The 71,629-nt window shown below is 52.2% G+C and overlaps 1 protein-coding gene and 2 pseudogenes across 1 annotated transcript; 1 reads left to right on the top strand and 2 right to left on the bottom strand.

The window, feature by feature from the left end:
- Window positions 1-14,314: 14,314 nt before the first annotated feature.
- On the bottom strand, window positions 14,315-15,181 carry LOC147959623 (uncharacterized; annotated as a pseudogene).
- A 23,059-nt stretch (window positions 15,182-38,240) lies between these two features.
- LOC147959622 (uncharacterized) lies at window positions 38,241-39,194 on the bottom strand (annotated as a pseudogene).
- A 6,731-nt stretch (window positions 39,195-45,925) lies between these two features.
- LOC147959621 (uncharacterized) lies at window positions 45,926-49,530 on the top strand. The gene is made up of 3 exons (XM_087532778.1): window positions 45,926-46,076; window positions 48,959-49,221; window positions 49,306-49,530. Exons 1-3 carry the CDS (start codon window positions 45,926-45,928, stop codon window positions 49,528-49,530), a joined length of 639 nt encoding a protein of 212 aa, XP_087388904.1.
- The last annotated feature ends 22,099 nt before the right edge of the window (window positions 49,531-71,629 follow it).

Genomic DNA, 71,629 nt, shown 5'->3' with positions numbered 1-71,629 from the left:
AAGAACGTTGATTCGATCATCATCTTTGTCTCGATGTCTTGCTCTGAGAACTCCATTCAACATGATAACCGGAAGAAAGGGAAACTCTAGAAGAATTGATCTTCTCGAAGATCGAGCAACTAATGATCAACTCGCGGAATGAGACGTGGGAACATCTCTTGAGTTAGGACAAAAAACATAAATCAAGAGGGATGGATAGTAGCAGATGATGAAGGTTCGATTTGGTAGGCAACAATTCCACGCTTAAGAAGATGGTGGACGGTCTCAAGGTAGCGAGGAAGGTAATTGCCTGTTATACCATAACGGGGAACCTTGGAGAAGGTGACTCGTCGAATTACTCCCTTAAGTAGCAAAAAGAATTACTTTTGATATATAGATCATTGGAACTCTTCATACCACCCTAAGGCAATTTACAGGCGTTCGTTTGACAGAGTTCGAGAGAACGGCATACTCAGGCTAGAATGGATGATGTGGACTACCTTGTTGAAGACAACGCAATGGATGATTTTTGCTTATCATCGGAAATGGATGGGACCCATGGTAGGACCACTTTTGATGATGATCCTGAATATAAATTACTGAGAAGGGCAGCCCATGAAATTTGGCACAATGGCAGTGCAAGCTGGGGACAAAATGCAAATGTTGGGAATGTTCCAACCATCATATCTACCTGAGATTCAGATCCGACTGGTGACAGGATATTCTAGACATCCGTGTGTCTGAAAAGGAAAGTTTGCAACACAAATCGACGAGATAACGTTACGAGATTCTCGAAAATGGACTATGGTAGCAAGCTCCAAAACATGAGTTGGTTCTGCTACACACATGTGAACATGCAGTCCCAGACAAGCATGACCACATAGTAGTCTTAGAACAAAACACTACCAAGTTTAGGTGGAAACCATCATCGAGGATATTGAAGTCTTGTGCATTACCATGGATTAGCAGTTAACTTCTTTTCCTAGAACAAATCAATCAGTGGTTTGGTGTGCTAGGGATACATATAGAATGAAGGTTGCAAGTCTCCAGACCACAGAATACTTCGCACATATGCATGAATGACTTGGGATGATTCTAGAGGAAGCAAAACAAGCTTTCTCAAACTCATAGCGGCAACTTGCACCAAATGCACATGAATTAGAGGAAGTCACTTCTTTCATCCAAACATATGCTTCATGAGCTAGCATGAAGAAATGCTTTTAAAAGTTTCCAACACTAGCTTAATGTTCAACAAAATCATGGATAAGATAAAATGTTGTTGTTGGGCTCAACAGCAACTCACCGGGGTTTTCCATACAGATGGAATTCCATAACTATGTGGACAAGGTGATAGCATTGGTCAGACCAAAGGATATAATGGTGTATGCTCGAGGGATCAACCACGAGTAAAACAACATTACTAACACCGTTGGTTCTGATTTGATATGACAATAGCCCACACTCAAATCAAAGTTTGACAAGACAATAGATCCAACAACTGATCACGAGGACCAATTGATAAAGATATCATCTTTCTTCAACACAGACACAAGAAGATATCCCTTAGTGATGAACTAAGTCGGACAAGCTTCCATCTTCTAACTCTCCAAGTTGTTTAGCTCAACCAACTAGTTCAGGGTATTCAACACAGAATCTTTGAGAAAGGGTGGTTTAGAGGGATAAACCAACTTGATCATGAGCTCAACATAAAGGTCAGGGGTCAACCTGGTGATACTTCCGAGAAGATATTCAGAAAATCACGGACCACCCATATATTACTAAGCTCGAGACCGATCTTGCTTTGCAGGGCAAGACGATATGATCAAAGGAGCGAGGGATTGAAACACTCCTAACTCGTTTATCGAAGAGTGCACTAGAAAAGATGGGCTAGGTAGCACAATCTATCTTAGAATGATAATTCAATAACCAACACGCTAAGAATGAGATTATTCTCCATACTACCAAACAACGGAGTTGCTAGGAGTATTGATTTCACACATCAAGGTTCACTTGTCGGTATTCTGGTTACAACAACACAGAGACTGGGAAATGAATAACGATGGCGAGGAGTATCTGTATCACGAATTCATAAGAGGTTGTGCAATTCTCATGACATTCCTGACATGAAGGAGGTGACACTCCAAGGTAGAATAGACAAAAGATGGATTGGCATTTTGATCTGCGGAATACACTGCTTTGACACAATCCTAGAAATGGATGAGGTATTGGATTTTGTTTCTCCTACTCATTCTGAAATAGAACGGCTTGATGGACCACAAGAATAATAGGCATCGATGAACACGATTGCACACATACTCTTGACTATCAACTGATAGATGATGGTCGGAATACAACTGAAAATGGACAACTCAAGGAGCATATAACTTTCTGAGTTGTGGACGCATAGATTAGTATGTCGAACCAAGTTCAACAGGTTTCTTCCAGATAATCCATGCAGAGAGGTAGGACTGGCAGAGTCACAATATAGAATGTGGAACTCATCGAGAGCACTCTTGTTGTGATCTTTTGGTTCAAGAACTTCTGCCATAAGCAGTTCATGGTATTTGGAAGAAAGAAATACCATAGACCTCAAGGACTATTGCAAAGGTTACTAATATCCTAAGGAACTAGCAAACACTATCAACATGAATGAATAGGTTGAATCTCGGGTTCAAAAACCCAGGGGTAGAATGCCTACTAACTATATGGCATCACGAGATGCTTTCGAGAATGACGGCCAGAATCATCATACTAGGAACACAAAACTTGGCTAGATTACTAGGTGATTCTCTAAGACACCTAGGGTCATAATAATAGCTCCAACATATATGTTGAGGCAATAGAGTACCTAAACACACTGGTTAGTTGGTTAATCTAGCCCAAAGGAACATCGGGAATGGGAAGACAGATTTGCAAGTGCATCAGACTATTTAGAAACCTGGGATGACTACAGCATAATGGTTGTAAATGCTCAAAAAGATTTGAGACATCCTACAAATTGGTGGCATAACCACTCAACATCACAATATCAAGGTTCTAAGACCAACTGCTAACACACTGAAGTACTAGAACTGAACTGAGGCTTGAGACCAACAATACTAAGAGTCTACGGATTAGTAACACGTGATCCTGATAGAAAGACGAGGAAGCCTAGTTTCTTAACCCCATAGAAAAAATAGGATGACTCCAATCAGAAGGTGTCGGTGTGGAACGACACCTACGGGATCACAAGAATCCCTACTATGGTTGCTGGGGCACAGGGTTGCGAGAAGAGCAGGGCTAGTAGACAGCACAAGGATCGATTACCCAGGTTCGGGCCGCGAGGATGCGTAAAACCCTAGTCCTGCTTTGGTGGGTGTTTTTCTGAGAGTTCTTGAGCTCTCGAACTAGCTGTGGTCAGCGTGTGGTTCGAAAGAGCCGAATCCCTCTCCTCGTCGCCTCGGGCCTCCTTTTATAGGAAAAAGGGGTTCCCACAATGGCACACAGGAGGTGGAAAGGTCTACAGTGGCACGAGGTTATCCCTCGTATTACAGGACAAGGTGCATTTAATGCATCGCTTAGGTGTCCACTTGCTTTATCGGGGACGGGGGCGAGGCCCGTCCCGTCCGTCGCCGCTCCTCCTTGCTTCGACACACGCCTCAGCCAGGGATGTGTGCGGTGCCTTGTAGGTAGGCAGGCAGCTAAGTTGGCGCGGTGGTGGAGGCTTCACGAAGATCTGCAAGCCACCACGCAGGCGCTTGATGAGTTGGCCTGGGAGCTGCATGTTTCCACGCAGGTGCCTGCCCAGCTGGTTGGGCTGGCAGCTGCATGTGAACGGCGGTGGAAGCTTGGTTCACGTGGGCTTGGCGGTGGCCTTGCCGGCGTCTTTGGCGAGGGCCTTGCCAGGTGGCCCGGCAAGGGGCTCACCGTGGCGTGTTGTCGTCCCCAACAAGGATATTGCCGGGGGTCTGGTGGCCTTCCTTGGCAAGGATCTTGCCAAGAATTGTCATCTTCTAATCTGATCTTGAATATGTCTTCACAAAGATCTACATGCCACCACAGGGGTGCCTTCCCGAGCCCTGGTCCCACGCTGATGATGGCACTGGGGGCCATGGGCTCAAGGGTGGCTCTCTCTGTTAGTGCGGGGCGAGCTGTCCCGGCAAGAGTCTTGCCGGGGCCGCTGAGGCCACCCGGCAAGGGTCTTGCTGGGGGAACTTGCTTCGTCCCTCTGCTCTTTGTGGATTTGAACTTGGCGTTGCTTTGATTGTCTTGGGCTTCGATCTTACCTTGGCTCACCTCCCTCGTTCTGCTTGGTGTGGCCGTGGGCGCGGCTCTGACTGCCCGTGCACAGGAAAAAGGGGTACAAAGATGCGCCCCTATTTTTGTACACCGACAGGAACCCCGGGGCCTGGGCCGCACATAAGCGGAACACGTTGTTGGGCCAAGCCCAAAATGGTGTGCGGACAGGTGGGGCGGTTTTTACCGTGGTAAGATTCTTCGCGCGCTCCGCCTCCCACGACCCGCGCGCGTGGCGCGGTGTGGAGGGGTGTGCGTGACATGGGCGACATGCGTGGGGCGGTTTGCACACGCATGCGTCACATCGCAGTAAAGAGGCGGCTCGCATCTTCCCCGTAAAAAGGGGGAGGCGTGGAGGCGCGGCTCATTTACTGAGCGGGATCGGGGTGCGGTCTTCAAGGCGTCCACTCCCCACGATCACGGGGTGGGGAGAGGTCGCCTCACCCGTCCCCTCAGTTCTGCATGTCTGCCACGCGTCTTTCATGTGCTTGTGGTGGCAAACAATGGAGGCGAGAAACCAGGCCGCCGCTGGTTGGGGCGGTGGGTCGGTCCTGATTCCCCGCGCCTCCGGTGTCTGGATTGGCTGAGCGGGGCGGCCGAGCCTCAACCCCTTTCCTTTATAAAGAGGAGGAAGGGGGGAAATGGCACCCCACATTCTTCCATCTTCTATCTCCCTCTGCTTATGCTCCTTCCTCTCACCCGCCATGGAGAAAGGGAATCCTGTTCCTTCGACGGTGGCGGCGAGGGTCCCCGCTCGACAGCGCGTCCCTCCCCCTTCTGAACCCGTGGTGGTGGAACCGACCGTGAGGGGAAGGGGGAGGGGCGAGGCCGGGGCAGAGGCCGTAGCACTCGGGGAAGAGGAGGATGGGGCGACGCGCCGGCCTCGCCCTGCCAATGATGCCCTTCCCGATGGAGGGCCACGTTGAAGACCAGCCTTGCGAGTTCTTCATCAGGCTCCGCCAGCCCCCGCATCGTCGTCTTCGTCTCCCCACTCCGTTCGCTTGGGTGATGGAGCGTGCCCCGCCCTAGACCCTCAGGTTGCACATGAGGGGCTGCGGGAATGGGGGCACGTGGGTCAACATCGACTTCCCGGCTCCTCGAGTTATGTATCTCCGCCATGGATGGAAGACGTTCGCCCGCATCCACAGCCTGACAACGGGGCTCGTCCTCTACTTCAAGTTAATGGAGGACGGCCTGCTCTCTATCAAGGTCTTCGGAGAGTTTGGAACTCGTCTGAAATGCTGCATGGAGAGCTCCTCTGATGGATATTCTGACGATGGAAACTCATCCCCGAGCGAGGGCGACGAGGAGGACAGCGGGGACGAGTCCGACTAGGCGTTGGACACCCCGCGCCTGGGTGGCTGCAGCAGCAGCAGCATCTGCACTTGGCCGCTCCTCCGGCAGAAGCTAGCCGGGGACAAGGCCAGCTCCTTGAACTTCTTGGGGTTGTCTCCTTGGGCGGCTGGCGTCGGGAGGCTGCGGAAGAGGAAGAGGGTGGGCGGCAAGGCCGTCAACTCGGAGTACGCGGGCACTGACGCCTTCATCGCGTATTGTCGGTCCTGTCGCCTCATCTTCCAGCTCCTTTCCCGGCACCGTCATCACCGGCCTACCCATGGGTGGCCACCGAGATGTTCTCTTGGTGATTTCTGCTGCTCGTAGCTCGCCTAGGCGCCCCTTTTGCCCTTTCACCTCCTTGACCTGCCTCCTGAGGAGAGGGACAAGAAAGGGATTACGGGCATCTTATCTCTTTTTTAGTTTGTAAGCCTGCGGGCCTTTGTTAAATTTAAAACTTGTAATCCCCTTGCTCATGTTTTTCATCTCACACGAACTGTACCTGTATGGGATGTTTTTAATGAAAAAGGCATGCTTGCCGGGTTTTCCGTTCGCGGGTAAATCCCGCGACAAGGAGCGAATCCTTGTTATTGTTTTAAGATAAACGTTTTTCGCCCGACAACAGGCCTTGCCGTCCCCCCACTCCACTCGACCGTTCTCACGCTCTTGGCGGAGGCAGAGATGAAGTGGGCTTTAGGATCCTCGTCCCACCTCCTTGTCGCCGCGGCTACGACCAAATCCGAACCCAAGAAATAATCCCTAGGTATAGGAAAAAGGGGAGCACGACAACCTAGAGATAAAAACGAGGTTTCACATGCCCCAGTCCGGTTCCGAAATGCATGACATAGGATAAAAGACTTATCTGGATCCGCGGCCCTTGGCAATCTCATCTTGCCGCAGTTGGATCCTTGTGCTTGCAGCCCCCGGCAACTCTGGCTTGCCGGGGTCGGGGCGCCGGTCCGTTTCCTTCTTTCCGAGTAGCTCAGCAGAAGTGCTCATGTGCCCTGCGAACGAAAGGAGGACAAAAAAGGAACAGACAGACGCGCACTCGACCTCTAGGCTAGGGGTTAGTCGCCGCTAAGCACTATCAACCCTAACCAAGGAAGAGACTCGACCTAGCATGCATGCTATAACTTAGGGCGCTAGTGCTTCATTTATTTATGCTCAGGGTCTACGCCTGGCTTTGTTCAAAGGGTCACATGCCTTGTCGGCAAAGCTTGTACAAAAGGTGGCTTGCTGGGAGGCCCGGCAAGCCACGCCTTATGGGTAAAACTTGCGAAGATGCTCGATGTTCCAAGAGTTGCTCACTGGGACGGCATCTTCGGTCTCCAGGCGGACTGCACTAGGCCTGGTGACTCGCATTACCCGATAAGGGCCTTCCCACTTCGGCGTCAATGTCACAGCCCTAGAATTTGATTGCAAATAGTTGCATAAGCATCCATGCACCATGTCTAAATTTATTCGAAACTTGTAATGGGGATGATTCAAACCCTATCATCAATAAAATTCAAATAGGTTCAACTAAATTTTTTTCAGTGAACCCAAAATGTCTTTCAAAAATGTTCATTATTTATGGAAAAGGGTGAACACCCTAAGCAGTGATGATGCCCATTTTCCTTGACATTTATGGTCATTGAATTAAATCAATAGGTATTTGAGTTGGGGTTATAAATGTCTATAATTATTTTTGTAACTCCAATAATTCTGAAAATTATTGTGAGGCTTTGGATTAATCCAAATAGTTCACACAATAATTTTACGGAAGCAACAAAATTGAATTTGGTGGTGAAACTAAATTAAAAAAACAGACTACAGAAAAACAGTAAATGGAAAAGAATTAGAAAGGTTAAAAATAAGGAAGCAAACCTGGCCCTACTTACCTGGCGGCCCAGTTGGCCAGCCCAGCCCACCAAGGGCGTTGTGGTCTTCTTCAACCTCTGCCAGTAGGCAGAGGCGAAGTCACGCACGCGCGCGCTGGGAGGTCGCCACCTCCTGCTTCGCGCCGGAGGCTCATCCCTCTCCCTTCTCCGCACCTGGAGACGTCCCGTGACCCCCTCTGCACCTCTCCCCTCTCTCTGGCCGTTCTCCCTCCTTCCCCTCGCGTTCCCGCAGCCACCCAAGAACCAGCTGTCGACGCCGTGCTTCGCTCGCGTGGGCGCCGTCGTCACCAAGCGCCACTGGCCGGCCCCATAGCTACGCCGTTCTGAGCCATGTATCGCCGCCGAAGATCACGAGCCCGAAGGCCTGCATCCTCATCGCCATCATCGTCTCCTTCCTCGGGCGCCCGAGATCGCCGTCGTCGGCTTGCTTCGCTCGAGCCGTCCCCGAGCCCGCTGAGACCTCCGCCGACCTCTCTGTGAGCTCCTCCGCCTCTACCCTAGCTTCCTTTCTCGTTTGGCCGCCGAAGCCGTCGTTCCCATCCTGGACGAGAACCACCGCCGCCACGGACTCGTTTCCGATGAGCTCCGGCGCCCCCGCACACAGCCGCCTGCTTCCCTGGATGCGCGCGTGCTCGGGCTACCTCCTGGTGCCCTTAGCCGCCGCTCCCGATACCTCAAACGCTTACTCCGCCGCGACCAGTGGTCGCCGGTGACGAGCCGTGGGTCAACTCTGGCGGGGTTGACCCTGTTTTGACCAGGGTTTGACTTCCCCCTGACCCACCGACGTGTGGGCCCAGGCCCCCCCTGTTTAATTAGTTTAGGTTTAGTTAGTGTTAATTAACTTAGTTAAGTAGATTAGACACTGACACACGGGGCCCACTGGTCAGTTTGACATGGACCGCCCCGTTGACCAGCTGACGTCACGGTGACGTAGTGCTGACGCAGTAAAGGAATTTCTGGATTTAAAATAATACAGGAAATTCCAGAAAATTGCCTAAACTTCTAAAAATCATAGAAATTAATCTATAGCTCCAAATGAAATAAATTATATATGAAAAATTATCAGAAAAATTCAAGGAATCCATCTGTACCATTTTCATGCATGTTTGAGCAAGTTAACCTCACTGTTTAGGATGAAACATGATTAGGGCAAATTTCATAATAGGTTTGGAGTTGGAATTTGATATAGTTTTGAATTCCACTTCAATTAAAATGACTTTCTGTTGCATTAGCCCAAAACACATTCATATTGCCATGTCATAGCATGCATCATATTGTTGCATATCGCCATGTGTTGATTGTGTTCTTTCTCAGTTGCCGGTGTTTGTCCCCCCTCAGTAGACATTGATCCAGCGATGAATTCGATGACACCGATGAAGAGCTTTACTATTTTCAGAAGTGCCAGGAAAGCAAAAACCCCTTGTTCATTCCGATACAATCCCACTCTCTTGCTCCTGCTCTCTTTTACTGCATTAGGACAACAACGTTTCAACTGTTACATGTTGCGGTAGTTGAACCCCTTTCCTCTGCATGACCTGTCATTGCCACAGTAAATAGATGAAACCCACTAGCATGAGTAGGAGTTGTTTGAGCCCTGATGTGCCTACTCATTCATGTTTGTTTGTCATGCCTGCTACTGCTTAAAGTTGAGTCAGGTCTAATTCATCGGGGATGAATTGGAATGTGGTGAACATGTCCTACTATTGAGAGCTAAGTGTGTGAACACGATTTGGTAAAGTTAGCGGTGAGAGGCCATGTAGGAGTACATGGTGGGTTGTCTCATTGCAGCCGTCCTTAGGAACTGAGTTCTGTGTTTGTGATCCATGAACAGCTACTACCACGCATTGGAATGCTTAAGTGTCCCTCTCGACTTATTAATCAACTCGATCTCTGTCCAGGAGTTGCAACTAGTTTCTGGTGTTTCTAGGTAGTGTTAGTAGTCTACCAAGTGGCACCCGGTACAGGTGGGCTTGGGACAGACTAGGCACAGTGGCACGGTGTACCAAGTGGCACCCGGATGGTGGGCTTGGGAACGCTGCACACATCGTTTGGGGCCGTGAGCGACACCCCGACCGGATCTCCTTGCAGATGGAACCCGAATAGGCGATAAACCTGTACTAGAGACTTGTTGGTTAGTCAGGCCGTGGCCGACTCCCTCGCCCGGCTTCCGCTTGAAGGTTGCCGAGGTACATGACGTGTATAGGGCGATACGTGGCGAGAGCGTGTGTGAAGAAGTACACCCCTGCAGGGTTATCATTATCTATTCGAATAGCCGGATTCCTCGGATATGGAAACTTGGACCCCTTGCATAGTTCATAGACAAGTGGAAGTGGATACTCTAAAATGCGCAAGATAAGCGTGAGTGCTATGGATGGCCTTCTCATAGGGATACGGGAGCGGATCCATAGTGGAGTATTGATATGGTGAATATGTGGACTCATGTGCGCCACCTCAAAAGAGTTACTTGCAGTCGTAGTTCAGGGTAGCCACCGAGTCAAAGCTGGCTTGCTGCAGTTAAACTCCACCACCCCTTTGTTGATACCGATGCATATGTAGATAGTTCTGATGTAAGTCTTGCTGGGTACATTTGTACTCACGTTTGCTTATTTTAAGTTTTGCAGAGAGACTTCAGTCTTGCTAGTAGTTCCGCGTGGACTTCGACGTTTAGCTTGTTACCTCAGCTACGATCTTGTACCCTTGGGAGGGTCTTGTAGATAGTCAGGCTTCTCAGCCTTTTTCATTTGTAGATGTCTGTACTTAGACATGGTAAGCTTCCGCATGTGCTTTGACTTGTATGCTCTGAATGTTGGGTCATGAGACCCATGTTTGTAATATCTCGCTCCTCGGAGCCTAATGAATAAATATCGTAGAGTTTTGTTGTGATGCCATGTTGTATTTACAAATATCAAGCATATTGTGTGTATGATTGAAATGCTTGGTATGTGTGGGATCCGACAACCTAGTTGTTTATCCTTGGTAGCCTCTCTTATGGGGAAATGTAGTCTTGTGCTTCCATGAGCCATAGTAGTCCACTACAGCCCGGTTCACCGGAGTCCTGCTAGCCCAGCACTACTGCTCCGGAACACTTGACTGGCCGGCATGTGATTCACTTCATTCCTGTGTCTCTCCCTTCGGGGAAATGTCACGCGGTGACATCCGGAGTCCTGCCTAGCCTACTACAGCTTGGTTCACCGGAGTCCTGTTAGCCCAGTGCTACAGCCCGGATTCGCATGCTGATGACCGACACGTTCGATGCTGATTCATGTATGCCTGTCCCCGTAAGTTAGCGACACTTTGGGTTCACGACTAGTCATGTCGGCCCGGGTTCTCTGTCATATGGATGCTAGCGACACTGTCATATACGTGAGCCAAAAGGCGCAAACGGTCCCGGGCCATGGTAAGGTGACACCCGTGGGAATACCGTGCGTGAGGCCGCAATGTCATATGATGTGTTACAGGCTAGATCGGTGTGACTTGGGATTGGGGTCCTGACAGTCAACTTGTTGGAATTCTTGGCCGACTGAACGCACCGAAGAACAAGGTCGCCTTCCTCAAGGCTCCGAGCATGAACCTTGCGGCTATGATAGCGGCACAAGGCTTGCTGGTAGCATGCCGCTCTCACAGCCACCCAAAGACGATCTTCCTGAAGGAGCGTCCCGTCATCTTGGCGCAACGACTCTTGCTCAAGCTCATCATAAGCGAGCACTCGAGGTGACCCGTATATGAGTTCCGTGGGGAGAACTGCTTCTTCCCCGTATACCAGGGCAAAAGGTATCTGGCCGGTGGCTCGATTTGGCGTCGTCCTGATCGACCAAAGAACCGCCGGCAACTCATCAATCCAGCGCCTTCCACTCTTGTGCAGCTTGTCAAAGGTCTTCGTTCTCAGGCCTCGCAACACTTCAGCATTTGCCCTCTCCGCTTGGCCGTTGCTCCGTGGATGTGCCACAGAAGCAAAACAGACCTTGCTGCCGAGGTCTTGGATGTACTGCATGAAGGTGAGGCTTGTGAACTGCGTGCCGTTGTCGGTGATAACTCTGTTTGGCACACCAAAACGGTAGACCAGTCCTTTGAAGAACTTGACGGCTGACTGAGCAGTCACCTTCCTCACTGCTTCCACTTCCGGCCACTTTGTGAACTTGTCGATTGCAACGTACAAGTACTCAAAGCCCCCGACAGCGCGGGGGAAAGGGCCCAGTATATTGAGCCCCCAGACCGAGAATGGCCAGGAGAGAGGGATTGTTTGAAGGGCTTGAGCCGGCTAATGGAGCTTCTTTGAATGGAACTGGCATGCTTCACACTTGGTTACTAGTGCCGTCGCATCCTCGAGGGCGGTGGGCCAGAAGAAACCTTGCTGGAATGCCTTCCCGGCAAGGGCTCTTGACCCTATGTGGGAGCCACATATGCCTCCATGTATCTCCGCCAACAGCTCCAGTCTTTCCTCCCCGGGATGCACTTGAGTTTCACACCGTTTGGCCTCCTCCGGTATAGGATGTCATCGACGAACTGGTACAGGGCGCACCGACGGGCTACTTTCTTTGCTTCTTCCTGCTCCTCAGGAAGCTCCCCTATTTGGAGGAAGTGGACGGTCTGCTGCGCCCATGCCGGAGCCTGGGGCTCGAAGGCAAGGACCAAAGGCATTTCTTCCACCATGAGAGCGGCTGTCTCTACGGCCAGGGCTTGACGCCCTATTGGAGCCAGTCGCTCTTGGGCAGGCTCAGCGTCTGCGGCAGCACCCTTGCCGGCAGCCCCAGGGGGCTTGGTAGGAAAGTACTTGCCGGGACCTGATTTCCTCCGCTTGTTCTGCCCCGCTGATGGTTCGACAGATGGTTGAGTTAACCGGAGCAAAAAGGTACCTAGTTCCACAGGTAGCCTGAATGCGGCACGCTTTGATAGGTAATCGGCGATGTCGTTCTCCGCTTGGGGGACGTGCTCTGCCTGGATACCGTCAAAGCGTTCCTCCAGCTTCCTCACCTCATTTACGTAGGCTTCCATCAATGGGCTCTGATAATCCTTGTTGACCTGCCTAACAACAAGCTATGAGTCACCCCTGACTATGAGCTTCTTAACCCCGAGGTCTGCCGCGATCCTGAGACTGGCAAGCAATCACTCGTACTCGGCGGTGTTGTTGGTGGACATCTCCCTGGGGAAGTGCATCTGGATCACGTACTTCAGGTGTTCTCCGGTGGGTGCGACGAGTAGCACACCGGCACCGGCGCCTTGCAGCGAGAAAGCCCCATCAAAGTACATGATCCAGTCGCGGTCTGCTTCCTTGTCGGGGAGAGTGGTCTCCTGGTTTTCTTCTTCAAGCGTCGAGGTCCATTCTGCGATGAATTCCACCAAGACTCTGCTCCGAATTGTCAAGGTACTTTCAAACTTTAAACCGAAACTTGGCAGCTCCAAGGCCCATTCCACAATCCTTCCGGTTGCATCCGGGTTGTGCAGTATCCGTTGCAACGGGAGGCGGGTGACGACAGTGATCTCGTGGGCCTGGAAGTAGTGACGCAGCTTCCTCGAGGCCATAAGGAGGCCGAAGAGCAATTTTTGCACGCCGGAATACCTTGACCTAGCCCCCTACAAGAGGGAGCTGACAAAGTAAACCAGGTGCTGCATCATCTTCTTCTTTGGCACCACTTCACTCGACTGCGTGGGCATTGCCTTTGTGGCACCAGACTCTGCCGGGGGCCGCGCCTTGTCGGCACCAGGCCCTGCCGGGGGAATCTTTGTCTTGCCATCCGCTGGTTCTGCCGCCATTGCCGCCTCCTCGTCGACCTCCCTGTGTGCCACCAGTATGACGCTGACCACTTGATTCGTCGCCGCCAGATACAGCAGCAACGACTCTTGTGGTTTAGGCGCAACCAGTATCGGCATGGAGGAAAGGTATTTCTTTAGATCCTGCAGTGCTGCCTCGGCTTCTGGTGTCCACTCTATTGGGCCTGCCTTCTTCAAAATTTTGAAGAAGGGAAGGGCGCGCTCGGCGAACTTGGAGATAAACCGGCTCATGGCGGCAACGCAGCCGGTGAGCCGACGCACATCCTTGATCCGCTTGGGCGCCTTGATCTGCTCAATAGCCTTGAACTTGTCTGGGTTTGCCTCGATCCCACGCTGCGACACAAAGAATCCGAGAAGCTTTCCGGACGGAACGCTGAAGACGCACTTCTCAGGGTTCAGCTTTGAGGTTAATCTTGCACAGGTTAGCAAATGTCTCTTCCAGATCTTGCACAAGAGTTGGCCCGTCCTTGGTTTTGACCACTATGTCATCCATGTAGGCCTCCATATTTCTATGGAGCTGAGGTTCAAAACCAATTAGGACTGCTCTTGCAAACGTTGAGCCGACACTCTTCAACCCGAAAGGCATCCGTAACATATTGGTACGTACCACATGGGGTGATGAATGCCGTCTTCTCTTCATCCTCTCTTGTCATGAAGATTTGGTGGTAGCCTGAGTAGGCGTCGAGGAATGATAACAGATCACACCCGGCCATGGAGTCAATAATCTGGTCGATGAGCGGCAACGGGAAGGGGTCCTTAGGGCAAGCCTTATTAATATCTGTGTAATCAATACACAGCCTCCACTTCCCATTCGCCTTGCGCAGCACTACTGGATTGGCCAACCACGTCCGGTGGAGCACCCCTCTCACCAAACCTGCCACTTCCAACTTCCTGATCTCCTCTGTGATGAACTCCTGCCCTTCCAGAGCCTGCTTTCTGACCTTCTGCTTGACGGGCCGCGCATGGGGGCAGACAGCTAGGTGGTGCTCAATCACCTCCCTAGGAACACCGGGGATGTCGGACGCTTGCCATGCAAACACGTCGACATTTGCCCGCAGGAAGGTGATGAGCACGCCTTCCTATTTGCCATCGAGGGTGGAGCCTATGATGAAGGCCCCTCCCGTGCCATCCTCCCCGACGTGCACCTTCTTGGTTTGTGGCGGCTCGGCTCTGGATCTCTTGCTCTTGTCGGTAGAGCTCTCTGGCACGTCCTCAACGGTAGCACAACACTCCGAGGAGGTGCGCTTGTCGGAGTGGGTATGAGAGGTCTTGCCAGGCTCCTTTTTCCCTCCCGGGCCGTCAGCAGCGGGAGCAGGTGCCTTGACGGCAGCTGCTGCAACTGCTTCCCGGTAGAGGTGGTCGGCGCAGATCAGCGCGTCCTTCTTGTTGGAGGGGACAGAGATGATGGTCAACGGCCCGGGCATCTTTAGCATGTTGTAGGCGTAGTGTGACGCCGCCATGAACTTGGCCAATGCCGGGCGACCGAGGATCCCGTTGTAGGGCAAGGGGATCTCGGCCACGTCGAAGACGATCCTCTCCGTCCTGTAGTTCAACTCTCCTACAAATGTCACGGGCAGTGTGACCTTTCCCTTCGGCTGGCTCCTCCCCGGATTGACCGCTTGAAACGTGCCCGTTTCCTCGAGGTCTCCATCAGGGATTTGCAACCTTTTGATCACGACAGGCGAGATCAGGTTCAGGCCAGCTCCACCGTCAACCAACATCTTGTTCACCCTGAGGTTGCATATTGTTGGCGAGACCAACAATGGCAAACACCCGACGGCGGTAGTGTGGTCAGGGTGGTCCTCGGCATCAAAGATGAGGGGCGTGCTGGACCACTTCAGCGGCTTCTGAGCGTCGAACGACGGCTCTGCTGCTGTAATCTCACACGCCCACTACTTGAGCTGGCGGTGAGAGGTATGCAGCGAGGCGCCGCCATCAATGCACATGGCCTCCGTAGCCTTCTGGAACCCTTGCTCACCAGACTCATCGTCCTTGTCATGATCGTCGTCTTCTTGTTTCTTGTTGCGGCCTCGGGCGGGCCTCTCTTGCTGGTTGTCCTTGTTGGGACGGCCTCCTTGGCTGCCATGCTTCTTGCCGGATCCCTCAGCACCGTCATGATCCTTCTCCTTGTCCCACCTTTCGTACTCAGCCTTTTGCTTCTCAGCAAGCAGCTCGACTTGTCGGCAGTTCTGGAGATCGTGGCGCTTGGTGCGGTGGACCTTGCAGTATTGCTTGCAGGAGCTTCCTGGCTTGTTGGTAGCCGCCAGGGCCCGGCAGGCGGCGCACCCGGCAATCTCCTTGCCGGGGGCGTCTGCCTTGACCTTCTTTCCGGCACCAGTATCATCAGATCCCTCAATGGCAAGCACGGCCTTGCCTTTGCGTTTCCTATTGCGACGCCGTCTCTTCTTTGTCGGGGTGGCGGCATCTTCATCAGTATAGTTGGTTTCCGTGCCGGCGTCTTCGCCGGGGTACTTCCTTCCCTCTTCAGCCCGGGCGCACCTATCGGCCATAACGTAGAGCTCGGCCACATCCTTAACCTTGGTCATGGCTAGCTCCTCGCGCATCTTGCCATTGCGTACATTCTGGTGGAACGCGCTAATCACAGCGGCAGGATGAACATCGGTTGTACTACACCTGGCTGAATCTCTGGATGTACTTGCGTAGGGTCTCCCCTTCCTTCTGGGAAATGATATGCAGATCACTGGTCTGGCCATGAGCGTGGTGGCCTCCTGTGAAGGTGCCAACGAACTCATGGCACAGATCTGACCAGGAAGAAATGGAATCCACCGGCAAGTGCATCAACCAAGACATCACATTGGGCTTGAGCGCCAGCGGGAAATGGTTGGTAAGCACCTTGTCGTCATGAGCCCCAGCGGCCTGCATCACGATGGTGTAGATGCTGAGGAACTTGGACGGATGGGTCTTGCCGGTGTACTTCTCACCGACGTCGGGCTTGAACATGTGGTGGGAAGCCACTGGAACTGCCTCAGCTCACGGGTAAAATACGGGCAGCCCACCTCGTAAGGTAGGCCACCGGGGCCCCCGGTGCCGGGTGGTCCATAGCGGGTCCCGCCCGCTTGTCCGACTAGCATCACGTTTCGCGCCGGCGCTCGATGGTGGTTCGAGCGTCTTCGTGAGCTCGCTCCCGAAGGACCTGGCGCTGGTGGCGGAAGGTCCACGGGTCGGACGACGCTATGGAGATGTTATCACAAGCGTCGTCACGACGGGCCGACGCCCGCGGCGGCTGGCGAGGAGGAGGAGAGTGCACCGTGGCCGTAGCTCCCCCGGTCCTCCCAACACCAGCATGTGGTGGCTTGGTGGAGCGCCGGCCCGAGGGCCCCGCCGGTCGCGGATCGTCTTTGTTTGCGACAGCGATGAGGCTCCGGATGGTGGCCCTCCACTCGTCGAGCTTCTCCGCAGCAGAAGGGAAGTCGAGGAGCAGTTGTGCGCGTGCCAAAGCTTCCGTTGGCATGGGTGGCGGCGACAGCTGCGTGGATCGCGGCGCGCTTCGACTTCTAACTATGTTAGAAGGAGCTTCGTCATGACCCAGCGGCTGCGTGCCATTTTCGCCAGCGCTTCGGCGAGCGTGCTGAACCCCCTCATCTTGCCGATGACGCACAGGGCTTTTCCCACGGCGGTGCCCAGGGTCACCATCATGGTGACGCTGCTCGGTGCGCACACCATGGTAAGAACGCGCGGTGGTCGCTGGTGTAGGCGTCGTGGAGGTCGCCGCGCCGCCCGGAGTCGGCACAACGACGCCCCTGGAGGGTCCCGCGCCACCTGCGGGGGGCCCAGCTCCGTCCTTGGATCCAGTGACGTGTAGCCGGTCGTCTAGCGCACAAACGATGCTGCTTGCCAGGCTCCGACTGCCTGGGCGATGCTGGTGCTCGCGGGCCGCGGGCCGGGTCCTGTCTGCGACCGGTCCGCTGCTCGTCCGCACCGGCACGGGTCGTTCGGCTCCCAACGAATCGACCGCCATGGCCGTCCTCTTCTTAGGGGCCATGGCGACGAAGAACTGTCAGGCTAACTACTAGACCAGATTCTCACAATTGTGCCCCCTACCTGGCGTGCCAAAGATGTCGGTGTGGAACGACACCTATGGGATAAACAGAATCCCTACTACAGTTGTGGGGCGCAGGGTTGCGAGAGAGCAGGGCTAGTAGACAGCACAAGGATCGTTTACCCAGGTTAGGGCCGCGAGGATGCGTAAAACCCTAGTCCTGCTTTGGTGGGTGTTTTTTTGAGAGTTCTTGAGCTCTCGAACTAGTTGTGGTCAGCGTGTGGTTCGAAAGAGCCGAATCCCTCTCCTCGTCACCTCGGGCCTCCTTTTATAGGAAAATGGGGTTGCCACAGTGGCACACAGGAGGTGGAAAGGTCTCCAGTGGCACGAGGTTATCCCTCGTATTACAGGACAAGGTGCATTTAATGCATCACTTAGGTGTCCTTTTGCTTTATCGGGGACGGGGGCGAGGCCCGTCCCATCCGTCGTCGCTCCTCCTCGCTTCAACACGCGCCTCGGCCAGGGATGCGTGCGGTGCCATGTAGGTAGGCAGGCAGTTGAGTTGGAGCGGTGATGGAGCCTTCACGAAGATCTGCATGTCGCCACGCAGGCGCTTGATGAGTTGGCCTGGGAGCTGCATGTTGCCACGCAGGTGCCCGCCCAGCTGGTTGGGCTGGCAACTGCATGTGAACAGCGGTGGAAGCTTGGTTGACATGGGCTTGGTAGTGGCCTTGCTGGCGCCTTTGGCGAGGGCCTTGCCGGGTGGCCCGACAAGGGTCTCGCCGTGGCGTGTTGTCGTCCCCGGCAAGGATCTTGCCGGGGGTCTGGTGGCCTTCCTTGGCAAGGATCTTGCCGAGAATCGTCGTCTTCTAATCTGATCTTGAATATGTCTTCACAAAGATCTACATGCCACCACAGGGGTGCCTTCCCGAGCCCTGGCCCCACGCTGATGATGGCACTGGGGGCCGTGGGCTCAAGGGTGGCTTGCTCTTTTGGTGCGGGGCGAGTTGTCCCGGCAAGAGTCTTACCGGGGCCGCTGAGGCCACCCAGCAAGGGTCTTGCCGGGGGAACTTGCTTTGTCCCTCTGCTCTTTGTGGTCTTGGCCTTGGCGTTGCTTTCATTGTCTTGGGCTTCAATCTTACCTTGGCTCACCTCCCTTGTTCTGCTTGGTGTGGCCGTGGGCGTGGCTCTGACTGCCCGTGCACAGGAAAAAGGGGTACAAAGATGCGCTCCTATTTTTGTACACCGACAGAAGGACATAAGGTAAATGAGTAAAAAGAGCCTTATCCCTTCCACAATCAATTCATTTATATAACTAAAGCCTTTCTAGACTCAACTTTGACTAGTTTGGCTTGAGAATCCTACAGCCAGTCAGGCTCTGATACCAAAGTTGTCAGGACCCCGATCCTAAGTCGCACCAATCTAGCATGTAAGACATCATATCACCTTGCGGCCTCACACACGCTATCCCCACGGGTACCACCTTACCTGGCCCGGGACCGTTTGTGTCTTTTGGCTCACATATATGATAGTGTCACTAGCATCCATATGACAGAGAACCTGGGCCGACATGACTAGTCGTAAACCCAAGGTGCCACTAACTTACCAGGACAGGCATACATGACCCAGCAATGCATGTGTCGGTCATCAACGTATGAACCCAAGTCATAGCAAGCTACAAGGACTTAAAGGAACAACGCGTGACATTTCCCCGAAGGGACAGACACAGGAGCAAAGAAGGACACATGCTGATCGTCCCATGTGTTCCGGAGCAGTAGCAAGCTACCATGGCTCAATGGAAGCACTAGGAGAAATTTCCCTGTAAGAGAGGCTACCTAGAATAAACATCTAGATTTTCGGTCCCACACATACCAAGCATTTCAAAATCATACACACAATATGCTCGATATGTGCAAATACAACATGGCATCACAACAAAACTCTACGACTCAACGTATTTATTCATAAGGCTCCGAAGAGTCATACATAGTAAGAATTACAATCATAAGTCACATGACCCAACATACAGAGCATACAGGCAACAGAAGCATAAACATGTCTGGATACAGACATCTGAAAAGGAAGAAGGCTTTAGAGCCTGACTATCTACAAGACCCACCCAAGGGTACAAGATCGTAGCTGAGGTAACAAGCTAGACATCGAAGTCCATGCAAAACTACTAGTGAGACTGAAGTCTCTCTGCAAAAAATATAAATTAAGCAAACATGAGTTCAAATGTACCCAACAAGACTTACATCAGAACTATCTACATATGCATCAGTATCAGTAAAGGGGTGGTGGAGTTTAACTATATCAAGCCAGCTTTGACTCAATGTCTATCATGTACTATGACTGCAAGTAACTCTTTTGAGGTGGCGCACACGAGTCCACATACTTGCCATATCAATACACCACTATGGATCCGCTCCCGTCTGCCAATGAGAAGGCCATCCATAGCACTCACGCTTATCTTGCGCATTTTAGGGTATCCACTTTCACTTGTCTATGAACAATGTAAGCAACCCGGTATTCCATTACCACGGACGCGGCTATTCGAATAGATCATGTCAACCTTGCAGGAGTGTACTTCTTCACACACACTTCTACCACTTATCACTGTTACACGACATGTACTCCGCAACCTTCAAGCGGAAGCCCATGAAGGTGTCGGACACGACCTGACTAACCACACAAGTCTCAAGTCCAGGTTTATCGCCTATTTAGGTTCCATCCGCAGGGAGTCCGGCCGAGGTTTCCACTACGTCCCCGAACGATGTGTGCAGGGTTCCCGAGGCACCAAACGGGCATCTCGGTACACCGTGCCACCTGCCTACTGCATCACAGCCCACCCCTAGGGTCAGCGCTCCGCACGGCCTCCAGCATGCTTCAAACACCAGAAACTACTTGCAACTCCTGGACAGAGATCAAGTTAATTAATAAGTCGAGTCAATTAAGGATCCCAATGTGTGGTAGTAACTGTCTTGGATCACAAACACAGAACTCAGTTCCTGAGGATGGTTTCAATGAGACAACCCACCATGTACTCCTACATGGCCTCTCACCGCTACCTTTACCAAATCATGTTCACACACTTAGCTCCCGATAGTAGGACATGATGACCACATTCCAATTCATCCCCGATGAATCAGACCTGACAAAACTCTAAGCAAACAGTAGGCATAACAAGCAAGCATGAATGAGTAGGCACATCATGGCTCAAACAACTCCTACTCATGCTAGTGGGTTTCAACTATTTACTGTGGCAAAGACAGGTCATGCAGAGGAAAGGGGTTCAACTACCGCAGCATGTAACAGTTGATTCGTTGTTGTCCTAATGCAGTAAAAGAGAGCAAGAGCGAGAGAGTGGGATCGTATCGAAATGCTCAATGGGGTTTTGCTTGCCTGGTACTTCTGAAGATAGTACTGTTCTTCATCAGTGACATCGATCTCAACGTCAGAATCGTCTGCTACCGAGAGGGGACAAACACCGACAAAAGAGAAGGAACACAATCAATGCAATGCAACAAATGTGATGCATGATCATGACATGGCAATATGCCGTGATTTGAGCTAATGCAGCTAGCAATGACTTAAATGGAGTTGGTTTGAACACAAGATTCAAATTCAAACTCCACATAAGGAATTTCAAATGTCATTAATTCAAATTGTCATACACGGTACCTTTAGATTGCTTAGACATGCATGAAAATGCCATAAACTGATTCTTTGGATTTTTCTGATCATTTTTCATATATAAATTATTTCATTTCGAGTTACAGTTGAATTTCTATGAATTTTAGAAGTTTTGGATATTTTCTGAAATAAAGAAATCATTACTAATTTATTTAAAATCCTAGAAAACATTTAATGCATCAGCATGATGCCATGATGACTTCAATAGGTCAACTGACCGCTCTAGGTCAAACCTGACCCATGTCATTGTCACATTGCTAGCTTGGGTCACTGACGGGTGGGGTCGGTCAAGGCCACGTCAGCAAGGTCAACGCGGACGCGCGGGGCCACTATGACTAGTTAAAACTAAACAGGAAATAAACTATAGTTAATTCAGGGCGTGGGGCTGTGGGGACCCCGACTCATAAGTCGTGATCACCGAATGCACGTGTACAGTGATCCCAGAGATCAATGCTCACTGAACACACAGAAGCTGAATAACAAGAGTCTTACATCCATACATACCGTTTTACACAAGTAGGGCCATTATGGTCAAGTCTTGAGTGTATCATCGCAGCGGAAATCTTCAATAACAACTTGGACCCATGCCATCTGCCTTAACCCTATAGGCATTCTGACTGGGAAGCGTCCTAGCTCGCATGTTCATCACCGAAGTATTCTTCATCATATCATGTTCTTTCATGCCTGGCCAATAAAATAACCAGTGGCAAGCCAATGAGTACTTTGAATGTACTCGCAAGCAACCCAAGGGTGATAACAGAATAATTATGCAAGGCACTACTGGTAATTTTGGCATTATTGCGGAAAGCTAGTTTTTCTCATGCAAGTATGATCAACATTTATCAAGAATATGAATGCGTCTGCAACAAGTATCAGGAGGTTACAGACATCAACATCGAGAGAGAGTGACGAACAAGTCATGCTCAAGCTCATCGTGACTTCCTCACGATTCACCTCAATATTTTTACCAAACCGTGTTGTTTGTCAGAAACATATGGACGTAGTCTAAGCAGCACCACCCAACTGTCCTTGACCGTGGACACGGCTATTCGAATAATTTTACACTCTGCAGAGGTTGCACACTTTACCCACAAGATCCGGGGAACTTCCGTGTCATCCACGACCTGCGGTACCTCAAGTACCCGGGGTAAGCACCCTATCACTATCTTTCCCTAGACGACACTAACATGGAGTCCACTCGATTGGTAGTAACCCCCGTGCCCAACATTTCACAACTTAAAATTGTGGAGCCTCGCTCCCATATTCATCACATACCACTGGCACGGGGTACCAACGGTGTGTCCGGTGCCCCATAAAAATGTTCTTGGCCGCCCTACCTGGCACGACCCCGTCCCGAAAGAGAGCAGCAACTCTCCCCCGTCACTAGTAATGCGGGCTCCAAGCTAGTATCGGCCTAGGTAATCAATAATGCCCTTTCCCATACAAGGGTAGAGTGGTTGCGCATGTAAGGTTGGGACAGTCGACAAATCTTAAATCTAATCGGTCTCTGTAAACAACACTTTTATCGAGCCTCGGTACACTACCTCTCCACCAAGTAGTGACCTAGTTCATCATCATCTCCCAGGGGCATTAGTGGCACCCACTGGGCTTTTTTGCAAGTATGTCAAACCACACTTGTTTTTTTCCATGCATAAGCCTGACCCACTTTGCGTAGCCATTTACTATAGCATATTTCTACAACCCACCAACACAACTCTAAGCAATGGTAGAGTCATGAACAATGCAAGTATCAATGGAGTATGCAACGGAGGCAAGCCTAGCAAGGTTGCCATTCAAGGTATATCATGCACTCAGTGAAGCAACGAAAATGCCATCATGATGTAAAATGGTTCATCATGGTCAAAGGGCTGCTTGCCTGTTTTAACAAAGTCTTCGAGGTGTTCAAATATCTCTGGTCCAACTCCAAGCATTTCGTCTACTTTGTCAACTATCGTTGAAAGCAACCTTAATAAGCAACACAACTAGGCAGGAAATAAAAGTGCTCTAAAAAGTGATTTGGCCTTTTCTAGGATACCCTTGGTCATATTAGGAATGACCAAGGTGGTTTCACTGGGATTTGATCAATGGATATCTCTGAACATTTCAATATGATGGAATCAAGGGAGTAATAGATTTGCAAGAAGTGTACAGGAAAATTATTTTTTTAAAAAGGATCAAAGGCACCCATTTATCAAGGAATGGTTTTAGAAGCATATAGGAGTTGGTTTTACTGGATTTGGAGTTCAAATCATTTTCCTATGAATTTGCAAAGTTGGCAATATATCGAGAAATGGACCAATACTACATGTCGCATGTAAAGTATTGGGAAAAATGTTCAGAAACTATGTTTTGAACTTATAAGTATCTAGGAGTTAGAATCATTGCATTTGGATAAAGAATGGGCCCACTGTGATTTTCTAAAGTTCAGCACGGACATAAGAAAATAGGATTTATTAAATATGTGTGAAGGGAAGTGTTCTGGAAAAATGTGCAAATAGCACCATGTGATAGGGCATGGTTTTAGTAACTACAGGAAATTTGAATCATCACGTTTGGAGTTAATTTGAATTGTTTATGGATTTTGGAAATTTACTGAAAAAGAAAAAGGAAAAGAAAAAGATTTAGGTTATACCTAAAGCGCGTGTTGAGCGCAATATAGCACCGCTGCACATTGGGCCGGCCCAGTGGCTCGGGCGCGCTGGCTGCCTACGCCAAAGGCGTATTAAGGGGAGGCGTCTTCGCTGCGGGGAGGTGCGCATAGGAGAAGCCGCCTCCACTTATGCGCGGGCCCGGCTGCCCGGTGGCTTACAGGCGGGCCCCGCCTGTCGGGTTCATCCCCAACCTCCCGCTCGACAGAGCAGAGGCAGGGGGGTGTCGACGGTGTCTTGCCAGCGCTGTAGGGCATCTCTGGCGATGCTCCGCCCACCGGCGTGCTCAGGGGACCAAGACGCGTCCAACCATGGGTGGCACGGTCGCCCAGGGGCACCGAGTCGAGCAGGGCGTCGACCGCGGCGGATGAGGCTGACGGTGGTGATGGAACTCCACGGAACAGCCATGGGGAGGAGAGGGAGAAGCACGGGAGGGCTCGCGGTGATGGTGGTGGTGCTCTAGTGCGGTCCAGAGGGAAGGAGGAGGAGAGGCGGGCGCGAATTTAGGCGAAGTCCGGCTGCTCGGCTCCGGCCATGGGGAGCGATGGAGGGCTCGAGGAGTGGAGTGGGTTGGCCCAGGGAGTGCCCGGGAGGGAGAGAGAGCCAAAGGAGTAGAGAGGGGGCTTGGGGGTGGCCTCAAATAGGAGGGGGCGAGGTGCACAGCGGGGCCGTGCGCCAGCGAGGTCGTAGCCGTCGCTGGAGGCCACGGGAGTGCTTGGCTTCGAGTCGGGGGTCTTCCTCAGCGTGGTCTACGTCCAGGGGAAGGGAGAGAAGGAGCGGGGGAGCGTCAGGGCAGCGCGCGTGTGATCATGCCCATTGGAGCTCTCGGGCAGCCATGGTGCGTGTGCGAGCAGGGGCAGGAGAGAGGGAGGAAGAAGGGGGCCGACAGCGTGCCGTGTATTGGACGTCGAGGCGACCTCGGGGGACACAAGGGGGAGGCCCTAGGTGGTCCGGTGGCTCGGGCAGAGAGCGGCTACAGTGCTAGGGCGCACTGTAGCGCGCTCTAGAGCGCGTCTTTGGCCGGCATGGCCATTGTTTTGGCAAAGTGGGCGCGGCCACTAATGTCTGGTAGTGCTAGGGGGTAGTAAAGAAGTGTGGAGAGGCATTGGATGCCCTGGAGAGCTAGTAGGAGAGGAGAGAGGTTGTGGGAGAGAGAGAAAATGGCTGTCCAGAGAGAGGAAGTGGGGTTTTATCCCCCCAATAATTGATCTAAGGACTTGCCCTTGTTACTGGAGGTATAAGGGGGCTAGGATCAGCTGTGGTACAAAGTTGAGCCCATGGAGATTAGTGGAAGAGGTCAAAATGGAATTTTTGGTAAGGTAGCAGAAGGTGTTTGATGTTTGTTTGGGTAAGCAAATGAACTCCATTTGGCATGAGACTTAATAGGACAAAATGGACAATAGAAATAGGGTGTTTCATAAAGTTTGAGCTCATTTGGGCAAAGTTGCCAATGTAACTTTGGTAAACCCTAGAAATCAACAGAAATGGCTTTACCAAGATTTAGTCATGCAAATCTATTCTCCTTGATGCACCACTTGGTTTAGTGTCATCATTTGAGGATTTGAACATGTCCACAAAAATTCAGATCAAAAGGACACACTTGGCAATGTAGAGTTGCTCAAATTTGGTTCTGGATAGAAAGGGTTTTGGGGTACTTTGATCAAGATAACATTCTCTCCAACTTGTGCCATTTGGTCTAGATGCATTATTACACCATTTGAGCATGTGCACCAAGTTTGAGAGCGTTTGGACATGTTTGACAGTGCAAAAATGTTCAAACTTGAAAAAGGACAGAAGTGGTTTTGAGAGGGTTTCATGGGGTTATACTATTCTCCATGACATGAAACTTGTCAAGATCATCAAACATGTCATATGTGACATGCTAGAATTTTCTTGGAATTGTTGGGGAATATTTCCTGTAGAAATATTTCAAATCCTTGAAATGGGCAGAAATGGTTTTGGGAGGCTTTGTCCAATATTTTGAACATGACCATGTGTTTAAACTCATATATATGGAAAATATATGTCCACTGAGTTTCCCTAAAGTTTCTCAAATATTTTTGAAACATTAAAATAATTTTAACCTATTAAAGACCATTTCTGGCCTTAAGAAAAAGCCTTTAAATAAAATAGGAAAATAACTTTTCAAATTGTATTTTTGAGGTTTATGGGAGCCCTATACCTAATAGGTTTCAAATATACTTTTTGAAAGATTTTTCACACCCTTAATGAAGTACTTGTAGTTCAAGTCTCAATTCAGGGGTTTTTGGAAAACCTAATTTATAAAATTCTTTTTGGCCAAAATATTTTTGCAAGAAATTGTTTTTATGTCCTACACACATGGCATGATCATTGGGCAAGGTTTTGGATCAAGGAGAAGGAGTATAAGAGTTGGAGGATTTATTTGATTTTTAGAGAACTTGCACACAACAAACAAAATCCAATCAAGGCAAGGTCCAAAACACTCAGAAGTTTTTGTCAAACCACATTTTATCATGATTTATTACCTTAAGTGTTGTGGCATGAAAATCAGGGTGTGACAGACCTACCCCCCTTACAAGAATCTCGTCCCCGAGATTCCCAGACTAGGCGCAGAAAGGAATACAGAAACTAGGATTTGGGGTAGTCTTCACGTCCTCATACTGCTTCTGCTTCCGTTTGGTGCTCCATTGAACCTTGAAGTACTCGATGGCATGGCTTCGTGTTTGTCGTCCTGCTTGATCCAGATTGCAATTGGGGCCTCTCGCGTAGGTCATATTGGGCTGGAGGTCGATGGCTCGGTGATCGATGTCCTTGTAGAGACCGGGCTAGTTAGGAAGTTGGAAACGTTTCCGGAGTGGTGTCATGTGGAAAAACGTTGTGCACAGTGGGTGACTCAGGTGATAACTCTAGCTGGCAGCCGTCTATTCTTCGTCCTACAGTGATCTTGGAGAGGGCCGATAAATCTTGGTGTGAGCTTCCCTTTGACATGGAAATTCTTGGTCCCATTGAGAGAAGTGGCTTGCAGATACACCTGGTCTTCAACGTGGACGTTTATTTCTTGGCGATGGTGGTTGGTATAGTTCTTCCTCCTTGACATGGCGGTCTTCAGATGTTCCCTAACCAACTGAACGGTTCTTCTTCCGTCTTCGGGTAGACAAGTATGTCATCAAAGAAAGATGACAACTAACTTGTCCAAGCACTCCATGAAGTCTATGTGGTACATGAAGTGGGCTGAGGCATTGGTGATGGTCACGATTGAGCATTGGCCAAGGTCTTATTGATCTAGAGCCAAAGCCCAAGGTCAGGATCCGACCATGTTGTGGCTTAGTAGGGCTTAAGGGTTTCAAGGATTCTAGTGTGCGAGTGAACATTTTATTATCTTATCCTTAAGCACGGTTTCTGAGATGCCAATAGTCTATCTAGTCCTTCCAACAAATAACCTTATACCATTGAAAGCATCATCTCGTATAGGCAAAATCCAATCATCACTCATGATTTACCAAAGTCTCAGATAATTCCTCAGGGTCACTGATACAAACTCATGAAGTCATTTGTCCTCTATTCCTATATCCTCAAATTGGTCTTCCTTATGGCATCGTCATTTCTTGTGCTATATTAGGGTGACAATGTGCTTGTTCACTACGTCCACTAGTTCCACAATGAGCCCAGTGATAAGCAAGGTTACGGAGGCTTAACTGGTTCTCTTGCAATTCTATGGGTTAAGCACATGGTTAAGGACTCGAGCTGGGGTATCTCGTGAAGTCTCGAAGGGTCTAAGAATGGGTTTCTAGTCTGGGGGGTTAAACATGACTCTACGGGGTTTTACTTGGTCGAGGAGGCTGTAGAAAAGTTCTTCAGTGCTAGTTGGTCGCCGAAGTAGACTCCTTGGTGCATCTTGTCTTGCTGGTCTTCAGTTGAGGAGAGAGATGAGAGGGATAAGTAGCATAAAGGGGGATGCCTAAAGGGGGTTCTATAGTGCAGGTGCAAACAAACAAGTGTCAAAAAGGGACAAACACAAACAACAAAATAAGGTAGGTGATATAGCCGCATACTAGTTGCCTAGGGAAAAAGGGTGGCTGATATCAAAAAACAATCAAATAAAAACAAGCAACACACAATCATGGTTCTATTTGAACCATCATACGGACTCGACTGCGCATAGGGGGGTACACGACTCATCCTACCCTAGGGGTTCTCAGACTCAGTAGTCGTGCCTTGTGCCTCATGTAGTCTTCTGAGTTTTCCTCGGGTGTTGCTACGTCTCTTGTAGTTGTTCGATGAAACGATCTGGGTTGAGCCTGAAGAGTCTTCAACAACTTCTCGCCTTTTGAAGTGATGGGGTGAAGGTGGCTCCTCGTAGCAGGCATTGACTCGGTCTTCTATTGTCTTCTTAATCATGATGACCCCTTTTGCCTTCTAAGGCGTCGACGGTACCAGGTAGGTAATCCCTTATGCAATGATATTAACAAGGCATAGTAGAGGTCCAACATGTCGGTTACGTTGATGAAAACATCGACACCAAGAGCGGGGGTTGAAGAGAACCGTTTTCCTACTCACTATAGTGAGGCGGGCCAAATGGCGAGGTTCTCATCCACCGGTGGTTGCCGACACAACAACGGTAAGGACATGATTGCTCTATTAGCGATGTCTATCATGGTCTTGCATATCTTACACCCTGATCGTCATAGGACAAGGTTGCATCATCCTGGGGCAAATTCAAAGGTGTCACCATCCTCTGGGTCTTCATGTCCTCATTCTTCAAAGGCGTATCTTCTGTTGGCATCGTCTTGTTGTGGTGTCGCGGATCTTGGGTTCAGAAGAGGTGGGTGAGTATTTGGCAAGGTGTACTCCTTCTAGGCTATCCACGAGAATTACAAGGAATCCTGTGGTCGGGGGCTTGAGGGTGCTAGCGACCATTTGCAATAGTTTTGAAGGGAAGAGATCGATGGGGAAAGTATACCTTAGTTTTTGAAAAACTGAGAAGGGAAGAGAAGTATAGATAGTTTTGAAAACTAGTAATAGTTTTAGAAATAATTTTACCCTATCTAACGACCATGCTAACTAAGGCTTCCTACAGTCAGGATGGCTCTAATACTAGCTCTGTGGGGACACCGACTCATAAGTCGTGATCACCGAATGCACGTTTACAGTGATCCCAGAGATCAATGCTCACTGAACACACAGAAGCTAAATAACAAGAGTCTTACATCCATACATACCGTTTTACACAAGTAGGACCATTATGGTCAAGTCTTGAGTGTATCATCGCAGCGGAAATCTTCAATAACAACTTGGACCCATGCCATCTTCCTTAACACTACAGGCATTCTGACTGGGAAGCGTCCTATCTCGCATGTTCGTCACCGAAGTATTCTTCATCATATCCTGTTCTTTCATGCCTGGCCAATAAAATAACCAGTGGCAAGACAATGAGTACTTTGAATGTACTCGCAAGCAACCCAAGGGTGATAGCAGAATAATTATGCAAGGCACTACTGGTAATTTTGGCATTATTGCGGAAAGCTAGTTTTTCTCATGCAAGTATGATCAACATTTATCAAGAATATGAATGCGTCTTCAACAAGTATCAGGAGGTTACAGACATCAACATCGAGAGAGAGTTACGAACAACTCATGCTCAAGCTCATCGTGACTTCCTCACGAATCACGTCAATATTTTTACCAAACCATGTTGTTTGTCAGAAACATATGGACGTAGTCTAAGCAGCACCACCCAACTGTCCTTGACCGTGGACATGGCTATTCGAATAGTTTTACACTCTGCAGAGGTTGCACACTTTACCCACAAGATCCGGGGAACTTCCGTGTCATCCACGACCCGCGGTACCTCAAGTACCCGGGGTAAGCACCCGATCACTATCTTTCCCTAGACGACACTAACATGGAGTCCACTCGATTGGTAGTAACCCCCGTGCCCAACATTTCACAACTTAAAATTGTGGAGCCTCGCTCCCATATTCATCACATACCACTGGCACGGGGTACCAACGGTGTGTCCGGTGCCCCATAAAAATGTTCTTGGCCGCCCTACCTGGCACGACCCCGTCCCGAGAGAGAGCAGCAACTCTCCCCCGTCACTAGTAATGCGGGCTCCAAGCTAGTATCGGCCTAGGTAATCAATAATGCCCTTTCCCATACAAGGGTAGAGTGGTTGCGCATGTAAGGTTGGGACAGTCGACAAATCTTAAATCTAATCGGTCTCTGTAAACAACACTTTTATCGAGCCTCGGTACACTACCTCTCCACCAAGTAGTGACCTAGTTCATCATCATCTCCCAGGGGCATTAGTGGCACCCACTGGGCTTTTTTGCAAGTATGTCAAACCACACTTGTTTTTTTCCATGCATAAGCCTGACCCACTTTGCGTAGCCATTTACTATAGCATATTTCTACAACCCACCAACACAACTCTAAGCAAGGGTAGAGTCATGAACAATGCAAGTATCAATGGAGTATGCAACGGAGGCAAGCCTAGCAAGGTTGCCATTCAAGGTATATCATGCACTCAGTGAAACAACGAAAATGCCATCATGATGTAAAATGGTTCATCATGGTCAAAGGGCTGCTTGCCTGTTTTAACAAAGTCTTCGAGGTCTTGAAATATCTCTAGTCCAACTCCAAGCATTTCGTCTACTTCGTCAACTATCGTTGAAAGCAACCATAATAAGCAACACAACAAGGCATGAAATAAAAGTGCTCTAAAAAGTGAGTTGGCCTTTTCTAGGATACCCTTAGTCATATTAGGAATGACCAAGGTGGTTTCACTGGGATTTGATCAATGGATATCTCTAAACATTTCAATATGATGGAATCAAGGGAGTAATAGATTTGTAAGAAGTGTACAGGAAAATTAGTTTTTTCAAAAGGATCGAAGGCACCCATTTATCAAGGAATGGTTTTAGAAGCATATAGGAGTTGGTTTTACTGGATTTGGAGTTCAAATCATTTTCCTATGAATTTGCAAAGTTGGCAATATATCGAGAAATGGACCAATACTACATGTCGCATGTAAAGTATTGGGGAAAATGTTCAGAAACTAAGTTTTGAACTTATAAGTATCTAGGAGTTAGAATCATTGCATTTGGATAAATAATGCGCCCACTGTGATTTTCTAAAGTTCAGCACGGACAGAAGAAAATAGGATTTATTAAATATGTGTGAAGGGAAGGGTTCTGGAAAAATGTGCAAATAGCACCATGTGATAGGGCATGGTTTTAGTAACTACTGGAAATTTGAATCATCAAGTTTGGAGTTAATTTGAATTGTTTATGGATTTTGGAAATTTACTAAAAAAGAAAAAGGAAAAGAAAAAGATTTAGGTTATACCTAAAGCGCGTGCTGAGCGCAATATAGCACCGCTGCACACTGGGCCGGCCCAGTGGCTCGGGCGCGCTGGCTGCCTACGTCGAAGGCGTATTAAGGGGAGGCGTCTTCGCTGCGGGGAGGTGCGCACAGGAGAAGTTGCCTCCACTTATGCGCGGGGCCGGCTGCCCGGTGGCTTACAGATGGGCCCCGCCTATCGGGTTCATCCCCAACCTCCCGCTTGACAGAGCAGAGGCAGGGGCGGTGTCGACGGCGTCTTGCCAGCGCTGTAGGGCATCTCTGGCGATGCTCCGCCCACCGGCGTGCTCAGGGGACCCAGACGCGTCCAACCGTGGGTGGCACGGTCGCCCAAGGGCACCGGGTCGACCAGGGCGTCGACCACGACGGACGAGGCTGACGGTGCTGATGGAACTCCATGGAACAGCCACGGGGAGGAGAGGGAGAAGCACGGGAGGGGCTCGCGGTGATGGTGGTGGTGCTCTAGTGCGGTCCAGAGGGAAGGAGGAGGAGAGGTGGGCGCGAACTTAGGCGGAGTTTGGCTGCTCCGCTCCGGCCATGGGGAGCGATGGAGGGCTCGAGGAGTGGAGTGGGTTGGCCCAGGGAGTGCGCGGGAGGGAGAGAGAGCCAAAGGAGTAGAGAGGGGGCTCGGGGGTGGCCTCAAATAGGAGGGGGCGAGGTGCACAGCGGGGCTATGCGCTGGCGAGGTCGTAGCCATCGCTGGAGGCCACGGGAGTGCTTGGCTTCGAGTCGGGGGTCTTCCTGGGCGTGGTCTACGTCCAGGGGAAGGGAGAGAAGGAGCGGGGGAGCGTCAGGGCAGCGCGCGTGTGAGCATGCGCATTGGAGCTCTCGGGCGGCCATGGTGCGCGTGTGAGCAGGGGCAGGAGAGAGAGAGAGAGAGGAAGAAGGGGGCCGACAGTGTGCCGTGTATTGGACGTCGAGGCGACCTAGGGGGACACGAGGGGGAGGCCCTAGGTGGTCCGGTGGCTCGGGCAGAGAGCGGCTACAGTGCTAGGGCGCACTATAGTGCGCTCCAGAGCGCGTCTTTGGCCGGCATGGCCATTGTTTTGGCAAAGTGGGCGCGGCCACTAATGTCTGGTAGTGCTAGGGGGTAGTAAAGAAGTGTGGAGAGGCATTGGATGCCCTGGAGCCAGTAGGAGAGGAGAGAGGTTGTGGGAGAGAGAGAAAATGGTTGTCCACAGAGAGGAAGTGGGGTTTTATCCCCCCAATAATTGATCTGAGGACTTGCCCTTGTTACTGGAGGTATAAGGGGGCTAGGATCAGCTGTGGTACAAAGTTGAGCCCATGGAGATTAGTGGAAGAGGTCAAAATGGAATTTTTGGTAAGGTAGCAGAAGGTGTTTGATGTTTGTTTGGGTAAGCAAATGAACTCCATTTGGCATGAGACTTAATAGGACAAAATGGACAATAGAAATAGGGTGTTTCATAAAGTTTGAGCTCATTTGGGCAAAGTTGCCAATGTAAATTTGGTAAACCCTAGAAATCAACAGAAATGGCTTTACCAAGATTTAGTCATGCAAATCTATTCTCCTTGATGCACCACTTGGTGTAGTGTCATCATTTGAGGATTTGAACATGTACACAAAAATTCAGATCAAAAGGACACACTTGGCAATGTAGAGTTGCTCAAATTTGGTTCTGGACAGAAAGGGTTTTGGGGTACTTTGATCAAGATAACATTCTCTCCAACTTGTGCCATTTGGTCTAGATGCATTATTACACCATTTGAGCATGTGCACCAAGTTTGAGAGCATTTGGACATGTTTGACAGTGCAAAAATGTTCAAACTTGAAAAAGGACAGAAGTGGTTTTGAGAGGGTTTCATGGGGTTATACTATTCTCCATGACATGAAACTTGTCAAGATCATCAAACATGTCATATGTGACATGCTAGAATTTTCTTGGAATTGTTGGGGAATATTTCCTATAGAAATATTTCAAATCCTTGAAATGGGCAGAAATGGTTTTGGGAGGTTTTGTCCAATATTTTGAACATGACCATGTGTTTAAACTCATATATATATGGAAAATATATGTCCACTGAGTTTCCCTAAATTTTCTCAAATATTTTTGAAACATTAAAATAATTTTAACCTATTAAAGACCATTTCTGGCCTTAAGAAAAAGCCTTTAAATAAAATAGGAAAATAACTTTTCAAATTGTATTTTTGAGGTTTATGGGAGCCCTATACCTAATAGGTTTCAAATATACTTTTTGAAAGATTTTTCACACCCTTAATGAAGTACTTGTAGTTCAAGTCTCAATTCAGGGGTTTTTGGAAAACCTAATTTATAAAATTCTTTTTGGCCAAAATATTTTTGCAAGAAATTGTTTTTATGTCCTACACACATGGCATGATCATTGGGCAAGGTTTTGGATCAAGGAGAAGGAGTATAAGAGTTGGAGGATTTATTTGATTTTTAGAGCACTTGCACACAACAAACAAAATCCAATCAAGGGAAGGTCCAAAACACTCAGAAGTTTTTGTCAAACCACATTTTATCATGATTTATTAGCTTAAGTGTTGTGGCATGAAAATCAGGGTGTGACAGGGGCCCATATGTAAGTGAGTCAGGGGGCTAATTAGCGGGTGATTAGCCCTGACTATGTGGCCACGTCGGCGGCTAACCGCCGGTGGCAAACAGACACGGCGGTGTCGCTCATTCCGGTGATTCCGGCAACGGGAGGGGGCGGTGTTGGGCTCTTCGGCTACGGCGCGACGAGGCGCATCGGGTGATGGTCGTGGGTGGTGCCGAGGTGGGCTACAACGGCGATGACAAAGACGAAAGCGGCAGCCGGAGCACGACATGCGCGGGAGCGGTGCTGCAACTCGAGGGCGAGCGAGCGGAGGTGCTAGGCTGCACCTAATGGGCAGCAGGAGCACGCCGGAGCAACTATGCAGAGCGGAGGGGCTCGAGGGCACGGAGCTCGCCAGCTATGGCGGATGACGGCTTCGAGTGCTCGCGGGGCAGCGGCTACGGGGCGCATGCAAAGGAAAAGACAGAGGGGAAAGGGTCAGTGGCTCACGGTGAGTCGGCCGGTGTAGACGGTGGGGCCGGGGAGATGTCGAAGCTAGTGGGGCGGCGAAAGCGATCTCGTCGTCGGGAGGTTGAAGACAAGCTCGGTGAGGATGTTCGGCGGCTTCCGGCAGGGCGTGGCCCAGTGAGGGGGTCGAGGACGAAGTGGCGGAGCTGCTGGTTGCGTCGGCGAGGCGTGGGGTGGCCGGTGGGCGCAACGACGATGGGTGGTGCGCTCCTGGGCATCTCGGGGAAGAGGGGAGAGGGTGCCAGAGGAGGGGAAGAGCTTGAGGGATAGAGAGGGAGAGCCAGACGGATCTGGGGGTCATGTGGCGTCGTCCAGTCGCGTCAGGGAGGGGGCAGGCAGGGAGGGAGGAGGTGGTCGCTGCGTGTGGCTGGGCGCGCCGAGCATGCGCCTGTCCTCATGGCGTGAGGAGGACGGCAACTGGCAGTTGGGCTGCACAGTGTCAGGCCGGCTAGGTAAGTTGGCCCAGTTAGGGTTTTTCCCTTTTCTTTCTGTTTTTCTATTTTCCTTTTGTTTGTTTTGATTTGAATAGTCAAACCATTTTATAAACTTCTGAAAATATTTGTGGGAGTAAGATGAACTAATCCAAAACCCCACATTATTTTTTCAGGATTATTGCAGTTATAAAAATATCTATAGGAATTTATAACCCCAATTCAAATACATTAGAAGTTAACTCAAGGTCCACAAATACCATAGAAAAATGTGTAATATTTATGGAGAAGCTTTTCATCACTTCTCATAAATCATGAACATTTTTGAAGGGCACTTTGGATTCATTGAAAATGAATTAATTTGGTGCTAGGGTTTGAGGATCCCCATTGAAAGTTTAACAAAAATCAAACATGATGCATGGATGCAGATGCAACTAACTGCAAACAAATTCTAGGGTTGTGATAGGAAGAATGAGGCTGGATCTGGAGATGCTCTCGGCTGGAGGAAAGGTGGTCTAGAGCGAGGCGTAGAGAAAGCAATGATGGCCCCGTAGCGGGCGCCAGTCTTTAGTCAACCTGGGCAGTTGTCGAGGTGGTGTGGGGAAGCTGAGACGCCCACGTCCCGTCAAGCGCCACACGTCGGCTCGGCCTGCAGGTGATTGGGGCCTGCGGCGCTTCGCCCTTGCCCTTTGGCTTCGCCTCGAAGCCAAGTCCGAGCACGCCTTGGGCTCCGGGGCTACTGTCGGTGTTCTGGGAACCAGGGTACCCATACTTGCCTCCTCGCGGCCCACGGCATGGCTCCACTAATGGCCTGGTATGGCCCATACGAGATCGCCAAGACAAGACCCTCGCGAGGGGCCAGGCCTCGCAAGGTGGACGACATCAAGACCTCCGGAGGGAGCGGCCTCCCCAGGCTACCTCCCGAGGAGCGGAGATTCCTATGCAGGTACCCAACCTCCTGAGGTTGGGATGATGCAAGCCATGACGACCGAGGCCAGGAGGGCACCAGCGGGCGCACAAGGGGCAGTTTCCTCTTTGGAGCTAAGGAGGCAAGAGCAGGCATGAGTTCCCGAGGAATCTGGCAAAGGTTTCCATTCCTGTGCAACAAGACCAAGACCGCCAGGATGGCAGGACGGATGTCATCATCGAGCCCACCACAGCGTCACGACCAGAAGCTTTGCAGGCGAAGACCACCTTTCGTCAGGATAAGATGTACTGCTTGTCCCGTTTCAAATTGGCCGTTGTGGAATCCTTTCCAGCCTATGTTTTGGGGGAAGAGGACCAAGGCCACTATAAATATAGGTTAGCCACCACCATAGAAGGAGTCGACTCATTGCCTCACCAGAGCAGACCTCGCGAGGTTGTTCATCCCTTGTACTAGTTCATCCTCAGCCCCTCGTGAGGCTAATCCACCACAAAGTAGGAGTAGGGTTTTACACCGCGAGGTGGCCTGAACCTGGGTAAACTGACATGTTCATCGTCTTCCTTGTTCATCGAGCTAGGCCGTGGGGTCACGAGATGGTCGGCTGGACAGATCGAGTTCTTCGCACACGCCCTAGAGTTCGAACCTTTCTTGGGTCTGCGGAGCCCCAAATCCAACAGTCGCCACTCCAAACGGATCCTCGTCAACTTCTCCAACAAGGAGTATAAGCCAAAGGACGAGCACATGGCAGCATACCTAGAGGAGGTATGTAAAATCGAAATGCAATTCTCGGCCTTGGAATTGTGGCGCGTCCCGAGGGGCGTGACCAAGGAAGCAGACGATATCGCCAAGAGGGCGTCATGCCGTGGGCCCCAAAGCCCCAATGACTTTTGAAGAAAGGCTCTTTAGGCCGTCAGCCGCGCCCCCGACATCAGGAACTATGCTGCCTTAGGAGGAGTTTTCCTCTCGCGCCACCCCTAGGCGCCCGAGCCTGTGGCCCGACTTCAGGAGCTCGTCTACTCCTGGCACTGATGCCTCAGGAGGGCCGTTGGACCCAGGATTTCGAGGCATTCCTACTCCACGGCACCCTGCCTAAGAAGGAGGAGGACGCGGAGCGTGGCCCATCAGGCCACGCTACTGCTTGTAGGATGGCAAGAAGTACCGCAGGTGCCCTGACGATGTCTCGCTAAGGTGCATTTCAGAAGATCAAGGATGTGAGATGCTGGTGGATATCCATGGGGGGATTGCGGGCACCACTCTTCGTCGCGCGCTCTCGTGGGCAAGATGTCCCACAGCGGGTTCTACTGGCCCACGGCACTGCACGCAGCCGCCGAATTGGTTCGGTCCTGTGAGGCCTGCCAGTTCCATGCCAAGCAAGTTCACCAACCAGCATAGGGGCTCCAGACGATCCCGCCCCCCATCGCCCTTTGTGGTCTAGGGGATAGACATACTGGGGCCTTTTCCTCAGGTGGCCAGCAGCTACCGTTACCTCTATGTAGCTGTCAATAAATTCACCAAGTGGGCGGAGGTGGAACCCGTACGCACCATCCCAGCGGGCTCGGAGGTCAAGTCCGTCAAGGGCCTCGCGAGCCAGTTTGGCGTCCCTAACCGCATCATCACCAACTACGGTTCCTAGTTTACAAGCAACCTCTTTCGGTCATATTGTGCTAATCTTGTAATGCAGATATACTATGCTCCGGCGGCGCACCCACGAAGTAACGGCCAAGCCGAGCACACCAATGCGGAGGTCCTCAGGGGCCTCAAGACTAGAAGATTCAAGAGGAGGCTTGAGGCCCGTGGCAGGGGTTGGTTGGACGAGCTACAGTCTGTGTTGTGGTCCATCCGTAGCATCCTGACTAAACCACTGGCCAGACCCTATTCTTCCTCATCTATGAGGCCAAAGCGGTCCTTCCACTTGAGATCAAGTATGGATCCCCGCGGGTCTTGGCATTTGATGAGGCGCGCCAGGATGCCGCATGGGGGAGCAACCTCGTGCTCGGCGAGGGAGCCCGATGCCAAGCCTCCTTCCACGCCGCGAGGTAGCAGCGGGCCTTGCGGTGTTACCATAGTCGTGACACCCGCTCCTCGACCCTCGAAGTGCGAGACCTTGTCCTGAGGTGGGTCCTCCCTAGATGGGGCCTTCAAAAGTTCTCGCCCATGTGGGAGGGCCCATTCAGGGTCGCCCATGCAGAACGTTTGGAACATCCAGCACCTCCACAAGTTCTACCCGTGACACTCTCACGTAATAATGAGTGGGGTTGTACACGCCCCGGAGCTCCCGGTGCGCCGCCCCACGGCCCCATGCTCACCGCTAGCGAAATGGTCGAACATCGACTATGCACACGCCCAAGTGGAGGCCTCATGCTCCACGCTGGTGGGAAGACTAGTCTAGGTGCCGGACGCGGCAGTTTCCTTTGCTTTGTGTAAACCATTTGCGATTTCCTTGAATAATGCTTGGAGTTCTTGCGTACATTTTAGAAAAGGGGTTGAGGTTTTTCTTGCGGTCTTTGTGTTCGTTGAATTTTCATAAGAGCAGCAACGCCTTCCTGACGCTCGCCTCTCGATCATCCTGCGAGCGGGTCCTGGGCTGGTGTCTCTGTTTAGGTCAGCCCGAGGACGGCCGCATCAACCGCGGGCCTGCCTCTACGCGCACTTCACTAAGACTTTGGTGCCTGAGTCCTCACGCGACGCTCTCAAGCGAGCCAATAGGCGCGTATTACCCTGACCTCAGGAGCACCCATCTACTGGCCTTGATTGGGCATCGCGACCCAGCATACCAGTGATGATCGACCCTTGCTCAGGAGCTGTTGGTGCAGAATAAGCAAAGGGAAGGCGGCCTAAGGGAGTACAATGTGACTTCATACATCTTGAGGGAGTTTCCTCCAAGTGCCTTTACATCCCCGCGGGGTTACGTTCAAAATGTCAGCAGGAAAACAGAAGGACAGCGTCCGAAGGAGAGGCATAATCATCATCGCTGAAGGCGGCCCCATGTTCCTCGGCTTCATGCTGATCCTCGGGGCTGTCGGAGGTGAACCGTACGATCAGGTCATCTATGTGGTCCTCCACCCACTCCCCTAGTGCGTCGCGAATTATCCTGGGGACGGGGTCGATCACGGCCTCAAAGTCGAAGTCAGAGTCAGAGCGAAGAAGATGGATGAAAACACGCGTCGACGCCCGCGTGAGGAGGTCACGGCTTTCCTCATCAACGAGTTTGCGCACTTTCTCTGTGCTCCCTTCAAGCCGCTCCAGGGCCCTGGTAAATAAGGCGAGGTAACCGGCGTCGCCGGCCACGAGCAGGCTGCAAACGCTCTCCTTGTAGATGGAGTGTAGGGCAGAATTAGCCCGGCGCTCGAGGTCTTGAAACATCACGAATCGCATGTGTTGTAGACCCCAAGCCCGATTTGCCTCATCTGTTGCCCGTTCCACCAGGGAAGCGACATCCCCCACATGCTGATAGTGGGACGCCAGCTCGGTATCGGCTGCGGCTTGGGTGTCGAGGGCAGCCTTCTAGCGCTTGTCCGCCCTGGCCATCTGCTTCTTCAGGCCTTCGATCTTAGCCTTCAGTTCGCCGTGCCAGGTGCAGAAGCGGGTCTCCTGAAGCTTCAGTTTCTTGTGATAATCCTTGGTGAGGGTTCGGCGGGCCCCCGCGATCCCCTCATCCATCTCAGCCTGATCCTTCACCTCCCGAGAGGTTAGGGCGGCCTCTGCGGTCATCACTTGGCGCACCACCACCTCTAGTAGACTGTGCTCCTGGTCCTACTCTGACGCCACCACCTCCAAAGCCTCTCCTAGGGCACGGAACCAAACTTCGTGGTTTGAAAACCCTTCCATGGGAGTGGTTGCAATGATTTTGTGCTCCCGGGCTAGCCGCTCTAGGGCTACGGCAGAGGCCAGAAGCTCCTCCTCACGCTTTTCGACGGCCTCGCGCCGCCGGTCCGCAGCCTCAGCCCCTTCGAAAGCGCGGTCGCAAGTTTCTTTGGCTGCAGCGAAGGACTCTTCATCCTTTGAGTGAGCAGCTTCGTGCTGGAGACGGCTGAAGTTAACAGCTACCTCGAGTCGGTGCCACCCGCGCTCTAGGCGTTGATGCTTTGCCTCGAGGTGCGAGTCGACGTCGCCAGGCTCTTCCTCGAGCCGGTCTAGCACGCCCCTCATGTCCTGAAGAAGGCCATGTCAGATAGCTCCGTGGCCGCGCACGAGCTCCAACACTCGGCTAGGACCCTATTCCACGCCCCCGGCCGTGCCAGGGGCTCCGGAAGGTCCGGCAGTGGTGGGCGGGAATCCGGGGCCAGCCGGCCTGGCGCCCACTCCCCTGTCTTGAAGCATGGCCCTACGCGAGCCGGATGTCAGGACGCTGATCAGCTCGTGGCAGAACCAAGTGCCGCTAGGGGATAGCTGGACAAATGGCGACAACACCCATTTAAGCCCGGTGCCGCCCCTGTCGGAGGACGTCGGGGCCCCGAGATCACGGACTGCCAGGAGTCACCTCAGGAGGAGTGTGACTTCTCCGATGTGCGTAAGCTCGGCCACCAGGCTCGTGGGGCATGGGACCGCTGGGCACTTCGATGCACCCTTGCCCCTTCGCCTGACGGAGACCTGAGAAATAAGGGCTCGGGAGGACTTGATGAGCAGAGGTCAAGGAAAGAGGAAGGCTTACTCGTCAGTGGCGACCTACTTCCTTCTCTTCAAGGTCCGCGGGGGCAAGTCGGCACTGCACTCGGGCCGCCTCTGCCTCGAAGGGACGCGAGCCCTAGGGGTTGGCGCCGTGAGGGGCACTTGGCCTCCCCGCGAGCTCGCGACCATGGCTGTGTCCTCAGGCAGGGGACCACCACCATCATCTAGAGGCGCGGGGGCAGGGTGGCCCGCAGCAGATGGTTCAGCGCACCCATCGGTCGTCACCAGGGGTGCCTCGCCCCTGAGGCCCTTAGGGGCTTGGACCACTAGACAGGGGTTGTCGTGAGGCCCCTCATGGCCCCCGGGAAGCAGCCGCCACTCAACGAAGCGAGGAATCCCCCTCGCGAAGTCTCTCTCGTTCGTATAGTCGTATAGGAGGAGTCCACTGTAACAGCCCGGTGTAATGATGCTACAGTAATCCCAGAGATCAAGCTAATCATTTTGCTATAATAGTGCTTAGCCACTTTAATCAATATTACATTTCAAATTCCAGTTGAATTCAATCTCAAATTGTGTGTGAATTTCAAAAATGCTCAAACATGAAAACTAAAATGTTCATCATGTGTAAAATATTCTCCTGGTAATATTGGTGGTGAGCCAACATTTTTGCAAAATGCCTATGTGGCCTAAAATAGCTAAAACAGAAAAGCTTTAAAACGGAAAAATAAAAAAATAGAAAGGGGAGAGGAAAGAGGAACCCCCTCCTGGACCGAACCCACCTGGGCCGGCCCACCTAACCCACCCGAGCTGGCCCACTCCCCCCTGTCGTCTTCCCCCTCCCCACTGTGCGAGCGACCGCGTGCTCGCGTCTCCACCGGACCGCCCCGCGCTGCCATGTCGCCAGCGAGGGGATAAGGGCAGACCTGACGCCTCGGGCTCCCTCCCCACTTGCCCCCTCTCTCCCTCGTTGCTCTCTCCCTCGCTCTCCAGATCCCCTCCCCTCCTCAACCGAGCGCCTCCATCGCCATGGCTGTGCCATAGCCGCGGCCACCGCCCACCCAGCGCCTCGCCAGAAGGTCCAGGAGGCGCGTCGTTGACGCCTTTGTCGACTACCTCACCGGAACGAGGCGGGGAAGCCCCATCAGCGTCGCCATCGTCCCGTCTTCAACCTCCATCCGCCACGGTCACCGCCATCTTCCTCCTCTCTGGCGACCCCCTACTGCTACTAAGCCTATCACCGGCCTCTGTGTGCCGCTCGGTGAGCTTCTCCGTCTCCTTCTCCCCTCCGTTAGCCTCTTCGCGTGTCGTAGCTACCTCGTCGCCGTTACCTTGAGCTTGTCGCCACGGATCACCTCGTTGCCGTGGCCATAGCCCATGCCGCGCCCGCCTGGGCACGGCATCGAGCTCCTGGTGCTCCCTGGAGCTCAACAAGCTCGCGACCAAGCCTCCCCGCGCCCTCTAGCCTTGTTTCCGACCGCGGAAGAATGCCGGCGTCTGCCACGCCTCTCGTGGTCGTCGTTCTAGCCCGATACGGGCCATGCCGCCACCATAGATGGACGCGGCGTCGAACGCCCGATCCAACGGGCACGCCCCCTCCCGTGCCTCCTAGCGCCGTCCCCGATGAGCGCCCGGACGCATCACCGCGGAGCTCGCCGCCGGCGAGGCTCCGGTGACCATTTGGTCACGGGCTCAAGCCCGTTGGACGCGCCGCACCACGGGGGTCCTCCCCAGCCTTTCCACTCGCTCCGTAGCGCGCTGTTTCGCCGTCTCCTTCATCCACCCATACGCGCCACCGCCTCCACTTGTCACCGGGGCCGTTTCCGGCAGCTCCAGCTCCGGTCGGCCTCACCACGTGATGCGGCGGGCTCTCGTCATTCAAACACGCCCGCCCGTGCCCGTGTTGGCCCCCTATGGGCGAATCCCGGCCGTCTCCGGCATTCGGCCGCCGCGGATGGCCTCACCGGTGTTGCTCCGGCGCGGGCGCTGACCTGGCATCGGCAGGGCCTGCCTCTGGGTCACTGCCCGAGGGCCCCCTGGCCCCAGTTGACCGGTTGACCTGGTCAACTGTGCTGACTGGGTAGGCCCCAGCCACTGACATGCAGGCCCCACTACTTAATCCTCTAATTAGAATGTTTTAATAATTAAAACAAATTAATTTAGCTAAATAGTCACTGACGCGTGGGGCCCAGCTTCTAATTAACCATGTTTAATTAAAATAACCCACTGTTAGCCCTCTGTCTATGACATGTAGGACCCACTGGTCAGTTTGACCAGTTAGCGGGTCTGTTGACCTGCTGATGTCATGCTGACACTCTGCTGACATCGTAATTCCTTTTCTGTTAATTTATTTAATTCCAGAATATGTTTTAAACTTGCAAAAATCATAGTAATTAAACCGTAACTCCGATGAAAATGTTTTCTACATGAAAGTTGCTCAGAAAAATCCAACGAATCCAAATGTGCGGTCCATTCACCTGTCACATGCCCCTAGCATGCTGAACATGGAACCGTACCCTCTCTTTCATCTGTCCGGAATTCGTCTAACACCGGGGATTCATCCTCGGATGTTTATTCCCTCCGTCTGCAACGTGTAGTACTACGTTAGGACAACCCTAGCTCTGCCTGTCATCATGTAATGCTTAGTGATGCATCTGTTTGCTCTGTATTTACTGTTTCTTCCCCCTCTTCCCTCCGGTAGACCCCGAGACCGCTGCTGATGCCCCTGTGATCCACTATGTCGATGACGACACTTCTTCTTTTTCAGCAGAGCTTCCAGGAAAGCAAACCCCCCTTGAGCATTCCGGTATCGCCCATTTCTTTCCCTCTCATGCTTGCATTAGAACTGCTACTGCTTTATGTATGATCCTACTCTGATGCATAGCTTGTTTTTGTTACTTGCTTTCATACCATACCTGCTTATTCTAAACTGCTTAGTATAGGTTGGTTAGAGATTCATCAGTGGCCCCCACCTTGTCCCAGTTGCCCCGCTTTATGTTTGATGACTCGATCAACGTGATCGACGTCCAGGCCCCGACACCGCACATCACCCCCCTAGTTGTATGACTCTGCAGAGTTACCATCGAGTGCCGAGGGTGGTACCTCTTACATCACTCCTGATGAGATCTCTGTAGTGTAGCTATACGGTCGAGGTCATCGAGGGTGATTTCCTCCTTAACCACTTCCACTACGGCTCTGTCGTGCAACCCCTCAAGTGTGAACCTCGAGGGTGGATCCTGTTACATTCACCTTGATGATAACATCGAGTGGAATTCACCGGGGGTGATTCCTCGGGTTTTCCCCTTGGTGTTAGACACACAGTTACTATGGTTACTATGACTTTACAGTGAACCATGTTACTAAAGACGGGTCAGCCCTAAGGGCTACCCGCACGAGCTTATTTGCGAGTGACGTGGAGTCGGGTTGACCTGGAAGGTGCCCGCGAGGTACTTACGAGGCGTGGCCGGGCATTCTTAGCCCTTGCCGCAAGTACTCGAGACAGGGCAATGGGGTCATATCCATCGTGAGTCTCTGCTCGTTACCGCGTGCTCCTAATCCACTATGGTTTGGATATTTGATCCGAGGGGCCTCTGGCCTGATAGCACTAACCATCACGCGAGCATAGTATGGGCGTTCTGCGTCATATGCATCAGCCGAAGCTTAATAGACGTCATGCGATTGAGCGGCGCGCGCCGGGTTGGACTGGTAAGCTCCTGCCTTTTTAAGGAGGTAGCTAGGTCTGCTCACCGGCCGCCCACGCAACGTGCAGGAGTTCCCAGAGCGATGGCCCAATACCCCTGGGGGCATAGCTTTAGTCTGGCATGCTTGACCTCTCTATTAAGCCTAGGTCGGGTTGCGGCGTATTGTTTGGCCGAGGCCGAGCATGACCCAGGAAAGTGTGTCCGGCCGGTGTTAATTGAGCATGGTTCGGTAAGTTGGTGCACCCCTGTAGGGAAGAAAACATCTATCGATAGCCTGTCCTACAGTAACGGACACTTGGAGTTGTATCCCGATCGATACAACTAGAACTGGATAACTGAGATTATAAATTGAGATGAGAACTGGATAGTATGGCTCTAGGATTGCTTTCTCGCAGGGAGTCGAGAAAGGATCTCTGGCTGAGGTTGATAACACTACTACTACTTTACTTTATGCTAGTCTGCACTCTTCTAATGCTGCAAGACCGCTGAAGATGTTGAAGATGCTAGTCTTCGATAGTATTAGGCTTTCCCCTTCCCTTATGGCATTCTGCGGTTTACTCCACAGATATAGCCCATTTCCTTTGATACACATGCATACTTAGTTTAGATCTGATGTTAGTCTTGCGAGTACTTTGGATGAGTACTCACGGTTGCTTTGCTACCTCTTTTCCCCCATACCCAACTGTTGCGACCAGATGACGGATCCCAGGAGCTAGATGACACCACTGATGACTACTGCTACCCCGAGTGTGCCTACTACTACATGACGGTCGCTGACGACTTGGAGTAGTTAGGAGGCTCCCAGGCAAGAGGCCTTGCCTTTTCGAACAATGTTGCTTTTGTGCTAGCCTTCTTAAGGCAAACTTGTTTAACTTATGTCTGTACTCAGATATTGTTGCTTCCGCTGACTCTTGTGTTTTTGAGCTTATGTATTCGAGCCCTCGAGGCCCCTGGCTTGTAATATAAAGCTTGTATTATTTTAATTTGTGTCTAGAGTTGTGTTGTGATATCTTCCCGTGAGTCCTTGATCTTGATCGTACACATTTGTGTGTATGATTAGTGTATGATTGAATTGAGGGTGTCACAAGTTGGTATCAGAGCCGACTGCCTGTAGGTAGCCCCCTTTCCAACTCCGTGGCCGTAGTTGAGTCTAGTCAATTAAAAACTTTTACTAACATGGATGTGTGTCTTACGGGCCCACGTCACCATATGGGTGGTATTAGGATCTTTTACTCCTCGATCTTTACTCTAGGATTCTGAATTCTCTTCCATTCGGGTTAAATGAATTTACTAATTCTAACATTAGGATCCTGTGACCACATTCACCCCAAAGTTGGATAAGCCATAGTTCTTAGATTAGTATTCTGAATAGTACACACACTGTCGTGTTGACTATGAAGTATCCATCGTACCTCTTTCGTTATGCATGTTTCATCATGAATGATCCTTGTCTTTGCAAATGCTCAATGTTGAACTACCCCCTATTACATGTTAGCAGGATGGTTAGGCCCGCTGTTCGTGGCCGTGGTGCCAACGATCCACCACCGCCCGAATTCTTTGCTAGAATGATGCAACAATTTGAGCTAAACTGCCAGTTCAAGGAAGGAATGATGGCTCAGTTTCCTCGTCCGAACATGAATCAACAGCCAACCCCACTAACTCTGCAGGACTTCATGCGCCTCAACCCAACTATTTACCACAGCTCAACTCAACCCCTTGATGCTGATGACTGGCTCCGCGACATCACATATGAAATGGAGTCTGCTAGTGTGGCTCCTGCTAGCTATGTCACCTTTGCATCTTTCTTTCTGAAGGGTCCCGCTGCTCAATGGTGGGACAGCCACAGGCGTACCCTGCTTGCTAGAACGGTCATCACTTGGCCGGATTTCCAAGCTGCTTTCCGTGCCCGCTTCATTCCTTAGGGAATCATGGACAGGAAGAAGCGAGATTTCCGCAACCTCGCCCAAGGCAACAAGACTGTAGATGCTTATTAGCGGGAATTTCTGGACTTGGCACGTTATGCTGAAGAAGACATTTCAACTGATGCTCGTAAGCAAGAGAAGTTTCATGATGGACTTCACCCTGATATCAAGCTAGCACTGCTCATTCACGACTTTGCCGACTTTGCCACCTTGGTGAACAAGGCTATTCAGGTTGAGACTGGTCTTCAGGAACACCAGGGATCCCTTAGGCGCAGCCGTGACGCTGGCTCATCTTCGGGCCCGTCAGCGCAGAAGCGTCGGATATGGATTCCCCACAACATGTATCGTCCAGCTGCACCTGCACCAAGACAGACCTATGCTGCACCTCGTCTGCCTCCTCCACCGCAGAGGCAGTCTCTTCGAGCTGTACCACCCCAAGCTCCTGCTACCAATCCCAATGATGGTCTGTGCTTCAGATGTGGCCATCCAGGTCACCTTGTCAAAGAATGCAATCAGAAAAGGAACCGGTTGGCTTTGCCTTCAACTGGCCATAACAATCAGCCCCATAACAACAATGCCAGACCTTATGGTCGTGGTCAGGCTAATCATGTTGATCTGAATGAAGATCAAGACCAGCCCGCCACTGTGATGGGTACTCTTCTCGTAAATTCAGTGACGGCTTCTGTTTTATTCGATTCAGGAGCATCACATTCATTCATGTTGAAACTTTTTGCATATGCACACGACATCCGATGCGAGCCCATGAACACTCCGATAGTGGTACGCACCCCTGCGGGTCAGTGTCGAACTACCATGATTGGTCGCAACGTCCCCATTGAAATTGAAGGGTTCGAATTTCATGTTTCTCCCATTATTCTAGAGTCTTCCAACATTGACCTCATTCTGGGAATGGAATGGTTGAAAGCACATACTGCCTCTATTGTTTGTGCCACCAAAGTTGTTCATCTCCTACATCCTTCCGATGACATAGTAAGCTACCATGCTCAGATTGTTCAAAACGCTGAAGCACGAGTTTATGCTTTGAATGCGTTGAACGCAGCACCTCTTGAGGGAATTGAAAAGATTCCAGTTGTTCATGACTTCCTCGATGTCTTCCCAGAAGAACTTCCAGGAATACCCCCTCCCCGGGCTGTCGAGTTCGTCATCGATTTGAAACCAGGCATTGTTCCTATTGCCAAACGACCCTACAAGATGCCGCCTCATGAGCTCCTTGAACTTAAGGAGGAAATCGATAAATCTCTTCGCAGTGGATTCATTCGTCCAAGTTCCTCAGCTTGGGGATCACCTTCTCTCTTTGTAAAGAAGAACGATGGAACGAACCGTTTGGTTCAAGACTATCGTCCTATCAACCAAGCTACAATTCAGAACAAATATCCCCTTCCTCGGATCAATGATTTGTATGATCAACTTGCTGGTTCATCAATATTCTCTAAACTCGACTTGAGGTTGGGTTACCACCAGATCCGTGTTCGTGAAGAGGATATTCCAAAGACCGCATTCGTCACTCGTTATGGTTCTTACGAGTACACCGTCATGTCTTTTGGCTTGACCAATTCTCCAGCCACATTCTCCCGTCTGATGAACTACATATTCATGGATTACCTCGACAAGTTCGTCGTAGTCTATCTGGATGATATCCTGGTATATTCTAAGAATAAAGAAGAACATGCTGAACATCTTTGACTTGTTCTGGAAAAGCTTTGAGAGCATCAACTTTATGCCAAGTATTCCAAGTGCGAATTCTGGCTTCCTGAAGTAACCTACCTTGGGCATGTCATCTCCAAGGATGGTATTGCCGTCAACCCAGAGCGCGTTCAGGCTATTCTTGACTGGACCCCTCCAAAGACTGTCAAGCAAGTCAGAAGCTTTCTCGGACTAGCCAGCTATTGTCGTCGCTTTGTTGAGAACTTCTCCAAGATCGCCAAGCCACTAACCAATCTGCTACACAAAGGCGTTAAGTTTGATTGGACTGAAAAGTGTCAAGAAAGTTTCCAAGCACTCAAAGACAAGCTGACATCTGCCCCAGTGCTTGCTCCCCCTGATTCTCGCAAGGACTTCGTCATCTATTGCGATGCTTCACATCAAGGATTAGGCTGTGTCCTAATGCAAGAGCGCAGAGTGATTGCTTATGCCTCTCGTCAAGTGCGTCCTTATGAAGAGAACTACCCAGTTCATGACCTTGAGCTTGCTGCGGTTATCTATGCATTGAAGCTATGGCGACAGTACCTTCTCGGTAATCGTTGCGAGATTTTCACCGATCATCAGAGTCTGAAGTACCTGTTTACTCGGCTAGATCTGAACCTCCGTCAGCAGCGATGGATGGAAGCTATTGCTGACTACAACTTCGGTATATCCTATACCCCTGGTAAGGCTAATGTAATGGCCGATGCCCTGAGCCGTAAGTCTTATTGCAATAATCACATGGTGTAAAAAGCTCAACCCTGCCTTTATGAAGAGCTATGCAAGCTAAACCTTCAACTAGTTCCACATGGTTCTCTGAATAAGCTTGTCCTGGAACTAACTCTTCTAAAAGCAATTAAGTCTGCTCAAGCCAAAGATGCTCATGTTGATCTGATGAAAAAGGATCTTGCCTTAGAGAAATCCAGAGATTTTTCACTTGGTGAAGATGGAACCTTATACTTCAGAGATCGCATTGTGGTACCCCGATTCGAGCTTATGACAGAGAAGGTGATGAAAGAAGCGCATGACACCCCTCTCTCTATTCATCCGAGAAGTACCAAGATGTACTTAGACATTCGTCAGAAGTATTGGTGGTCCAAGATGAAGCAAGATATTGCTCGATATATCGAAGAATGTGACCTTTGTCGTCGCGTCAAAGCAGAACATCAGAAGCCGGCTGGACTTCTACAACCGCTTCCAATTCCTGATTGGAAGTGGGATAAGATTCAGATGGACTTCGTCACTGGCCTTCCCAAGTCTCATAGAGGTGACGATGCTATCTTTGTCGTCATCGACCAATTCTCGAAGGTTGCTCACTTTCTGCCAGCCAAGGAGACTATCACTGCTAGTCAATTAGCAAACTTGTATATCTCCCGAATTGTGTCACTCCATGGCATTCCGAAGGAGATCAGTTCAGATCGTGGCAGTATATTCACTTCAAAGTTCTGGGATACTTTCCAAGAGGCAATGGGAACTCATATTACCTGGAGCACTGCTTATCATCCCCAATCCCAAGGCCAAGTCGAGCGAGTCAATCAAATTCTTGAAGACATGCTTCGAGCTTGTGTTATTTCTTTTGGCAAGAAGTGGGAAGAATCTCTCCCTTATGCGGAGTTCTCTTATAACAACAGTTATCAAGCCAGCTTGAAGATGGCACCCTTCGAAGTGCTTTATGGACGTAAGTGCCGAACCCCTCTGAATTGGTCAGAAACTGGGGAGCGGGCGCTCATTGGTCCAGACATTATTCAACAAGCTGAAGAGCAGGTTCGCATTGTCCGGGATAATCTCAAGGTAGCCCAGTCCCGCCAGAAGAGCAACTATGACCGGAAACACTGGGATTCAACTTATCAACCTGGTGAACAAGCTTATCTGCGTGTCACTCCTTTGAGAGGCACTCATCGGTTCGGAGTCAAGGGCAAGCTAGCTCCGCGCTACATTGGTCCCTTCCGCATCCTCGCCCATCGTGGACTGGTGGCTTATCAACTGGAGTTGCCACCTCAGTTCTCTCACGTCCTTGATGTCTTCCACGTGTCGCAACTTCGTTGATGCTTCAAGGATCCAGAACATGAAGTGGATCCAGAACTGATTGAAGTGCAAGATGATCTCACAGATAAAGAGCATCCGATCTGCATTCTTGAAGAAGCTGAATGTCGAACACGCCAGAAGGTTACCAAGTTCCTCAAGGTGCAATGGTCAAATCATTCTAAAGATGAAGCCACTTGGGAACGCGAGGATAACCTCCGTGCTGAGTACCCCGACCTGTTCCCTTCTACCTCTTAATTCTCGGGACGAGAATTTCTTTTAGAGGAGGAGAGTTGTAACACCCCGGTGTAATGATGCTACAATAATCCCAGAGATCAAGCTAATCATTTTGCTATAAAAGTGCTTAGCCACTTTAATCAATATTCCATTTCAAATTCCAGTTGAATTCAATCTCAAATTGTGTGTGAATTTCAAAAATGCTCAAACATGAAAACTAAAATGTTCATCATGTGTAAAATATTCTCCTAGTAATATTGGTGGTGAACCAACATTTTTGCAAAATGCCTATGTGGCCTAAAATAGCTAAAACAGAAAAGCTTTAAAAAAAGAAAAAGAAAAAAAGAGAAAAGGAAGAGGAAAGAGGAACCCCCTCCCTGGACCGAACCCACCTAACCCACCCGAGCCGGCCCACTCCCCCTTTCATCTTCCCCCTCCCCACTGTGCGAGTGACCGCGCGCTCGCGTCTCCGCCGAACCGCCCCGCGCTGCCACGTCGCCGGCGAGGGGGTAAGGGCAGCCCCGACGCCTCGGGCTCCCTCCCCACTCACCCACTTGCCCCCTCTCTCCCTCATCGCTCTCTCCCTCGCTCTCCAGATCCCCTCCCCTCCTCAACAGAGTGTGGCCGACACCATGGATGTGCCGTAGCCGCGGCCACCGCCCACCCCGCGCCTCGCCAGCAGGTCCAGGAGGCGCGCCGTCGACGCCTTCGTCGACTACCTCACCGGAACGAGGCGGGGAAGCCCCATCAGCGTCGCCATCGTCCCGTCTTCAACCTCCATCCGCCACGGTTGCCGCCATCTTCCTCCTCTCTGGCGACCCCCCGTGCTACTACTAAGCCTATCACCGGCCTCCGTGTGCAGGGCGGTGAGCTTCTCTGTCTCCTTCTCCCCTCCGTTAGCCTCTTCGCGTGCCGTAGCTACCTCGTCGCCTCGCCACCGTGGCCATAGCCCATGTCGCGCTCGCCTGGGCACGGCATCGAGCTCCTAGAGCTCCCTGGAGCTCAACAAGCTCGTAACCGAGCCTTCCCGCACCCTCTAGCCTCGTTTCCGACCGCGGCCGAACGCCGGCGTCCGCCCCGCCTCTTGTTGTCGTCGTTCTAGCCCGATACGGGCCGCGCCGCCATCGTAGATGGACGCGGCATCGAACGCCCGATCCAACGTGCACGCCCCCTCCCGTGCCTCCTAGCGCCATCCCCGATGAGCGCCCGGATGCATCACCGCGGAGCTCGCCTCCGGCGAGGCTCCGGTGACCATTTGGTCACGGGCTCAAGCCCGTTGGACGCGCCGCACCATGGGGGTCCTCCCCAGCCTTTCCACTCGCTCTATAGCGCGCTGTTTCGCCGTCTCCTTCATCCACCCATACGCGCCACTGCCTACACTCATTGTCGGCACCGTTTCCGACAGCTCCAGCTCCGGCCGGCCTCACCACGCGACGCGGCGGGCTCTCGTCGTTCGAACGCGCCCGCCCGCGCCCGTATTAGCCCCCTATGGGCGAATCCCGGCCATCTCCGACGTTCGGCCAGCGCGGATGGCCTCGCCGGCGTTGCTCCGGCGCGGGCGCTGACCTGGCACCGGCAGGGCCCGCCTCTGGGTCACTGCCCGTGGGCCCCCTGGCCCAGTTGACCAGATGACCTGGTCAACTATGCTGACTGGGTAGGCCCCAGCCACTGACATGCGGGCCCCACTGCTTAATCCTCTAATTAGAATGTTTTAATAATTAAAACTAATTAATTTAGCTAAATAGTCACTGACAGGTGGGCCCAGCTTCTAATTAACCATGTTTAATTAAAATAACCCACCGTTAGCCCTCTCTCTATGACATGTAGGACCCACTGGTCAGTTTGACCAGTCAGCGGGTCTGTTGACCTGCTGATGTCATGGTGACACTCTGCTGACGTCATAATTCCTTTTCTGTTAATTTATTTAATTCCAGAATATGTTTTAAACTTGCAAAAATCATAGTAATTAAACCGTAACTCCGATGAAAATGTTTTCTACATGAAAGTTGCTCAGAAAAATCCAATGAATCCAAATGCGCGATCCATTCACCTGTCACATGCCCCTAGCATGCTGAACATGGAACCGTCCCCTCTCTTTCATCTGTCCGAAATTCGTCTAACGTCAGGGATTCATCCTCGGATGTTTATCCCCTCCGTCTGCAACGTGTAGTACTACGTTAGGACAACCCTAGCTCTTCCTGTGGTCATGTAATGCTTAGTGGTGCATCTGTTTGCTCTGTATTTACTGTTTCTTCCCCCTCTTCTCTCCGGTAGACCCCGAGACTGCTGCTGATGCCCTTGTGATCCACTACATCGATGACGACACTTCTTCTTTTTCAGCAGAGCTTCCAGGCAAGCAAACCCCCCTTGAGCATTCCGATATCGCCCATTTCTTTCCCTCTCATGCTTCATTAGAACAGCTACTGCTTTATGTATGATCCTACTCTAATGCATAGCCTGTTTTTGTTACTTCCTTTCATACCTTACCTGCTTATTCTAAACTGCTTAGTGTAGGTTGATTAGAGATCCATAAGTGAACCCCACCTTGTCCCAGTTGCCCCGCTTTATGTTCGATGACTCGATCAACGTGATCGATGTCCAGGCCCCTACACCGCACATCACCCCCCTAGTTGTATGACTCTGCAGAGTTACCATCCAGTGCCGAGGGTGGAACCTCTTACATCACTCCTGGTGAGATCTCTGTAGTGTAGCTATACGGTGGAGGTCATCGAGGGTGATTTCCTCCTTAAGCACTTCCATTACGGCTCTGTCGTGCAACCCCTCAAGTGTGAACCTCGAGGATGGATCCTCTTGTGTTCGCCTTGATGATAACATCGAGTGGAATTCACCGGGGGTGATTCCTCGGGTTTTCCCCTTGGTGTTAGACACACAGTTACTATGGTTACTATGACTTTACAGTGAACCATGTTAGTAAAGATGGGTCGGCCCTGAGGGGTACCCGCGCGAGCTTATTTGCGAGTGATGTGGAGTCGGGTTGACCTAGAAGGTGCCCGCGAGGTACTTACGAGGCGTGGTCGGGCATTCTTAGCCCTTGCCGCAAGTACTCGAGATGGGGCGACGGGGTCATATCCATCGTGAGTCTCTGCTCGTTACCGTGTGCTCCTAATCCACTATGGTTTGGATATTTGATCCGAGGGGCCTCTGGCTTGATAGCACTAACCATCACGTGGGCATAGTATGGGCGTTCTGCGTCATATGCATCAGCTGAAGCTTAATAGACGTCATGCGATTGAGAGGCGTGCGCCGGGTTGGACTGGTAGCTCCTGCCTTTTTAAGGAGGTAGCTAGGCCTGCTCACCGGCCGCCCACGCAACATGTAGGAGTTCCCGGGGCGATGACCCAAGACCCCTGGGGGCATAGGTTTAGTCCGGCGTGCTTGACCTCTCTATTAAGCCTAGGTCGGGTTGCGGCGTATTGTTTGGCCGAGGCCAGGCATGACCCAGGAAAGTGTGTCCGGCCGGAGTTAATCGAGCATGGTGGGTAAGTTGGTGCACCCCTGCAGGGAAGAAAACATTTATCGATAGCCTGTCCTATGGTGACGGACACTTGGAGTTGTATCCCGATCGATACAACTAGAACTATATACCTGAGATAAGAAATGGAGATGAGAACTGGATAGTGTGGCTCTGGGATTGCTTTCTCGCAGGGAGTCGAGAAAGGATCTCTGGCCGAGGTTGATAACACTACTACTACTTTACTTTATGCTAGTCTGCACTCTTCCAATGTTGCAAGACCGCTGAAGATGTTGAAGATGCTAGTCTTCAATAGTATTAGGCTTTCCCCTTCCCTTATGGCATTCTGCAGTTTAGTCCACAGATACAGCCCATTTCCTTTGATACAGATGCGTACTTAGTTTAGATCTGATGTAAGTCTTGCGAGTACTTCGGATGAGTACTCATGGCTGCTTTGCTACCTCTTTTCCCCCATACCCGATTGTTGCGACCAAATGACGGATCCCAGGAGCCAGATGACACCACTGATGACTGCTGCTACCCCGAGGGTGCCTACTACTACGTGATGGCCGCTGACGACTTGGAGTAGTTAGGAGGCTCTCAGGCAGGAGGCCTTGCCTTTTCGATCAATGTTGCTTTTGTGCTAGCCTTCTTAAGGCAAACTTTTTTAACTTATGTTTGTACTCAGATATTGTTGCTTCCACTGACTCTTGTGTTTTCGAGCTTATGTATTCGAGCCCTCGAGGCCTCTGGCTTGTAATATAAAGCTTTTATTATTTTAATTTGTGTCTAGAGTTGTGTTGTGATATCTTCCCGTGAGTCCTTGATCTTGATCGTACACATTTGCGTGTATGATTAGTGTATGATTGAATCGAGGGTGTCACATCCACCATGAGGAAGCACGCTGGCTCCCCTGCCGGTCAGGAGGCAGAATATCCCATTCAGCGCGCTAGGGGGCAGGGAGGCCTCCTAGAGACTCATGGGGTCTTCGCGGTCAGTGAAGGTCCACATCGGTCGAGAATGACTCTGGAGTGGAGCAATCTGCTGTCGGACGAGTTCCCTCACCACCATCGCCACTGTCATGCCCGCAGCCCTCAAGTCAGCCAGCCTCATGGTAACCCACGTGAGCCTTTGGTCGACGAGCCTCTCATGTGTCCATCCTGAGCTAGGCATCGCCAGGAAAGACGGGGTTTGGAGCAGGGGGCTGTACTAGGATGTGTCAATGTACACCCACTGCCTCCGGAAGCCCTCCGCGTCTAGGCGGATCTTCGTGTTGATGCCCTCACCCGTCGTCGCGCTCACTGCGTGGAGCTACACGCACCTAGAGCATTGCTTGTCGGCGGTCAACCATAGGGAGAAGAAGTGGCGGAGCAGCGCCACCGAGGAAGCGATGCCCACGAAGGCCTTGCACAAGAACACGAAAGCAGATAGGAGGGTGATGGATTCAGGGTCAAGGTGCAGTGCATGGACCTAGTAGTGCGACAGCATGGCATTGAAGTCTGAAAATGGAGGAAATAAGACGAAAACGAGGGCATGGAGGTGAAGGGCGACGGTGGTAACCCACAATTCGATGGAGGGCAAGGAAGCGGGCTAGATCCTCGTCGCCTTCCACTCATTGGAATCGGCCGCGATCACGGGTAAGACCTTGTCCAACCCCTCTAGATTGATCATGGTGGACTGGCCCACGGCGGGTTCCGGCCCCGTTCGGCGGTCTGCCGCCACCGCGACCTCGCTCCTCTTCCTCCCACGGGCCATGGCGATGCAATGAGTCCGGGGTGGCGCAGGATTCGACGAGCGAGGTGCGAGCTTGCTGGAGAAGGAAAGGGCAGAATATGGGGGTGCGGTGGAGCAATGATGACCCAACGACGTGCACCAGTCTTTTGTTAGTCTGGGAAGTTGCCAAGACGACATGGGGAAGTGGGGGCGTCCGCGTCACGTCGTGCGCCACGCGTCAAGCCTAGCCCGCAGGCGATTGGGGCCCACTATCATGGGAACAGGTCTGACAGTAGAGATTAGGGGTATGTAGGAGAGGGCAGAGCCTAACTACGGTGAGGTTGTACACTCGGATTTATCAGTTTAGGCCCCTCTCAGAGGAGGTAATAGCCCTACGTCTCGGTGTTGCGAGAGCTTTGTTGTATGGAGTGTTGAGTTACAGGGGTGCGAACCCTTGTGCAGGAGGAGAGGGGCGCCTTATACAGAGTCCGCTAGCCCCTCGTCGCCCACAGTTACGCAAGGGTTCAATGAGAGAGTAAAAGATGAGAATGTTACTAGAAACGCCCGTATTTAATGATCTTTATAACGACGGAGTGATCGCCTGACCGTTGCCATCCTGGGGCTCTAGATCTTCTGTTCTTCGAGTGAAATCAGATACTCTGGGTGAATAACGACGGTCTAGTGGGGGTGGAGTAACAGAGTGGATCTTCTGTCGAGTGACTTGCACATTGCGGTCATTCCAGTCAGTACCTCCTTTCTAACTTTGTAGGTCTTTGAGTCTTGGTGTAGTGTCCTTGGGTAGTGCATGTAGGTAAAGCCTAGGACCCTACCCTGGGTACATGTCATCATCATTAGCCCCAGAATGGATCGAGGTTCGAGTGAGGAGGGATTGGAGCTGATTTTGACCCGACTCAATGTCTAGGAGACATTCTCTAGGAGTATGAAGGTACGTGAACCACTAAATCCTTCGTCAATCGCCTTGGTCAATTCTGGCTTCTAGAGCATCCGAGTGAAACAAGCTGCGGGACGTCGAGTGTTGGATTCAACCTGAATGGATATGGATATCTCTGACGCAATCAATTGCCTTGCTAGATCCCAGATTTCGCGGGATTCGAAAATTTGGAGAAGTGCGCGCGTCGGCTGCAGCGCGGTAAGAGGGGAAAGTGGGGAGGGACTCCTCGATCTTCGCTCCACCTTTTTCGCCACGTATCAGGCAGGCATCGTTTGCGGGATGCGCTGAGATCACGTTGGCCCGCAGGCCAGTCACTTGGATGTAAGGATATAAAAGCCGACGCGATCGAGGTATGAAACAACACTCTCCACTTTTCCCCTCTCCCCCTTGCCTCTCTGCCTCATCTGCCCCAGTGCTACGCCGCCCTGCTCGGCTCTGTCGACCACTGCAGAGATGGTGAAAGACAAGATGGGGAAGCTGGAGTGTGCGAAGAAGGCGGCCAAGGGGAAGAAGGCGTCAACCTCTCGGGCCGCGCTGCCACCCGGATGGATCCAGGGCTACTGGCTACCCTCGACGGTCACAACGGAAGATCTCGAGGGGCTCACCGTCGATGGTCTACTGGCCCCTGGATCTTGGAGGCTGCTGGAGGGAGAGGTCGAGTCTACGCCGCGCTCCGGAGAGCGGGTCCTCCTCCTCACGCACGTGGAGAGAGGTTTCTCTTTGCCCCCTGTAGTTGAGTTGACTCGGGCAGGGTGACGGGCTTGGATCTGTTGGCATGTTCCTCAGTCGACGGATCCAGCCTCCACAAGCACGCGCCCACCCCATGTGGTTATATTCAGGTGCAGATGACACCGCTCGGACCCACCCAGAGGAAGTCAAGGAGGAGACTATGGCACAGTGGCTGAGGAGCATCACCGGAGCCCATGCCCCAGCGCTGCGCCACCCCACTCGGCTCCGTCAACCACCGCGGAGATGGTGAAAGACAAGACGACAAAGCTGGAGCGTGCGAAGAAGGCGGCCAAGGGGAAGAAGGTGTCAACCTCTCGGGCCGCGCTACCACCCGGATGGATCCAAGGTGACTGGCTGCCCTCGATGGTCACGACGGAAGATCTCGAGGGGCCCACCGTCGATGGTTTGCCGGCCCACGGATCTTGGAGACTGCCGGAGGGAGAGGTCGAGCCTGCGCTGTGCTCCGGAGAGCGGATCCTCCTCCTCACGCACGTGGAGAGAGGTTTCTCTTTGCCCCCTCATCAGTTTTTCTGTGGTTTCTTGAATTTCCTTAGCTCACAAATCCATCATGTTCCTCCGAATGCAATATCGTATCTTGACGCCTTCGTTTCGATGTGCAAAAACTTCTTGGGTTGCCCTCCTCACTAGGGCTTGTTCAAACACATCTTCACCTGCCGATCCCAGTCGGTTAAGAAAGCCAATCCGAAAGACGGTAGGACGCACGTGATCCAGCTGTGTGGGGTTTAGGTGTCCAGATGAGAGGCCGGAGTGCGTTCCCCACAATGACCTTTCCTGACTCGGTTAGGGGTTGGAAGTCGGCCCGGTTTTACTGTGCTCACGTTCCGACTCCTGGTTTGTCGACTGGAGTTCCCCCTTTCTCGCTGGCCAGACTGAATGCTCCCCGCTCACTGACTATGGATGAGGAGGAGAAAGCTGAGGTGGGGATCTTAGTTGAAGATGTAGTTGGTTGACTCGGGGCGAGGTGACAGGCTTGGATCTGTTGGAGGTGTTCCTCAGTCGACGCATCCAACCTCTGCAAGCACGCGACCACCCCATGTGGTTATATTCAGGTGCAGACAACACCGCTCGGACCCACCTAGAGGAAGTCAAGGAGGAGACCGTGGCACAGTGGATGAGGAGCATCACCGAAGCCTGTGAGAACCCGCGTGGATCCAAACGAATTCTGCCCTTCGACGCCGAGCACCTTCCAGTGGAGGTGGGACATAACGTGTCGAGTGTTTTACCTTCTGTTTCCAATATGCAACTATGTTGAGAACCGACTGAGTTTTATGTTTGTGCTCTACAAGCATTCATGAAGATGTATTCGCTCGTGCCAAATGGGGAACAACTAGCTGAAGGAATGGAGAGTGAGGGTGGAAGTACTGACATTGATTATGTTGACGACAGTGAGGACGGCAGCGATGACTCTGACAACGGTGAGGAAGTCGAGTCACCTCCCCACACCGAGCGTCGTACCAAGGCAAACCAAGATCTAAGTGTTGGCCAGAGCAAGGCTTCGGCGTCGAATGTCAGGAACCCCAAGCGCACTCGGACGGCTACCCCTGACCCGATTGAGAAGACTGCGAAGCAGCTCAAGACTGTCCCACCGAAGCCTCGAAAGGCCTTACCCAGGATCAAGGTCGCCGTGCCCATTGCTTCAACGTGAGTGCCCTTTGCACCTTTCCTTTCTTCATTGTTGTGGACCTTCATTGCTTTACTGACCCAATGGAATTCGAATGCCAGAGTCGCCATTTCTACAACATCTCCCATGCAGATCGACGACGAACATGCAGAGATGGGTACCGCAGACGCAGCCACATCTTGTCCAGGTATGATCGACTTATATTCTGCTCTGTCTCACTAATTCACCAGATGGTCGACTAAGTTTTCACTGTCGAGTGACTGAAGAACCAACGGACGTCATCCACCTCGCAGATGATGAGGAAGACAAGCCTCAAAAGAGCACAGGAGGAGAAGGTAGGACCTCGACCACCTCCCGAAGCTTCACTAGGAGAGTGCCTTAGGGCCAAACGTCTCATGCGCCGCCTGAAGTTGTTCTTCAATAGCCAGGTGGTTTGTCTCGTGCTGGTGCTATCTTCGCTGCTCCTCTATCAGCTGCTTCGCCTTTAGTGTCGACTGCTCCTGCTTTGGGTCCGACTAGACAACCTCAAGTGTTGATCCCTCCAGCTGCGCCGCTGACTCCTGCGTCAAGCGTGTTCACTCCACATCATGTCCCAGAGGACCAGACTAGCAAGGAAGCAATGATTAAAGCTGACTTGATGATGCAACGGATGAAGGGAGTGCACGAGGCCAACAAGACGGCTTATGACGCCAGTACGGCTCTTCAGGCGAACGTCTGAGTAAGTGCAATTGTAAGTTGATTTCCGATTGGGTTTTCTCCGTCCTATCTTGACTCTGTACACCCACTTGGTGTTTCCTTTGACTCGGGACGTCAGAATTGTTTTGCTCGTAGTTTTTCAATCTGTAGCTCTCCACTCGAGCCGGTCAGGCCTTCCCGAGTGGGAATTGATCCAGTGGGGGCATGCTGAGTGCACCCACTAGGTGTAGTCCCCGAGACCGCTGTCGAATGTGTGATTCAGTGGGGGTCCAATATGTTTTTTCTTGTAGCTCTCCACTCGGACCGGCCAGGCTGTGCCGAGTGGGAAATGTAACCAGTGGGGCCACGCTAAGCGCACCCACTGGGTGTAGTCCCCGAGACCGCCGTCGGATGTTTGATTCAACGGGGGTCTTAATGAACATGTTTTTTTCTTCTTCCACTCGGGCCAGTCAGGCTGAAGCCGAGTGGGAAATGAATCCAGTGGGAGCATGCTGAGTGCACCCCACTAGGTGTAGTCCCTGAGACCGATGTTGAATGTCTGATTCGGCAGGGGTCTTAGAATGCTTTTGTTTGTAGCAACTGGATTTGCTCCTCTCCACTTGGAAGCACAGGAATAACTGAAACTCTTTATCATTGTCGACTGAATCGATTCTTTGTTGACTTCAGAAAACTTGTGAGATCGGGACTCAGTACGCTGCATTGGAGAAGGAGAAGACCCAACTCTAACTGGACTTGGAAGTGACCAAAAGGAACTTGGAGCGCGCTCAGACAGAGGCGAAGACCATGGGAGGTAAATCCTATTGACTGAGTGCATGGTTATTCTTTTCTTCCATCCTTTGAGCCGAGTGGTTTCACTCGAATAGATGTGCATAATGAAAACCGTTAACTTCAAGCGCAACTCGGGAATATTATTTCTTTAGACACCATGAAGCAGGCCTTGGAAAAGAAGGATGAAGAATTTGAAGGAGCTCAATGTAACACCCTCGATGTGGCTATATCTCCCACGTGTCGAAGCACGACTTAGAGGCATAACCGCATTAAAAGCAATGTCGCAAGTGAGGTAATCTTCACAACAACCCATGTAATACAATAAGGGGAAAAGGATACATAGTTGGCTTACAATCGCCACTTCACACAATACATGAATAAAGCATTACATCATCCAGATACACTCAAGGTCCGACTACGGAACCAAAATGAAAGAAGACTACCCCAAATGCTACACAGATCCCCGATCGACCCCAACTGGGCTCCACTACTGATCAACTAGAACGAAGCAACACAAAGGACAAGATCTTCATCAAGCTCCTCCTTGAGCTTGGTTGCATCAACCTGCTCGGTTCAACGGCACCTGCAAGCTGGTTTTGAAAGTATCTGTGAGTCACGGGGACTCAGCGATCTCACACCCTCGCGATCAAGACTATTTAAGCTTATAGGTAAGGTAAAGGTATGAGGTGGAGCTGCAGCAAGCGACTAGCATATATGGTGGCTAACATACGCAAATGAGAGTGAGAAGAGAAGGCAAGGCACGGTCGATAAAACTATGATCAAGAAGTGATCCTAGAACAACCTACGTCAAGCATAACTCCAACACCGCGTCCACTTCCCGGACTCCGCCGAGAAGAGACCATCATGGTTACACACGCGGTTGGTGCATTTTAATTAAGATAAACTTTAGGTTTTCTACAACCGGACATTAACAAATTCCCATCTGCCCATAACCGCGGGCACGGCTTTCGAAAGTTCAAATCCCTACAGGGGAGTCCCAACTTATCCCATCACAAGCTCTCACGGTCAACGAAGGATATTCCTTCTCCCAAGACAATCCGATCAGACTCGGCATCCCGGTTACAAGACATCCTCGACAATGGTAAAACAAGTCCAGCAACACCGCCCGAATGTGCCGACAAATCCCGATAGGAGCTGCACATATCTCGTTCTCAGGGCACACTCAGATGAGACATCCTAGGAGTAAAACCAACCCTCAAGTTGCCCCGAGGTGGCCCCACAGTCTACTCGGTCGGACCAACACTCAGAGGAGCACTGGCCCAGGGGGGTTTAAATAAAGATGACCCTTGAGTCTGCAGAACCCAAGGGAAAAAAGGCTAGGTGGCGAATGGTAAAACCAATGTTGGGCATTGTTGGAGGAGTTTTATTCAAGGCGAACTGTCAAGGGGTTCCCATTATGACCCAACCGTGTAAGGAACGCAAAATCCGGGAACATAACACCGATATGACGGAAACTAGGGCGGCAAGAGTGGAACAAAACACCAGGCATAAGGCCAAGCCTTCCACCCTTTACCAAGTATATAGATGCATTAATTAAATAAGAGATATTGTGACATCCCAACAAAATATCCATGTTCCAACAAGGAACAAGCTCCAAACTTCACATGCAGCTAACAATGCTATAAGAGGGGCTGAGAAAAGCGGTAACATAGCCAAACAACGGTTTGCTAGGACAAGGTGGGTTAGAGGCTTGGTTTAACAATATGGGAGGCATGATAAGCAAGTGGTAGGTATCGCAGCATAGGCATAGCAAAAGAGCGAGCAACTAGCAAGCAAAGATAGAAGTGATTTCGAGGGTATGGTCATCTTGCCTGAAATAGCGCAAGGAAGAAGAACGAGTCCATGAAGAAGACAAACGGACGTAGTCGAACGGGTCCTCACAAACGCGACATTATCGGAACCAACCCGAAGAAGCAACACCGGAAAGAAGCACACAACATAGTAAACAAACAACACATGAACATGGTATGATATGCGGGATGCGGTATGCGGTGCATATGCAAGATTTGACAAGGAATGATTGAACCTGGCCTCAACTTGGAAATACAAGAGTGCCACTAGAAAGGTGAGGTGATTTCGGTCGAAATCAATATAAAGATCACCGGAATCAGATGCACGGTTTGGAAATGGCAAGCAAAACAAATATGGCACCGGTCTGCGATTAACAGCAAGTAGCCTTCTAAATGCATCAAGATAAATATGCTACAGCACTCAAACATGACAACAAAATACATGGCAGGGATTCACTCATGATGCTTGACAAAAGATGAACACTGAGCTAAGGCTAATTCATCCATTAACAGGTTCAAACAAGCATGGCAACAGAGCCAATGATAACAGGTTTCAGACTTAGTGAAATTAACACAAGTCTGGAATTTATCATCAGGAAGCAATCTTTAGAGCATGAAAACTACATGCTACAGGAACATATCATCGCAAAGCAAGGCATGACATGAAGCTACTCTAAGCACATAACAAAAGTCCCTTAGTGACTATGAGCCAAAAGGGATCAAAAAATACAATTGCAAGCATGTGAACATAGCAAAAACATAAACAGATTCAGACTTGGTGAAAAATGAGAGCATGCAAAACAGTTAACGAGTAGGCATGTTTACGAGCTCGATGCACTCACTACAGAGCATGGCATGACAATCTAAGCATACACCCATCAAGAAGACATGGCATAGAAGCTAGACATGGTAAGAACAACAACATAGCATGCACGGATCAATAGCAACAACCTCGGCAAAATCGCTAAACATGTTAACAATCTGCCAGGAACATTTTATAGCAAAAGTAGAGCTCGATTGACTCAAGTTAGGGTGCTCCATAATTTCAAACAAAGACATGGATGGATAGAGCACCACAATATTAACAAAACATCCTTACTGATCATCCTCAAAAGAGGCACGGATCACTAGGAAACAAGTTGAACATATGGCATAACAACAAAATCAGGACAAGGACTTGGTGAAATTCTAAGTCCTGAAATCAGCATCACCGAGTAAGCTACTTTGCATGCTTGTGCTAGTCACCACAAAGGTCACAAAAATACATGGCATACACCCCTGTAAAGATAACATGGCATTCTATAAAACACATGTAGAGCTCATGATCATAGCATGCACACATTAATCATGGCAAAAATGACAAAAGGCCAATTGCTGAAACAGATCTGACATAATCATCACATAGCCCTCTTCCAACAGCATTTCGGGCATCAAGATGAGCTCAAATAAAAATTATGCAATGAGATTGTCGGAGTAAGTGACCACGGGTAGCCTAGCCGGCTCCCCCTGGCCTTTCTGAAAAAATTACGAGCCGATCCGGCTCTCAAGAATCCAAGACATGGGGCCGCCTTCCCCTGGCCGGCTGTCTCCCAGGCCGGCTATCGGAAGGCGGCCTGACTTCAGCCCTCATGAAGAAAGCCGCGGGAGGGCCGGCTCCGAGGAGCCGGCTGCGAGAAGGCCGCCTCCAAGGAGCCGGCTCCCATAAAGCGGTCAAGACCGTACCCTCGAAGTCTGCATCCACATAACGATGATGTGACGGGGCGTGGCTACAGTGAAGCCTGCCACCCCCGAATCCCGGAGCGTGCCTGGCTCAGTGCGCCGTACGGGCGGCCATGACCCGTCCGGCGCAGCACTATTGCCATGTTGACCCTGATGTCATCCACGACGGGCTACCAGTACGGCCCACGGGCGGTGGGCCCCTTCAGGCAGAGAGACACCCGAAGGCGGCCTGGCCTCCCCCAGTCGGCCCAAGACGGAGCCGGCTCTCTCCAGCCGGCTTGCCACCCCCTCGAAGGAGACGCCCCATTAAGGAGACAAGACGCGGTGAGGCTACAGTGGTCACCCGCCGGACGGCAGCACTGTAGCCACGCTTACCTTGGCGAAGCCCTCGTCATCAAGATTGAGCAACAGTAACCAGCCACCGACAAGGCCCTGGACAGTGGGGCCTGCCTGTCGACCAAGGAGCCGGTAGCCGGTGGGACCCACCAGCCGGCGGGCCCCAGCAGCCGGCGCAGAAGCCAGAAAGCAAAGACACAGACGGCTGGGCCCCACGCCCAGCCGGATTACCATTGTGCCCCCGGGGGGTAGGCCTATATAAACCCCCCGGGACACCCATGCAAAGGGGAAATCCCTGCTAGTTTTAGACACCACGTAGGGAGGAGAAGAGAGCAAGCAGAGCCCTTCTTCCTCCTCTCGCCAAACAGCTCAAGGAGCATCGTGTAGCTACTTGTTCATCTAGTGATCATGCGGAGACCCCGCAGAGCAGCAGTAGGGGTGTTATCTCCACGGAGAGCCCCGAAGCTGGGTAAGATTCACCGGTGTGCATGTCTTCGCCTCATCCCGTTTCCAGGCACCGGCGATGTTTTACTGGCTCCCACAATGATAAGCCACCCGTTGGCATATGTCGCACCTACCACCCGACATTTGGCGCCCACCGTGGGGCCAGGTGCACCGTTGTCCGGAGACCTGTTCTGGACGGGAACCCTTTTCCTCCCCCGCGAGCGTAGCAAGCCCAGCACGCCCGATGGCGCTTGCCACGACGCACTGCAAGGCGTCACCAACCCCTGCGCAGCGAGCAGCCTCGCTGATCTCCTCGACAAGACCCTCATCTCAGACAAGCTCGCCTCCGACGTGGGCACCGACCACCTCGTCAACCTCCTCGGCCGGCTCCATGTCTCCGGCGAGCCTGCTGTGGACTTGGAGTTGGTTGGCTCCACCGATTCGATGCCTGTCGACTCCGACACGGCCTCATTCGACACCTTCCCCACCAACGTCACGATCTACAACGACCCACTTCCCCGGGCCGATGGCTGCGACGCTGTCACCACCGAGGTGATGGTCATCGGCCACGGCGGCGCTTCTGACGAAAGCGCCCACGACACCCCGCACGCGGCGGTCCACGACTTGTCCCTCCCCCTCCCGGCCGATGCCGACGCTGAAGCACTGGAGGCTCGCCGCCTTGCCCTCCTCGCGGAGGGCCAGAAGTTAGTTTCCATGAGACGCCTCGCTGAGGCCCACCGACGCGAGGCCCACCGCGCCGCCTTTGGCACGCCGCCCCCAGGCGGGCCTAGCCGGGCCGGCGTTGTCAGACAGCGCGGCGCTGTCGTCGCCGATACGCTAGGAGTCGACCGCCCAGTCTACGCTACTCCACTCGAGAACCTGCGCGCCGCCCAGGCGGCCGTAGACGAGCTAGACGGACTGGGGGCCGAAGAACTCCCCCACATGACCTGACGCATCCAGCAGCTGATCGATGCAGCCGCGCAGCGGCACGAAGCCGGCGCCCGCGCGGAAAGCCATCCCCCGCGCCGAGATCACGGCGCGACGTCCCGGACGCCGACTACGGGTAAAACCCGCGCGTGGTGCGAGAAAGAGCCGGCTGCCAGCTGAAGCCAAACCCGGATCTCCATCGAGCAAGATGCAGAAGGCCACCCTCGGGCCGTGGAGTGGCGGGGCAACCCGCCTCCGCCTCGGCCCCGTGGAGAGAGATATCCCACCCCTCCGCCTGTGGCGCATCCGACTCTCAGCGGCCGACTAGGTCGCCGCGAAGGAGTCGGCGAAAACGACGCCCGCCATCGGATCGACCGCCTAGCGCGATCCCTGGCGCTGGAAGAAGAAGACGATGTCGGTCCGCTTTGCTTCGGCCCCCGCATCCGCGACGAGCCCTTCCCCAAAGGGTTCTCGCTCCCAAGAGACACGCCCAAGTACAACAGCTCCGTGAAGCCGGAAGATTGGTTGATCGACTACTCCACGGCGGTTAGCATAGCCAACGGCAACCGGCACATTGCCGTGAAGTACGTGCCCCTCATGTTACAAGGCACGGCGCGGACCTGGCTCAACAGCCTCAAACCACACAGCATCTACAGCTAGCTAGATTTCACAGAAACTTTCGTCCGCAACTTCACCAGCACCTACAAGCGGGCTCCCAAGCCCAGACAGCTCTCCTTGTGCGTACAAGGCCCCGCCGAGTCCACTCGTGACTACCTCACGCGTTGGGCCGAGCTCCATAACTCTTGCGAAGGGGTGCACGAGGTGCAAGCCATAGAATACTTCACAGCCGGGTGCCGAGAAGGCACCCTCCTCAAGCACAAGCTTCTCTACGACGAGCCGACTACCCTCGACGAGCTTCTGGACATAGCGGACAAGTACGCCACCGCCGACTCCTCAATGAAGACCGAGCTCCGGGTAGACGCGTCCGGAAAAGTACTCAACCCAGTGCCCAAGACGCCGGCTGGGGATTCCGGCCGACGCCCACACTCGAACGACCACAAGCGCAAGGGCCCCGCGCCGCCTCCCGCCAGTCGGCAGGTGGCCACAGTCGAAGACGTGCCGCCCGAAGGGCGGCCCGCGCCCAAGAAACCCAAGGGAGGCAGGCCGGCTTGGCAGCCGACCTTCTCCTATGAGCAAACTCTCGACGCCCCGTGCAAGTTCCACAGCGGCGCAAAGCCGTCCAACCACACAACCTGGAAGTGCCATTGGCTCACCCAAATCTCCAAAGGCGAAGGGCTCGCGCCGCCTCCGCCTGCCAGCCCGCCGCCTCCGGTTCCGCCGCCACCGGCCGCTTGGCCCGCAGTCGGAGCCGTGCATGATGAGTTCCCCGATGAGCATGCCGCAGACCGGCGCAGCAAACGCCGAGAGAACCAGGAAGTCAGCATGGTTGCTGCCAACCCCGCCGAGCACATGAACTGGTCAGAAAAACCTATCAGCTGGAGCCGGGCCGACCACCCAGAGGTGATGCCATCTCCCGGCTCTTATGCGTTGGTTCTGGATGCCACCCTTGCAACGGATAGACGCGTTGCCCGCTTCTCCCATGTGTTGATAGACGGCGGGAGCAGCATCAACATCTTGTACCGCGACACCCTGGAGAAGCTGAACGTCAAGACAAAGCAACTCATGCCTACTCGGACAGTGTTCCATGGCATCGTACCCGGCCTGTCCTGCGCCCCCATTGGCAAGATCAAGATTGATGTACTTTTTGGGGACAAGGAGCATTTCCGCCGGGAAGCGATCTGGTTTGAAGTGGTGGACCTGGAGAGCCCTTACCATGCATTGCTTGGCCGACCTGCCTTGGCCAAATTCATGGCAGTTCCCCACTATGCATACCTCAAGATGAAGATACCAAGCACCAAAGGCGTCATCACCGTAGTCGGCGATTACAAGAAGTCCTCTGAGTGCGCAGCGGCCAGCAGCCGGCTGGCCGAGTCCCTTGTGATTGCCGAAGAAAAGAAGATGTTGGACCGAGTCGTGGCCATAGCCAGCAAGCAGTCGGTCTTGTCCCCCGATCCCAAGGAGCATGATGCTCAAGGATCTTTCCAGCCGGCCAAGGAGACGAAGAAGATACCTCTTGACCCCGAGCACCCAGAGAGGTTTGCCGTCATCAGGGGAAACCTAAACAGCAAATAGGAAGGCGAGCTCACCGATTTCCTCCATGAGAATCGGAACATCTTTGCATGGTCCCCCAAGGACATGCCGGGCGTTCCGAAGGAATTCGCCGAGCACAAACTACACGTCCGAGAAGACGCAAAGCCAGTCAAACAACCCCTCCGCCGACTGTCGGAAGAGAAACGCAGGATTGTGGGAGAGGAGATAGCCCGACTTCTGGCAGCCGGCTTCATTATGGAAGTTTTCTTTCCAGAGTGGCTCGCCAACCCGGTCCTCGTGCTAAAGAAGAACAACAAGTGGCGCATGTGTATAGACTACACGAGCCTCAACAAGGCCTGCCCCAAAGATCCCTTTGCCCTACCAAGGATTGACCAAGTGATAGACTCCACGGCCGGATGCGAGCTGTTGAGTTTCTTGGATGCTTACTCAGGGTATCACCAGATAAAGTTAGATCCGGCAGACCGCCTGAAGACCGCCTTCATCACGCCATTCGGAGCCTTCTGCTACCTGACTATGACATTCGGCTTGAGAAATGCTGGTGCCACTTTTCAGCGTTGCATGCAGAAGTGCCTCCTCAAGCAACTCGGCAGAAATTCCCACGTCTACGTAGACGACATTGTGGTGAAGACGGAGAAGCACGGCACCTTGCTGGAAGACCTCAAGGAAACATTTGAGAACCTACGCCGGTTCCAAATCAAGCTTAACCCCGAGAAATGCGTGTTCGGAGTGCCAGCCGGCCAGCTCCTAGGCTTCCTGGTCTCCGAACGCGGCATCGAATGCAACCCAGTAAAGATCAAGGCCATTGAGAGAATGGCGATTCCCACCAAGCTTCGAGACATCCAGAAGTTCACCGGGTGCTTGGCCTCCCTAAACCGCTTCATCAGCCGGCTCAGAGAGAAAGCTCTCCCCCTCTACCGCCTCATGAAGAAGACCACTCACTTCGAGTGGAATAACCAAGCTGATCAAGCTTCCCACGAGCTGAAGAAGATGCTGGCCACACCGCCAGTCCTGGCAACGCCGACTGAGAAAGAGCCCATGCTCCTCTACATTGCCGCAACCAGCCGAGTGGTCAGCACCGTCATCGTAGTCCAACGCCCAGAAGAGGGCCGAGCCCAGCCGGTCCAGAGGCCGGTGTACTATTTGAGCGAGGTGCTGTCTACCTCGAAGCAGAACTACCCGCACTACCAGAAGATGTGCTACGGCGTGTACTTCGCTGCCAAGAAGCTGAAGCCCTACTTCCAAGAGCATCCCATCATGGTTGTATGCACCGCCCCGCTGGCCGAGATCATAGGCAGCCGGGATGCATCCGGCCGGGTGGCGAAATGGGCCATCGAGCTGGCCCCTTACGCGATCTTCTACCAGCCTCGCACCGCCATCAAATCCCAAGCATTAGCCGACTTCCTTGTCGACTGGGCCGAGACCCAGAACCTGCCGCCGGCTCCCGACTCCACTCATTGGCACATGCACTTCGATGGGTCCAAGATGAGCATCGGCTTGGGAGCCGGCATCGTCCTCACCTCTCCCAAAGGCGACAAGCTCAGATACACGCTGCAAATCCACTTTGCCGCCTCCAACAATGTAGCCGAGTACGAGGCGCTCATACACGGGCTCTGGCTTGCCAAAGAGCTCGGCATTCGCCGGATCCTATGTTATGGCGACTCGGACTTGGTGGTCCAGCAATCATCCGGCGACTGGGACGCCAAGGACGCAAATATGGCAAGCTACTGCTTCCTCGTTCAGCAGATCAGTGGGTATTTTGAAGGATGTGAGTTCCTCCATGTACCGCGAGCCGACAACGAGCCAGCTGATGCTCTGGCTCGAATAGGCTCCACTCGGCAAGCAATACCAACCGGCGTCTCTCTACAACGCCTCCTCAAGCCGTCTATCAAGCCGTCTCCAGAGTCCGATTCCATCTTCGTGCCGCCTGACCCCGACGCGGCCGGGTCCGGCTCGAAGAACCAAGCAGGTGGCCCGGGGACTTCGATAGTCGGCCAGGGGGTATCAACAGGCGGCTTGGGGACTTCCGTAGTTACGCCCGACCCGAGGACTGCCTCACCCGGCTCGGGGACTGCGGTAGTCAGCCCGAAGACTACACCAACACAACAGACAGCGGCCGACTCCAGCATTTCCCCGCCCAGCCCGCCCGCCCTGGTCGCAGTAGCCGTTTTGGCAATAGAAGAAGTCGCAGCTCCGTCATGGGCTCAATCCATCCTCAACTTCCTAATAAACCAAGATCTGCCGGCTGACGAACTAGAGGCAAGACAAGTCCAATGCCGAGCTGGAGCATACACAATCGTCAACAGAGAACTCGTCAAGCGCAGCGTCACTGGAGTCCTCCAGCAATGCGTTGAGCAAGAGAAGGGCATTGCAATCCTCAGAGACATCCACCAAGGAGAATGCGGCCACCATGCGGCCTCAAGATCACTTGTCGCCAAAGCCTTCCGCCATGGTTTCTTTTGGCCGACTACTTTGGATGACGCCAAGGAGTTAGTTAAACATTGCAAAGGGTGCCAACTCTTCAGCTCCAAGCAACACATGCCGGCTTCAGTACTCAAGACCATTCCCCTCACTTGGCCCTTCGCCGTTTGGGGGATGGACATGGTGGGCCCATTCAAGACGGCGCGCGGCGGCATGACACATCTGCTTGTCACCGTGGACAAATTCACCAAATGGATTGAAGCAAAGCCGATCAAGAAGATGAATGGGCCGACTGTCGTCACATTTATCGCAGATATAACAACTCGGTACGGCGTGCCACACAGCATCATCACCGACAATGGCACGAATTTCACCAAGGGAGCCTTGGCACGTTTCTGCGCGACGCAAGGCATCCGGTTGGATCTAGCATCCATCGCCCACCCACAGTCAAACGGCTAGGTCGAGCGAGCCAACGGCCTCATCCTTTCCGGCATCAAGCCCCGACTGATCGTACCACTGGAGCGTTCAGCCGGCTGTTGGCTCGATGAGCTGCCGGCTGTCCTCTGGAGTCTGCGCACTACACCAAACAAGTCAACCGGCTTCACCCCTTTCTTCCTCGTGTATGGTGCCGAGGCGGTCATCCCAACTGACATCGAGTTCGACTCACCTCGGGTAACCATGTACACGGAAGCGGAGGCCAAGGAAGCACGAGAAGACGGCGTCGACCTGCTGGAAGAAGGCCGGCTATTAGCCCTCAGCCAGTCCGCCATCTATCAGCAGGGCCTGCGCCGCTACCACAGCCGGAAGGTCAAGCCAAGATCCTTCCAAGAGGGCGATCTTGTGCTCCGGCTGATCCAGCGAATAGCCGGCCAGCACAAGCTCTCGGCCCCTTGGGAAGGCCCCTTCATCATCAGCAGAGCCTTAGGCAACGACTCCTACTACCTGATCGACGCGCAGAAGCCGAAGGCACCAAAGAGAGACGACTCCAGCAAGGAGTCGGAACGACCATGGAACGCCAACCTCCTCCGAAGGTTTTACAGTTGAAATGCAGTATGTATCACGCTAACTTTTGTACTAAGTACGAGATAATAGGGCCCCCGAGGAGAGCTCGGGGACTGCCATCTTTTGTCTATAAATGAAAAGTATCATGCTTATGGCCTTGTCATTGCATTCACTTTTTTTCGTCCGGCACCGGGTTCGACTAGTCGGCCCGGGGACTGGCTGCCTGGAGTTATATTAGGAGTCCTACCCGCAGTCAGACAAGTAGTGTGCCGGCTCCCAAGCCTTCTCTTGCCAAAAGTCGCAGTTTAAAAAACCGGCTGTCTGGCTGGCAAGAGTTAAGGGCAGGAACGGGTGCCCACACGAAAAACGGCTAGGGACTAACGGACTAATATAACAAAAGCCGGTTTTTCTCCCACCGCCGACCGGCTACCAGAGTAGCCGGCCGGCCGGCTTCCATTCACCTCGCTCCAATCTAAGAAAGCTCGAGTACTTGCCTTCCCAGAAGGGGAAGGCGGCAAAGGAAACAGCCTAAGGATAAAAAGCATACGTGAATGGAAACCAAACATGCACACGATAATATTTACATAAAAGACCTTCAAAAGGCCAGCATTCAACATAGTTTGGATACACCCCCAGTGGGTGGAACTACAGAAGCTTAATAAAATTGTTCAGAAGGCAACAAGCAGGAAAAAACAAGGACGGCAGATTAAGCCGGCGGAGCGACTGACGAGCCGGGCAGGTCGGTGGAGACGGCAGTGCCGGCTGGAGGAGTGGCCGGCTGGCGAACCTCGGCATGATCACCGCCTCCCGCAGAAGGCGCTCTTGCGCGCGCCTCGTTGCTGGAGGCACGGTCAGGCTGAGGCTGGCTGGCTGTTCCATCGGCTGGCTCGACGTCTTCGCTTTCCTCTCCTTCGTCGTCTTCGCCTTCGTCGCTGGAGGCGATCTCTTCTGCCGAGTCTTCACCCGCCGCCGGGTCCAGCCCAAACCACTCCTCCGGCTGGGCAACACCGTCATCATTAATCTCGGGAGCGAAGACGCTGATGTCAGTACACTCGGCGATTGTCGATGCGCGCTGAGCGATAGCCGGCCGCACCTCCGCTAGCCCTTCGTCGGCCTCCAGCCGCCAGGTGCGCAGCTGGTCTAGGTTCAGCCCCGGATACCAAGCTCGGACGAACTCCAGCGCCCGCCCAGCTCCAAGCCGGGCCGCTGACGCCTTCCAGGCCTCGAAGCGGCCAACCGCAACCTCCAGCCAGTCGGCAGTCTGACTCGGGGTGCGGGGAATCGTCTCGCTTGACCAGAGGGCGGCCAACACCTGCGCT

This window comes from Triticum urartu, chromosome 7A (genome assembly GCF_056163025.1).
Source record: "Triticum urartu cultivar PI428250 chromosome 7A, HENAU_Tu73, whole genome shotgun sequence".
In the NCBI taxonomy this organism is placed as follows: domain Eukaryota; kingdom Viridiplantae; phylum Streptophyta; class Magnoliopsida; order Poales; family Poaceae; genus Triticum; species Triticum urartu.
This window is presented reverse-complemented; position numbering and strand designations above follow the sequence as displayed.

Excerpts from the sequence above, each read along its gene's own strand:
- LOC147959621 (XM_087532778.1), top strand. The coding sequence starts at position 45,926 with ATGCTGCACCTCGTCTGCCTCCTCCACCGCAGAGGCAGTCTCTTCGAG. Across the intron at positions 46,077-48,958 it reads TGCAATCAGAAAAGGAACCG|AAACTGGGGAGCGGGCGCTC; the intron begins GTTGGCTTTGCC and ends TGAATTGGTCAG. Across the intron at positions 49,222-49,305 it reads TCCTCGCCCATCGTGGACTG|GATCCAGAACATGAAGTGGA; the intron begins GTGGCTTATCAA and ends TGATGCTTCAAG.